This window comes from Lolium perenne, chromosome 6, assembly GCF_019359855.2.
Source record: "Lolium perenne isolate Kyuss_39 chromosome 6, Kyuss_2.0, whole genome shotgun sequence".
NCBI classification, from domain to species: Eukaryota; Viridiplantae; Streptophyta; class Magnoliopsida; order Poales; family Poaceae; genus Lolium; species Lolium perenne.
This window is the reverse complement of record NC_067249.2, coordinates 154,074,388-154,146,476: the sequence shown is the minus strand read 5'-3', so window position 1 is coordinate 154,146,476 and position 72,089 is coordinate 154,074,388. Positions and strand designations below refer to the sequence as shown.

Genomic DNA, 72,089 nt, shown 5'->3' with positions numbered 1-72,089 from the left:
TCTCCAGTGACCTGCAGCATTAGCCAGATCAGCATCAAGAAATTTAATCCAGCATAGACACGGAACACCCTAGTCCTTATAATACTGTTTGAAGTCAAGTCTTTACCTCTAGGGTTAGAGAATTCTCGGAAATATCAACAACTTTCGCTCTGAACACATTAGCTACAAGCATGACCTGTCAACGATGAGGCAAGGGTCCTGTTACAACCCTTTAAAACAGAAGTACCAATACACTAATTCAATGACTAAACAATGTTTTGATATCGTGGAAATACAGATCAACAGCATATCTTACGGCAGCACGTTGATCTGGTTTGGCATTGAGTTTTATAAGCATCAGCTCTCTTTCAACCTGAGGTTCCTTAGATAGATCTTCAACCTGCAATTTATTGGATTGAAATAGAATAAATATTAAAGAAAATTTATACTAGTACTCTTATTACAATCACATAAGAACATACAATAAGAAAAGAAATCTGCAAAGCCAACGACATATCACCTTTCAGGATAAAATGGATAAAGATCACATCACACTATTAAAATTCATCTCCATGGTAGGTCTAGAGATAAACAGGCCAGGCATGATAATGAAAATCAGCTTAGCTTTGTCACAGTAGCTGTGTTCTTTGGATCTCCAGTATACACTCAATGGCAGAAAAATATTTGTCCAGTACAACATTTGTAACAAGGGTAATATGGTAAGAACCTAATAAATCGAAAGCAAAGGTTCATTACACCTACTACGCAGTGGGGCCAGGTTGTAGGATGAACAGGGTAGCTAAAAGTTGTACTAGTTTTGTGGTACTACTAATGCAAGCAAAAGTACAGTTCCATCAAATTAGTCTTAAAAAGTGCAGATCCTTGATAGGTTACAACAAACCGTGCAGAACATTCCCTAAAAAGAGTTCCCTTCTAAGAAAGGACTATCCAAGCTGTGGGTAACACAGAAGAGGGGAATATATTCCAAAAGAAGACAGCTAAGGTGTTAATGCCCAAATTAGGAACTGGCATGCTTTTGCATTTTGTACTGGTAGCTACTAAATACGCCCCATGAACATTCACAATTATATGCGCATGATGATCAAATAACAGAACAAACGGTAACTCAACTCTCAATTGGCACGGACAGATAGATAGTGATGGACAGAGCAAATAACAGCCTAAATCTGACTCGGTGAAGTTTTCCGAACGGATGTTCCTGTTTTCGAACCAAGTACTAGAATGAAATCCATTAGGTCGTGGAAAATGTGGAGGAGGAGGACAGACTCACGTTCAAGACGTTGACGAGCTTGTTGAGCTGCTCGATGACCTGCTTGAGCACCCTGTCGGTCCCGGAGACGACGATGGTGAAGAGCGCCTTGTCCTTGTTGAGCCCCACGGCGAGCGACTCGATGTTGTAGCCCCTCCTGGCGAACACCCCGGCGATCCGGTTGATCATGCCGCTCTCGTCCCCGACGAAGACCGAGATGGTGTGGCGCCGCGCCCTGCAACCAGACCAAATTCCCCGTCAGAAAATCAGCTCGGGGCACGGCAGAGGGCGGCGGCAGGCCAACGCATTGCGGCGGCGCGGAGAGGGTGCTTACGGGTCCCGCTTGGCGCCCGCGGTGGCCCCGGGGCTCACCGCCGAGACCGCGGCGGACGCCTCGCCGCCGGCGCTGGCCGCCGCGGCGAGGGCGACGGCGCGGCGGCGCGGGGGCTGGGCCCAGGGCCGGAGCGAGGCGCGTCCGGGGCGGCGGTCCGCCGCCGCCGCCGGGGGCGACGGGCGGAGGTGATGGGAGGTGGCGACGGGCATGGATTGGGGCGAGGGAAGGAGTTTGGTGGTGGATATCGGGAAGTGCTGCTGGACGGAAGTGTGTTGGTTTAACCGTAGGGTTTATGGCGGCCCGAAATTACGAGCGTGCCCCTGCCTGCCAGTGTGATCTGCGTGACGTGTCACGGGTGCGCAGGACCAGGTAACCACCCACGCTAATTTGTGTTTGACAGTAGAGTTTTAAACAGCCAAAAGTTGTCGTATTCTTTGGCTGATGCTCGCGTGCACTGCACACAGAGGGTTTTTTTTAAGTTGTGATTGCAGCAGGGAAACACATGCATGGCAACGATTCTTCCGGGAGAAGCACCTTGCATCGCATGAGACAGATGTCAATACACGTCATATGATCCACGTTATCCCTCTCAACAGAAAAAAGGGGCACGATCCATGTGGTATGGATTTCAACGATGACACGACTAGATATCTGATCGTGCCGTATGTATGGATTTTACTGCCCCAGCATGGAGTCACACGCGACGCGAGGACATGTCTTTTGGCCCTTGCGTGGCTTGAATGTAGAATCGGGGGATCACACATATGACCTATAAACCGAAGGTCGCGATTTTAAATTAATAAAGTAAGCCAATGAGATTTTTTTTTGAGATAGTAAGCCGACGAGATTTGATACAACACACATCCCCCACACGTCGTCTTAGGGATAAAACAAGCTGAACATAAGGCAAGAATAGATCAAGAACCAACCTAGAGGGTACAACGGCTAGAGTAGCGAACACACTACATCGATCTCCACTCAGCGAGTAGTGTAGCGTCCTGCAGCTTGCAAGTCTCACCGATTTCTTATTCTTCATCATCACTGCTAGACGAAGCCATTAACGCGAAAGAGTGATCATATGAAAGAGAATATCAGCATCATGCTTAGGAGTGACCCACTAACATTTATCTTTTCGCTCTCTAGTTATTTCACACCGTGTGCACTTATTTCGCTGGGTCTGCTTTGGTGGTCTTTCATGTCAGGTCATTATTTGGTTTGCATTCCTAGTAGGCATACGTCTGGCAAGTACGCCGCGCATGTCACTGGATGACACTAACATTTATCTTTTCGCTCTCTAGTTATTTCACACCGTGTGCACTTATTTCGCTGGGTCTGCTTTGGTGGTCTTTCATGTCAGGTCATTATTTGGTTTGCATTCCTAGTAGGCATACGTCTGGCAAGTACGCCGCGCATGTCACTGGATGACAATCTATAGATTATTATAGATTTTAACCTACTTATATACTTTATATACTGACACGTAAGTGAAAGTCGACACATTAACGTAGGCGAAATTGGTAAGGTGGAAGACGTCGACATGACACCTACGCAAAATTGCTAAGGTGGCTAACCAGTCATTTTAAAGGATCGTGAATAAGCGACTATGACTATTTAAATTGGTCGTGATCATCTAAAGATAAAGCCCCAAATCGTATCATTTTCTCTATGACCATTTCGTGTAGTGAAATTATGACCTCTATGATTAAAATGGTCGTAATGAATTAGGGTTTTGACCCTCTCAAAAGCCTTGCGACCATTTATTGCAAAATAGTCATAGAGTTACGACCAATTTACCTGCGGTCACTATAAGAAGGTCATTAGTTAACACATTTCTTGTAGTGGTTGTGTGGTAAAGGCTATCCTGACAATGCGCCTATGCTGACCATACATGACCTAGCGCACAACATCCCTAGACGGCTTCGGGTTCCAATCAACATGGACCAGGTCCCTCGACCAGCTCCACATGTGGCAAGGGAAGAAAATATGTTGAACATCCTCAAAGACGCCACACAAGTCACAAGTCCCCTGACTTGGCCCTCACCTTTTGTGAATTTGATCCCCGCGCCCCCTAGCAAACTTTTAGGGCTTAGGTATGCATTTTCAAACAATTAGGTCCAGCTTATATATCTAGCCAAATTAATTTCAGCAAGCTCCAAGATGTGCTTGGTATTTCACTATTAAATTTGGGATACAACAAGAAGTACAATATAGTAAGACCCAAAATATGATTAAGGTTGGTACCTCACTATTAGTACACATTTAGCACCAAGAAGTATCGACCAACATGTTGCAGCTGGAGGCGTCAAATCAATCTATCAGGAGGACAAGCAATCACAATCACAGCACGACACCGATATTTGAAAACGCGGTTCAGCGATCAACGCCTACATCTGTGGGTATGTTTTATGGATACTCCCCCAGGTACTATCATCGTACCTTCGATGACAAGATTGCTAAGATGTACAGACACATCTAGACCTACAAATATCATGTCAGTTCAACATCCCTGGCACGAGCATCGGACCGTCCCGAGAACGATCTTACGTCGAACTTACAACTTGTGTATGGTCTATTTTAGCTACTCTCGGTGGCTTTATATAATATGACAGGTTAATTATAAGAGTTTGATGACAACACATAACCTTCCACATAATTGCAAGTTTAACTGTAGCACTACTCATACACATATTTCACATGTAACACAACGCAAGGAGGCTAGCAATTTATTAGGCTACTCATATACATATTTCACATATACTAGATTTATTAGATAATATGTCCTCCACGGTGAGACAGATTTGATAACACATACTTTAATTAGAAGCAGTAGCTGAACATTGTGATAGATTCTATAGCAGTGATAATACTCTATCGATACATAGATATGTGAGCTGATTAGTTGAGTGCGAGGGCATGGGCACGGAGACCTCGTCGCCGTCATTGGAGGAGAAGTAGCCTATCGATTGAGAAACAGGATTACCGAAACCGAAACCTAGGGTGTGTCTCGAACCGCGATCAAAATGCAGTCGATGACCGACAGGTTTAGGTCTCGTCGATTGCCCCAGGCCCATACGGCCCTACAATTGGGCAAATCGATGGACAGCATGTTCGTGGCCCGGTTGGCCCACACAGTTCATGTGAGTTTGAATTTGGATCGGATCCGTCGCAGATATTGGGGCATTCACGAACATAGATCGATGATGAGACCATCGTGGCATCTGCGCTCTTCTCTTCCTCCGGTAGACAGAAATCCATTCAGCTGCATCGAATTTTTCCAGTGCAAATGTCGATGGCGAAAGAGCCGGGAGTGCATGCTACTTCGTCGTACACCTGCTCGCAGAAGGCAGCAAAGGATCATCAAACCGAAAAGAATTATCACCTGATTGTAGGGTTTGGGCCGCCTCCCTCTGTCTTCTCCTCTTTGTTAGATGTAATAAGACCTTGACACGTCTACGTGTCCTACATGTACACGCCATCGTGGGGCTTTTCCACCTATATATAACATGCAACACGAGACCCCAACGGGTCATCGTTTCCGCCTAGGTTAATATGGTATCAGAGCCTGCCTCTTCCACCTCCTAGCCGCCGACACACAATTTTTTTTTTCGCCGCCGCCGCTGACTACTCGTCCGCCGCCGCCTATACATCTGCCGTCGCCACCGGTCCTTCTGACCTGCCGCCACCGCCTTACATACAATAGCCAAACCTCCAACCTACAAAACATCGCCGCCGCAGCTAGCCAAAGTGCCCCTGCCACCGCCGACACACAACCCTAGCCTCCGCCGCTGACTTCCTTGTCCGCCGTCGTCGCTACAACAAAACCCTAGCCGCCGCCGCCGATCTTTGATCCGTTGCCGCCGCTACACACCTTGCCGCTCCAATGGCGTCCTCCTCATCGTCGACTATCCTCGGCGTGACCCTCGGATCACCTCCGTCTCAGAAGCTGACACGGGGCAATTTTTTGTTCTGGAAAACACTTGTCACTGTGACGCTGCGTGGTGCCCAAGTTCTGCCTCTTCTTGAGGGCACTGACGTCGCCCCGCCAGAGTTCCTCGAAGTTTAAGATGCTGACAAAAAGAAGATCAAGACCGCAAGCCCGGCATATGCTGCCTGGATCGCTCGAGATCAGGCGGTCATGAGCTATCTCCTGAACTCGCTGTCCCCTGATATCCTTGCACACACTGTTGGCCTCGAATCCTCGGCTCAGGTCTGGTTTAAGATCAACACCATGTTCTCTACTGCCTCTTGTTCCAAGGTCAACCATCTTCGAGATGCTCTCAACAGCACCAAAAAGCTTGAGCTCTCTGCTACGGCCTACTTTGCAAAGATGAAGGGTTTCTGTTCTGAGCTTACTGCGATGGGCAAGCCTGTTGATGATGATGAACTAGTTGGCTACATCTTCCGTGGTCTTGATGGCTCTTATAATGATGTTGTCTCTGCAATCAATGGCAATCCTAGTGCCACCTTGGACGATCTCTTTGATCAAATCAGCGCTCATGACATCCGTCAAGCACATCTTCAAGCCTCGGGTGATTCTTACACCCTTCATGCCAACCTCGCTCGTCGTGGCCGTGATCCTCGTGGAGGTCCCGACCGTGACCGTGATCGTGCTGATGATGATCGTGGCCGCCGTCGTGATGATGGTGGTCGCCGCGATGATACTGGACGCCGCGATAATTGGCGTCGTGAAGACCGGCGACGTGATGATAACCGTCGCGGTGATGACCCCCCTCGTCGTCGTGATGACGCTCCCCGCCGCCGCGATGATGATCCTCCTCGCCGCCGTGATGACAAGCGTGATGGTGGTGCTCCTTCTCGTCGCCGTGATGATGGCGACCGCACTGACCGTCGTCGTCGTGGACGTGCGCCCACTCCCTTTGTGGATACCACGTGCCAAATATGCAAGATCTATGGCCACCGTGCTTCTGATTGCTAGTGGCGCTATGATGGTGATCGTGATGATTCTGACGATGATGATCGTGACACCAAAGCTGCTCATATAGCGTCCTATGGTGTTGATACAAATTGGTACACTGATACCGGCGCTACGGACCATATCACTAGCGAGTTGAGCAAGCTATCTACTCAGGAGAAATACACTGGATGGGATCGCATCCAAACGGCCAATGGTAACGGTATGCAAATTGCTCATATTGGTCATTCAACTTTTCGCACCCCATATCGTCGCATGCATCTTAATGACATCCTTCATATTCCTAGTGCTTCTAAGAATCTGCTTTCCGTTCATCGATTTACCCTTGATAATCATGTCTTTATTGAATTTCACCCCTTTTTCTTTTTGATTAAGGATCAGGCCACGCGGAGAATATTGTTTAAAGGTCCGTGCTATGGCGGCCTTTATCCCCTCATCCCCTACATGACCAACACCTCCAAACAAGCCTTCATCACCATCAAGCCTTCCTCCTCCACGTGGCATCGACGCTTAGGACATCCTTCTTCCTTTATAGTTCAGCAGATTCTTAGGAAACATAAAATTTCGTATACTCCAGAAATAACACCTTATGTGTGTGCTTCATGTCAATTAGCTAAGAGTCGTCAGTTGCCATATCCTGTGTCTACCAGTGTTTCTACTGTTCCTTTGGAACAAGTGTTCTCTGATGTCTGGGGTCCAGCACCTTTGTCTGTTGGCAAGAATTCATACTATGTAAGATTCATCGATGATTATAGTAAATTTACTTGGATCTTTCTTCTTAAGAAACGTTCTGATGTATATCAAGTATTTCTTAACTTCCAGCAATACGTTGAAAGACAATTTGGCACCAAAATTAAAATCATGCAAACTGATTGGGGAGGTGAATATGAAAAACTCCACAGTCTATTTCAGAAAACAGGCATTGTTCATCATGTCTCTTGTCCACATGCTCACCAGCAAAATGGCTCGGCTGAGCGTAAGCATAGACATATAGTTGAAGTTGGTCTTTCTCTCCTTGCTAATGCCTCTATGCCTCTCAAATTTTGGGATGATGCTCTTCTTACAGCAACGTTTTTAATAAACTTGCTTCCTACCAAAATTCTCAATTTTGACACACCGGTAGAACGTCTTCTTGGTATTAAGCCAAACTATGTGTCTCTTAGAATTTTTGGATGTGCTTGCTGGCCTAATCTTCGTCCCTATAACACTCGAAAGCTTGCATATCGATCTACCCAATGTGTCTTTCTTGGATATAGTCCTTTACACAAGGGAGTTAAATGTCTTGATGTCAAAACAGGCAGGTTTTATGTCTCTCGTGACGTTGTTTTCGATGAGAATGTCTTCCCCTTTGCCTTTCTTCATCCCAATGCTGGTCAACGTCTCCGTCAAGAGCTTCTTTTGTTTCCACATGATCCTCCTTCCACATCTTTGACTATTGGGGATGCACCAGTTGATGAACATATGACCATGCATTACATACATGTTGTTACTAACAATTCTCAGAATATTGTTGAGCTTGATGTTACAGATAATTCTACAATAGATTCGGAGCATACTACAACAAATCTGAGTGAAAACGGCGAAGATTCAGCATTTTCACAGCATGAAATATCGATGCCAGAAAACGACAACAACTCTGAACACGTTGCTGATTCAGGAGTTGTCTCCCCTGCGCGCGTGGATCCCGAAGACGATCTGCTGCAGCGCTCTGCCGCGCGTGTGCGTTCGCCCGCCACGTTGCCGCCTCCTGCTGGTCCGTCGGCCGGGCCGAATCCGCCCCAACCGCGTCGCGACACGTCGCCGCCCTGGCCTGGCTTCCCGCCCGAACCGCGCTGGCCCCGCCGCCTCCTCGCAGCCGCATCTGCGCGTGCGGCTCCACGCCCGACAGCCGGGTCGGCTGCTCCCCTGCCGCCGTCAGCGCCAGGCCCAGGATCCTCTGTGCCGCCAACCGCTGCTGCTCCTGGTGTGCAAACACGCTTACAGAAAGGTATTTGAAACCCGAAAAAATATACTGACGGCACTGTCCGCTATGGTTTGCTTACTGCTTCAGGCGAACCTCGGACGCTGTCTGAAGCTCTTCATGATGATCATTGGCGATCTGCTATGGAAGAAGAATATCGTGCTCTTATGCAAAATCAGACGTGGCATCTTGTGCCACCCAGTTCTAGCAAAAAATTGATTGATTGCAAATGGGTCTATCGTATCAAGCGTCGTGCTGATGGTACCATTGATCATTATAAAGCTCGCCTTGTTGCCAAGGGATTTCGGCAACGCTATAGCCTTGATTATGAAGAGACATTCAGTCCAGTTGTTAAAGCTGCCACCATATGTGTTGTCCTAGCTATCTCTGTTTCTCGAGGTTGGAGTCTGCGGCAGCTAGATGTGAAGAACGTGTTTTTACATGGTGTTCTGAAAGAGGAGGTCTACATGAAACAACCCCCTGGCTTTGAAGATTCTACTTATCCTCAACACATATGCAGGCTTGATAAAGCTCTCTATGGTCTTAAACAAGCTCCTCGTGTCTGGTTCTCTCGCTTGAGCTCTAAGCTTCATGAGTTTGGTTTTGTTCCATCTAAAGCTGATACGTCTCTTTTTCTATATCGACGGTCACAGATCACTATCTATGTGCTCATATATGTGGATGATATCATAGTCACGAGCTCCTCTGATGCTGCAATTTCGGCTCTTCTCAAAGATTTGGGTTCAGATTTTTCTATTAAAGATCTTGGAGAGTTGCACTACTTCTTGGGTATGGAAGTTCAGAAAACAGCAAATGGTATTGTTCTCACACAAGAAAAATATGCCTCGGATATCCTGACCAAAGCCAATATGACCGATTGTAAATCTGCACCCACTCCTTTGTCTTCTACCGAGTCCCTGTCCCAGTATGAGGGGGATCCACTTGGTCCTGAAGATAGTACACGATATCGCAGTCTTGTTGGTGCTCTTCAGTATCTCACATTGACACGTCCAGATTTGTCATTTGCTGTTAACAAAGTCTGCCAGTATCTTCAAGCTCCTACGACCTCTCATTGGTCGGCTGTTAAAAGGATACTGAGATATGTTAAAGATACAATCAACATTGGTATAACGTTTCAGCGGTCATCATCTACTCTTCTGAGTGCCTTCTCAGATGCTGATTGAGCTGGCTCTCTTGAAGACAGACGTTCCACTGGTAGGTTTGCTATATTTGTTGGTTCTAATCTTGTTTCTTGGAGTGCTCGAAAACAGGAAACTGTCTCAAGGTCTAGTACTGAAGCAGAATACAAAGCCTTAGCTAATGCTACAACATAATTAATATGGGTTGAAGCTCTTCTGTGTGAACTTGGAGTTCAGTTAAAGAAGAAACCGAGTCTATGGTGTGATAATCTGGGAGCTACATATCTTTCTGCAAATCCGGTGTTTCATGCTCGCACAAAGCACATTGAGATAGATTTCAGTTTGTACGTGAAAGAGTTGCCCGTAAACAGTTGGATATTCGGTTTATCTCCAGCAAAGATCAAGTTGCTGATGGTTTCACAAAGGCACTTCCAGTCAAGAATCTACAAGAGTTTCGTCGTAATCTAAATCTCCTTCGTCGCCCTCCGTAGTTTAGATTAAGGGGGGGTGTTAGATGTAATAAGACCTTGACACGTATGCTGTATGGAGTAGTACTCCAACACGTCTACGTGTCCTACATGTACACGCCATCGTGGGGCTTTTCCACCTATATAACATGCAACACGAGACCCCAACGGGTCATCGTTTCCGCCTAGGTTAATACTCTTTTCTTCTTGTCTCCTGATCGCCGAGGTCGCCAACTCCGCGAGACCGCAAGCCTCCTCCGCCGGCGTTTCGACAGAGATAGGCAAGGGAACCTATCGCCAGTGACACCAGCTCCTCTTCGTCGTCTTCATCCGTGTCATCGGCGTCCGATTCCTGAGCGAGCGCCCTTAATCGCCCCGGCGTCGCCTGAAACGTCTCGCAAGAGTCGTGGGCTTACACGAAAATAACAGTCTGGTAAGATTTGGAGATTTGATGATATACATGCTAAGTTCTACACTTCGTTCTTTTTTCATATAGCTCGGAATATAAAGTATTTAAAATTGATATTTGCATTGTTTGTGCCAAACGCGTTATCTACATCTGCTTTTTTTTTTTTTTGAAACTTGTCAATGTGAATTCTGAATTTCTTAAAATAATAACATGATCACTGAGATTTTTCGAGTCGGCATTCAACGCGTCCTCGTCGTCGCGAGCCTTATCGATGGCGAAGCGAGTATGAAAGGGCTGGCAGTGAGCCGAGCTGAATCCAGTGGCGACGGGCGGGGGCAGCAAGTGGCAGCACTCGCAGTCGCGGTGGGCAGGGACCCCGACGCCGACGAGCGCGTCCGTCCGACATGGCCGCGGGGAGGAATCCGTCAAGACGGCGACGTTCTTCTTCCCATACGTCGTGAAATCCCACGACCACGCTCGACATGGACTGGTCACGCACAGGGAGTTGACGTCGACGGCAAGGAAGCGGTCACCCACCAATCGAGTGTACTATATGCATCTTCTCTACCGACTTTTCGTACACTACGAATATATGTACAGTATATATTTTCCCCACGCAGATTTCTTTGTCTGGCCCCGCTTTGTGGTTCCTCGTGAATGCGACTGAACTCTGAAGTCTGGTAGCAGCATCATCAGGGACGGACAAATCTGAAAATCGAGGCCCCCAAATGGGTCATGAACTGACCAAATTAAGCCCCCACAAACGAAAATGCTCTACTGTGGACACTCGCAGCAATCGCCACTCACGAACATGGCGGCCACTGTTTGTATTGAGGCGCTGATCTCTGCTCGCCAGCTGCAACACGGAGAATCTATGAAAGAGATCAGGACTTGGTAGCAGAGACAGCACAGTCCCAGGAGCATTGCGTGCTGCTCCACCTGGCTTTGAACTTTCCGCGGGGAAAAGCCCAGATTAACTTTTGTTTTCTTTAAGCACTAAGATAACGTGTAGCTTGATCCATGGAGGCAGCGGGGCTTAAAGGTAAAGCGACAAGATTGCAGTACTTTTTTTAACCTAAGTGACTGCATCCATTGCCATAGCCTCTCCGGCCGCGCCCTCATACAACATCCGACGAAAGCGTCCCATATATATGTTGATTGGAGACCGTTGCCGTGTGGTGTCGTGTCTGGGGCACGTCCATTCTCATCCGCGCCTCTTAAACGGGTCTTTAAATTATTCTATCATTCACATGCTCCGTGAGATCATTTTACAGTTAGTCATGAGCGGGCACCTGATAATCAACAGCCGCAAGAGGAGCCTGGCACTCATAATGATCCACATGGAGATTCTTTAGAATCTTGCGCTCACCCTTAATAATCATATTGTGCGTGATCACGCATGCAATCATCACCACCTACATTTGAACTTGAGACCATGTAATAACAGGGTACCAGACACTAGCAAATCGAGCTTGGAGTATACCAAATGCCCGCTCGATATCTTTCCGGAACTCTCTTGGCGCGAAACAAAGTGAGGTTTCATCTGACCTAGAGGCTTGGAGATTGTCTTGACAAAGGCCGCTCGTCTAGGATAGACGTCGACGGCTAAATAGGTACCCTTGGTATATGCATGATAATTAATCTTATAGTTGCATGGTGGAGCATGACCTTCAACTAATTTCACAAACAACGGAGAGCGCTCCATCATGTTAATGTCATTGTACGTGTCATGCTAAAGAAGAATGCCAAATTAACATGTCTTGATTTGCCATAGCTTCAAGTACCACACTACGGTTCTCCATGACCTGTGCATGCAATCCATGCTTTCAACCATCTTATGAAATTCTATTGTTGTGTTTTGTGACATGATCCTAGCAGCTGCTTCATTTGGTCATTTCAAAAAGTCTTTCCCAAAACTTTTTCACAACGGCTCTACATAATATTTACATGCATTTAATGGTTGTGAAATTACTCATGCAAAGGTAGTCGTCTTGTGAGGCTCCATATATCAGCATACACATGGCAGTTGTAAATTTCTGAATCGATGAAAAAACTGCCGTGCCATAGCAGTCGTACTTCAACACGAAGTACTTGTTGTACTCTATCCCGCCATGAAGAATGGACATGAGCAACTCCTTTCTCATCAATTTAGAAATTGATAACTGATATAAGGATGATTGCATATGGAGCCACGTTCGCGACGTATGTTACCCCATCAGCAAAGTATGGTGTAGAACATGTTATGACCCTCCATCCTCGGTTGGGACTTGGATTTCCTTCTCACGAAAATGCTTTACTCTGGACACTCACAACGATCGCCATCCGGAACATGGCGGCCACTGTTTGTATTGAGGCGCTGATCGCTAGCAGCTGCAACACGGAGAATCTCTGAAAGAGATCAGGACTTGGTAGGAGGGGCAGCACAGTCCCAGGAGCATTTCAGCATTTGCGTGCTGCCCCACCTGGCTTTCAACTTTCCGCGGGGGGAAAGCCCAGCTGATCAACTTTTTGTTTTCTAAGCAGTGAGATATTAACGTGTTACTTGATCCATGAAGGCAGCGGAGCTTAAAGGTAAAGCGTCAACCTTTCAATAGTTTCTAACATCTTGTATCCGGATCAATCATTTAATCAAGAAGCAATTTAATGGTTCATGTGTTTTTTATATTTTTCTAAAACTCCATGTGCAATTATATTTTTTTATGTTGCAACTTATGCTAGCGCAAATCACGGTGCAATCCTATTGTTTAGGAGTTAAATGAGAATTAGCTAATTCTTTTTTTGAAGATGCGTTGTGGAAAGACGCATCATTTTCATAGAAAAAAAGGTTGAAAGTTCAGCATGCAACATGTTACCACACAGACGCCATGAGTGCAAAAAACCCACGCCGCCACAAGGCTAGCACACACTCTCTAGCCAACCATTCGCGAATAATCCACATGTTCGTTCATGCAGCGGCATCCGTTAGGAACCCCAAGAGGAAGGTGTGATGCGTACAGCAGCGAGTTTTCCTCAGTAAGAAACCAAGGTTATCGAACCAGTAGGAGTCAAGAAGCACGTTGAAGGTTGATGGTGGCGGAGTGTAGTGCGGCGCAACACCAGGGATTCCGGCGCCAATGTGAAACCTGCACAACACAACCAAAATATTTTGCCCCAACTTAACAGTGAGGTTGTCAATCTCACCGGCTTGCTGTAACAGAGGATTAAATGTATAGTGTGGATGATGATATTTGCAAAGAACAGTAAGAACAAGTATTGCAGTAGATTGTATTCGATGTAAAGAATGGACCGGGGTCCACAGTTCACTAGTGGTGTCTCTCCAATAAGAAATAGCATGTTGGGTGAACAAATTACAGTTGGGCAATTGACAAATAAAGATGGTATGACAATGCACATACATGTTATGATGAGTAGTGTGAAATTCAATTTGGCATTACGACAAAGTACATAGACCGCTATCCAGCATGCATCTATGCCTAAAAAGTCCACCTTCGGGTTAGCGTCCGCACCCCTTCCAGTATTAAATTGCAAACAACGGACAATTGCATTAAGTATGGTGCGTAATGTAATCAACACAAATATCCTTAGACATAGCATTGATGTTTTATCCCTAGTGGCAACAGCACATCCACAACCTTAGAACTTTCTGTCACTGTCCCAGATTTAATGGAGGCATGAACCCACTATCGAGCATAAATACTCCCTCTTGGAGTTACAAGTAACGACTTGGCCAGAGCCTCTACTAGCAACGGAGAGCATGCAAGATCATAAACAACACATAGATAATAGATTGATAATCAACATAACATAGTATTCATATTCATCGGATCGCAACAAACGCAACATGTAGCATTACAAATAGATGATCTTGATCATGTTAGGCAGCTCACAAGATCGAACAATGATAGCACATGAGGAGAAGACAACCATCTAGCTACTGCCATGGACCCATAGTCCAGGGGTGAACTACTCACACATCACTCCGGAGGCGATCATGGCGATGAAGAGTCCTCCGGGAGATGATTCCCCTCTCCGGCAGGGTGCCGGAGGCGATCTCCTGAATCCCCCGAGATGGGATTGGCGGCGGCGGCGTCTCTGGAAGGTTTTCCGTATCGTGGCTCTCGGTACTGGGGTATTCGCGACGAAGGCTTTAAGTAGGCGGAAGGGTAGGTTTAGGGGCGACGCGAGGGCCCCACACGCCAGGGCCGCGCGGCCAAGACCTGGGTCGCGCCGCCCTGTTGTGTCGGCGCCTCGTAGCCCCACTTCGTTTCCCTTTCGGTCTTCTGGAAGCTTCGTGGAAAAATAAGACCCTGGGCGTTGATTTCGTCCAATTTCGAGAATATTTCCTTTGTAGGATTTCTGAAACCAAAAACGGCAGAAAATAGCAACTGGCTCTTCGGCATCTTGTTAATAGGTTAGTGCCGGAAAATGCATAAATATGATATAAAGTATGTATAAAACATGTGAGTATCATCCGTAAAGTAGCATGGAACATAAGAAATTATAGATACGTTTGAGACGTATCACATAGCCGCCTCAAAGTAGCCCTATGGTATGCAAGAGCTCTGCATCATCGGATATCTGCGTCACTACCATTGCCGCCAAGGGTGTGTCATTCTCAAAAACTACATTACTATGGTATCTGCACATACACCAGCAGGTGAGCTTCATGCCTATCTATAGGTCTTGTCTGATCGTGGATCTCCTGCAGCCATCTGGCGAGTCGGTGTTAGCTTAAGACATCCAATGCAGCTTGCTTCACCAGCGCACACGATTTTCCTAGACCTCACGGGACATGAGTACCCCATAAGGGCGCCTTTGATTTATAAGAAAGAAAAAAAATAGGAATTGTGATGTCATGCCCATCTGAATCCAATGGAAAGATGGAGTGTGCAGCAAATGGATTTTTCAATGAGGTATGACCTACTGCTTTTTTCTTATAAGACTTGTACTACAAGATTTCTATAGGATGTGTTCCTATGAATCGAACAATTTGTATAGAAAAATTTCCCATATGATCCAAATCTTACACAATTTTCTTTATAAATCCTATATAAATTAAAGGAGCCCTAAAAAGGTTGTCAAGTTTTCCATCCTATGGATCGCAAAATGAGCAAGGCGCCGGATGCAGCAGTCGACGCCAACTAAGCATGTCAGTATAGCTCAAAATACACTGTGTATAGGGATTTACGGTATAGCTCGAAATACAACATATTTTCACCCGAAATTTACACCGTACCTTTGGATTGTTTATATGTATGTGTACATGTATTTTCATATTTCTTGGAATAGTAAAAATATGTTTTCAAAAGACACTTTTGAAAATTCAACAGACAGCAAGTCGTCCCATACATTGGCCCACCGGGTATTCCAGCTGGACGAATGCGAAATAACTCCTTACTGGAGGATGAGGAAAATAATAAACTAGCAAGTCGTCGGCAAGTGTTCCCACGACGCGACAAAAACACTCCTAACCCCTTCCGCTCTGCCCTGACCCTCACCGACACGCTGACCCCACTCTCGCCCGGCCCCAGCAGCCAGTGACGGAGCTGTAACTGTAATTTAAACCATGCGATGCTCCTCACCGGCGGTTATTCCCCCGGCTCCGTTCTGCTCTGCTCCCCACACTGATAAGACGCTTTGATACCAACAACCGCCGCTCCGGTTCCACTAGTCCCAGTCGTACCACCGCGAGTCTCCGCCCAATTTTTATTCTGGGGGAGCACCGTCGCCGGCCCAATCATCGCCCATCTCCGCTCCCCAGGAGCACCCACCACCTCGCGAGATCCCACTCGCCGGCCCCGATCGACGCTCCCCACGTCGCGATGGCCGCGGCGGCGAAGCTGACGCGGACCTTCTCGCGCCAGTTCTCGTCGGGGGCGGCGCGGGTGTGGCGCCAGCTCTCGCTCGAGCCGCAGCGCACGCCGCGCCGCGCCGGCGCTGCTGCGGCGGCGGGGGCCGTGGCGGGCCCGACGAGGTTCGGACTCGCGAGGCAGTCCTCGCTCGACCCGACGCCGGCGGCGGAGTCGGCGTCGCCGCTGGCCATGCCGGACAACCTGGACGCCACCATGCGGCTGCTCTACGCGGCGTGCCAGGGGGACGCGGCCGGGGTGGAGGAGCTGCTGCGGGAGGAGGGCGTCGACGTCGACAGCATCGACTTCGACGGACGCACCGCGCTGCACATCGCCGCCTGCGAGGGACGCGGGGAGGTGGTGCGACTGCTGCTGGGGTGGAAGGCCAACATCAACGCACGGGACCGATGGGGGAGCACGGTACGGACGCACGCACACACGCACGCCAAACTTTTCCTCTCCACCCGCTATGCTGTGCTGGGCCTCAGTTTCGCTACAACCCCGTACTTGCGTGCTTTCGGCCGAGCACCTCTGTTCATCTCGTTTCCGCAATTACTGTCGCACCACTACTACTATGACTACAGCCTACAGGGTCGGCCACATTGGCCCAATCTAACCCGATCGAATTGTTCTGATCCATGAAAATAGGCATTGATACGTGCAACTACTTATCATCTAGCCGAATTCGATTTCACCCTCTGTTTATTTGTCTCTACACATTTTCAGCCTGCAGCGGATGCCAAACATTACGGCCATTTTGAAGTCTACACCCTTCTCAGATCAAGAGGGGCAAAGCTTCCAGTACTGTATCTGCATTTCTCTACGGTACCTCTTGCTTTTGATACGCGCCGGAGATAGTTCTCATGTGTGTTTTCTTCTCCTCTGTCAGAAAACCAAAAAGACTCCAATGGTTGTGTCCAATCCTAAAGAAGTCCCAGAGTATGAACTCAACCCGCTCGAACTTGAATTCAGAAGAGGAGAGGAGGTCACAAAGGCATGTTCCTGTAAACTCAATCCGTTTCTTTGTCTGCATTCTCTGTTAGGAGCATTTACCCATTTCCACAACAGACTTTATAATTCTGATGAAATAAATAAATAAAAATCCTATATTATGGCTGGACACATTCGTGTCCAGATTTTGCATCATAATTTAGGATCTACTTCTGCAAGGAAGTTAAAGCTAAAGTATACCTTTTATACTCCATGACAAACTTTTTATGTCTTGTCTATTATAGGTTCCTGTAAATTTGCATTTCATCATTTTAATCGCTTGCGCATATTTACTGCCACCTTACCTGTCATATAATTTTCGCAGGGTTACTATGTGGCAAAATGGTACGGCTCCAAAGTGTTTGTGAAGATACTTGACAAAGACAGCTTCTCCGACGGAGATAGCCTGTATGAGCTGCCTCCTTCAACTTTTATACCAAGTTACGCTTTTCATTTCAGAATTATGTTTTGACATCGGCAACCAATGAACTTGATATTTCTTTTCTTCCGGTACATATCCTGCACATTTATCATGCACACTGAAACTGAAGTTTTGTAACGTGTCTAGTGACACATTATCATGGTGAATTGGGCCCGTTATTTCTTTAATGCAAATTGAGTCTGTTATAATCATACAGTGCTCGATAGTAGTATAGTTTGTTGAGATAGTTTGTCAGGGAATCCTAAACTCAGTGCCCTGGTGTCATCTTTCTTCATTAAACCTGACTAATAATTTCACATTTCATAAACAAGCTTTAGGGTTATATTATTATATTTTACCACAGTGATGCTTTGTGTTGATATCACAAATTTGTATTATCATATGATTAGTTTCACAAAATATTTTAATTAACTTTTTTATTCGGATGTTAGGCTTTGCTTACCATATTTATTTCGATGCTTCTAAATTCTGCTGTCATATCAATTCAGAGATGCATTCAAACACGAGCTTACTTTACTGGAGAAAGCACGTCATCCCAATTTGGTCCAATTTGTGGGAGCTGTTACACAAAATGTACCACTGATGATTGTTTCAGAATACCACCACAAAGTGAGTAGCTTCGCTTGATTCAACATGACAAATACATGTATCCACTTTTAACCATTTGCGGAAAATTATCCTCCAAATAGCAGGGTCTCTTCACATAAACTTTGTGGAGTACTTTGCACTATCTGAACAATACTATTTTGTTACTGGAACAATAGGAATTCCACACAAAAATAAACATAGGAACAATACGAGAAATTCCTATTGGATTTATTTGAGCCGTATTACTCTTCTATTGTCATTGACTAGATCTGTCTTCCCTTATTAGGGTGATTTAGCCACTTATCTTGAGACGAAAGGTCGACTGCACTCATATAAAGCTATCAGATTTGCCCTGGACATTGCAAGGTATATCAGGATTCATGACATATATCTCTTGTTTCCCTTTTTCTTGTTAAAGCTGGATCTATCATTCAAACTGTTGACTGGAAGAAACTCTTCTTGGTGCATCATTTCATACTCATCTGAAAACAATATTATTTCTTTCTTTTCCACCGGAATAGCAGCGATTATTTTGGGTCATCTAGATGAAATGGTTTTGAATTTTCATTTATGTATTGTTCTATAGAAAAATGAAATCACAATGATGATTTATCAGATCATGATGATTACTCAGCATCCTGTTCTTATCTAGGGGACTAAATTATCTTCACGAGTGCAAGCCAGAGCCCATCATCCATGCTGATTTGTCACCAAAGTAAGCTGATACAAATATATTTTATCGCTAAACCAGTTCAATCCATTAAATTCAAGTGGGTTACTATATGTAGACTGTACGTTATGATACTTTTGTAAGGTTTCAGAAATATTGTGCGGGATGATGAAGGAAAACTTAAGGTGGCAGGCTTTGGCTCACTTAGTCTGATAAAAGTCTCAGAAGACAGGTTACAAATGGCTCAGCCAGTATCAAAATTTGACAGTATGTTACATTTACTTATTTAACGACAGCATGCTGCATCCTACATTATTGTTCTAACGAAGTGGTTTATATGCCAGCCATTATTTAAACTTACTAGGTATTCATGAACATGTTCTATTGCCACAGTTATGACTTATGATTACTACTACTCCCTCTGATCTTACTTGTCACTGGTTAATCAAACTGCTGCCTAAAATCTGTCTGGGTTCATTGACTCTGCGACATGTAATTTTGATCCCAAAAAAAGTTGCTCAAGTTTGTCTAGATACGGTTGTATCTAAACATGGTTTTAGCGTGTAGATACATCCGTATCTAGAAAAAGTTGAGCAGCTTATTTGGAACAGAGGGAGTATGTTAATTTGACTGTTTCTTTTTCTGCTATTGTTTTAGATGAATTTTAATACTTTACTCGAGCTAGTTTTGGCTACAATGACTATTTTTGATGAAATTATGGCCTAAACCAATTTAACTAGAGTTGTATTATTTTAAGCATTTGATTTGGTGTAGATACTATTCACAATTTTATGCTATTTTAACTGTTGATTGTTAACATTTATTTGCCTAGGTGTGTACATTGCTCCTGAGATATACAGAAACGAAACATTTGATAGAAGTGTGGATACATTTGCATTCGGTCTCATTCTTTACGAGGTATGTAAAAATAGCCAACCTTCACAATTTAGACCACTTAATATTTTGTTGTGTTCAAGAAAGATTTTTTTTTACAGCTGTTGCCAGTATTTTATTAAAATGGGGCACATTCTTAGCTAAGTGCCCGCATGTGAACATTATCTCATTTTCTTATTGGTTGTTCAGATGATTGAAGGATCTCCTGCATTTCACCCAAAGCCTCAAGAGGAAGCAGTCAAGATGATTTCATCTGAGGGATTGAGACCATTATTCAAGAATAAACCAAAATCATATCCAGAGGATGTGAAACAGTAAGTGAAGCTTATGCTTTATTTCATATCCCTCTGCGCTCATATGTTCCCCGCTAGCTTTTTTGTTCTTTTCTATCTGTTTGCTACATACTGCGTTGACGATATCTCAAGGAGCCCTGCTTTCACGTATCCAAGTTTCCCTGCATTATCAAGCCACAACCATCGCTGGTTCTTTGCTTATAGGCAGGTTGCCCTTGCTAAATTGGCTGTCTGCTGCTCACGTTGGTTCCTTGCATGTCGCAGGCTAATACAAGAGTGCTGGGATCCAACACCTTCTGTCAGGCCAACGTTCTCAGACATAATTGTACGCCTGAACAAGATATCTGCAAGTTGTTCTAATAAGCAAACCCGCTGGAGAGACAACTTCAAGCTACCATGGTACAGCTCTCGCTGATCTAACTATACTATATATGAACTCTTCGCTGAAATATTTCAGACTTCACTACAATCTAGAATAGACTTTAATCGGTGCCATAAGATAATTAATTTGGTGCTCTGCTACTTTATTGGTAATGCACCATGGCTTCAACCTAAATTTACTTCAGCTTGGTTCAGTAACTTCATGAATAACTTGTTTTGTGATTGATCTACCAACAAATTTCATCGTGCTGTTGGTCACACTCCCGTGTTTCATCTCCTCAGGAAACAAGCTGCCCATAGATAGCCTGGACTTCGATGAGGCCCTCGCCAAGATTTTCCCCCTTCTGCGCATATGTTAGTAAACACGGTGAAGATTATATCAATACACGGGACAGAAGCTGTTCCATTTACAAGGTTTTTGTACGTCCAGTTATAATTTCTTGTTTGTTTCTATACCCCTATTCAACTGTCCACGAGTATGTTTTATCTGAAAGAGGACAATGTATTATTTTCCGGATGTTGCAAATATGCTCATACCTTATGCCTCTGACCGATATAATACTTTTTTTGTTTTCTCCGAACGCTGAAATGCAGCGAGTACGCAGCGTTTTGGCTCTGGCTGTATATGCTCCATTTATTGAAAATGTATTTTAAACGCATTTTGAAATGTCGAAAAAAATCCGTGTTGACATCGTCACAACATATATGTGCACCATGGTGTTTCACAAAAAAACCGATTTTGCCTGTGTAAAAAGATAAAATCAGTTGTTTGCCGGAGGAGACTTTTTTTGTCTTTTTTTTAACATAGAGCATAAAAATTGACGATTTTTTGTGAAACTTTATGTGCGCACATTGAATTTGGATTTGTATGTGTGAAATATTTTTCAGAATGTTTTTCACATTTTAAAATGTGTTTTTTTCTGTAAAGGAAGCAGGGGCGGATTTACCGTATGGGCACCCTGGGCTCGACGCCAGCGCTTGTAGGCGACCTACCTAGATGGAACAAAATTCTGCTGAAAAATACGTGTTTCACATTAACTGGATCAGCATAGGCCTCTTCGCCCTTGGCAGCTCAACTTGGCCAATTTCATTCCATAGTCTATATTTAGGCTATTTCAAGTTCTCAAAATAACAAAAACTTAGGCCATTTCTCACGTTCATGAAGGTAGACCTCTTCTCTCACGTAGCGACAGTAGTTGAGAGTCCTGTAACATCCCAAGTTTCAACAACAATCAACAAGAGAGAAAATTTCCCAAACTCAAAATTTGCAACTAACAAAAACTTTTTCTATGCATATAGTGCCACATATAGTTTCATGCATTTGAGTGAATTTCTTTTGTGCAATTGCCATGATGAGTGTTGGTATGATTATCAATTGCTATTGAACCCTAAACAAAGATCATCAAACCCTAGTTTGAGGAGAAATGAAGAAAATGGGAAAAACCCATATTTCACTTACATACACATTATGCCAAAATGCAACTCTTCACCCTAGGCCATCATTGCTTGCCCCCTTGCTTGTAAAATACTTAGATATGATAAACTAACACAATTGCATCCTTGGATCAAGAATCAAACACAAGGAAATCAAAATTTCTTCATACATATGATAATGGTCATATGGCCCAAAAGTATTTTCTTCACTACTTTACCCCTCTGGTTCTCTCAACTCTTAAACTAAACTTGGTCAACCAAAGCCATGTCATCCAAGACCATGTCAAGGTGAGTAACTTTGATGTTGACCACCATGGCTAGAGTTGACTAGGTTGACCAGTAGCAAGGTGACAAGTAGTGATGCTGAATTAAAGAGAAGATCATGTCACTTTTGCCATTTTTGCAAAACAACTCCAAATTGAGCAAAACCACCACCAATCCAACACATTAATTATATAAATGAGATCCACCAAAAAGAAAACCAAAATTCAAAAAAAAAGTTCTTGCGGCCATTTCATCAAACACTTGGCAGGCTATGTTTCACTTTAGTATTACATGCTATTATCCAGTGGTTTCTTGCCTAAACCAACTCTACCTTGTGATCATCAGCCCTCTCTATGATCCCTGCCTCTAGCCCAGTACTTGCCATGGCTGGTTAAAGTGGAAAAGTTAGAGGAAATGCTCCATGCCATGCACACCCGGCCACCTTTGGCATCTCCATCTCTGGCCCTCCTCTCACCGTTTCCTCTTGTCCTGGAGCATCTACAACACTCAAGGACGACGATGGTACACGCCCCAGCAACACCAACGCACGACATTGGCCAGAACGCGCTCGCCCAAAACATGCCAGGACGTGCCAGCACGCGCGGTGACCGCGCTCTGGCATCGCCAGGACGCCACGCGCTCGAGCACCTCCGTCCTTCCCTGGCCAAGCTACGCCTGCGTCGAGCATCGCCTCCCCGCCCTCTACACGCCAGACACCATCCCTAGCCTGCCCCTGCTCCGTCGCCGTCGTCCCCTTCACTTTACTGCCGCACGCCGCGCCACAGACATTGGATGCGCCCGAGCCGTCTTGTCATGCTTTGGCCTCGCCAGCTACGGGTTGAGCATCGCCAGGACACCAGCAAGCCGTAGCCGTCCTCGCCTTGCCCTTTCGCTCGCCACAGGAGCCGCGCCATGGCCGTTCCTTCTCAGCACCCCGCGGCCACCTCCCTCCCTCTATAAATAGAGGCGATCGGCTCCTCCTTTCTTCACACAATCCACTCCCCTCTCCTCTCTGAGCATCCTCCTCCCCTCAATTTCACCACCCACCGCTGGAGTTGCCCGAATCGCAAGCTCAAGTCCGCCGGAGCTCGCGGAAGCTCTGCTTCGCCTGGAGCCTCCCCGAGCGCCGCCGCTGCACCAAGCTGTTCCTCGTCGACAACCACTTCCCCGAGCACCCTGCCAGACATCTGCAATGGCCTGGTAGGCTCTCCGACCCCCTAGGCTCGCCGCCAGTGAGCTTGCCTCTCGTCGGAGACGACGATGCTCACACGCCGTCGATCTCCTTTCTAATCCTACGGCCTAAATTGCTCATACCGTTTCGCTGTGTTAAATCACACTGACTGGTGGCCCCCACCTCGTCAGTGCGGCCCAAGCGCACCAGATGCTTGCTGGGCTGCGCAGTGGATTTAAATACCGTTTCGGCCCGTTATGGTTTCCCGCCTAAGCCCACGATTCAAAAATAGATTTAATCTTAATTCAAATGTGCTGCAGATGGTTTAGTAAAATTTGAATAGTTTGAAATCTGCCAAACCAAATTTAGCAAACTTTATACCGTTGGAAAGCCCATGAAATTATCTAACTAATGCCACTGGTCCCACCTCCAAATTCAAAGTAGAATTAATCTGATAAAAATAACAAGACAGGGATTTTTGTACATTCAAACTTTATTTAAAATTCAACCATAATAGATTTTGAATTGATTCCAACTCTAATAAATCACAAATGATGTCCTCTAATGGATTATGCTATAACATAGACAAGTTGCTTGTATGATCATGGACTAGATCAAATTAAATGGCTATGTAGTCAATTCTAGAGCAATTAAACTTGAAATTCAAATTCAACAAATAGTATGAGAGCTACTCTCTCATTTAAATCTTGATCCTAAGTAATACAACCAGAGGGAATGACTTAGGCTAATGAACCTCTGATAATTATTACTTAGAGATTTTAATTCATTTAAATGTTAAGTATTAAATCTATGTGAAGTGTAGCACTTCAATTAAATTATACTCACATATAATAGATATGAAATGTTGACTTTGGGTCAACCTATATTTCATACCAGATTATTATATGAAGAGATTAAATCTTAATATGAGGTAATGAGAAGAAATTAATTTCTCTAAGGATCTACATACCAAATTTAAGAAATAGGAATAATGAGAGGAAATTATTCTTCTCTTAAATAAAGACTAATCAAATAATCCACCATGCCATGTTTGATTGATGATAGGATTAGTGTGTGAACTCTTTTGAGTGTTTCTAGTTTAGTATGTGAGCTTGGTTTAGTATTTATACCTCGTATTCGTATATAGACGCTAGTAACGAGGAATACCAAGAGGAGGAGGCCTACTCTCAGGAAGAAGAAGAGAACTTCGATAACTACTCAGCTCAAGGCAAGCTAACCCTTGCTAAACACAAGTGCTTAGCTCTACAAGAGCAAAGGCACCATCCCACTTTATTTTTATGCATTACCTATCCCATGTTCTTACTTACATTTACTTTTGCTTATTTATTTCAAAGTACTTTTTGATTTATGAATCACTTGGTCTAGAGTAGAACAATACTTGAAGTAGATTTGCACAACTCAAAGCTAGATAGCACCCCTCATATAGTTGCTAGTGCTAATCAATTAAAATTGACTACTCTAGATGGGAACATGGTGAAGTGAAATGACTTTGAAAGAAAGTAAAGTGGAGGTGGATTTTGAACAAGAGAAGATGGTGATTTTTGATAAAATTGATGATAGGGTTTGAATGCGATACCCTTCCAATAATACAAGTACCCCCACAATACCTGATTATGGGTAGGGCTTAACTAGAAACTTGTGTATTTTAGTATGGGTTCCCTCTACACAAGCATCATAGGGGTTACGCCGAGGCTGCCTCCGTTAAGTGTGGAATGATGTTAATATGAGGTGAATGTACGGCCCAAGCCCTGTGCAGTTCCCGGGTTGACTGCGATTCTCACCGGGAGGCCAAGCTCATGGGGAGAGGTGCTCATACTAGCATATATAAGTGAAAGGTTATGGTTGATGATCCGCGTACTGTGTTACGATGATTCGGGGTTATCCTCGACGGATGTAATCAAAAGTTGTGGCACAAGAGTACAACCTCTGCAGAGTGTTAAACCTATTCGAATAGCCATGTCCACGGTTACGGACGATTGGAAAGGCCATACTATCTCCGTTATCATAACTTTGCTCTTAAAAAGGAATGATGAATTGAAAGGTGATATTGTGGTGAACCATAATGAGTTGTGGGAATGACACTAATGTTACCACTTGAGTTAGTCTAGCACATGATAAGGCTTTACTAAATGTTTATCAAACTAAAACTTGGCTTTATGCAAATAAACCTAGAGCTTAGCACCCCTTACTACACTTAATAAGTAATTACTCTAGTGTTCGTTTGCGAGTACTTTAAAGTACTCATGGCTTTGCCCTGGCTATTCAAATGCCAGACTATGAAGGAGAGCACCAGTATCAGGATGACGGACAACAGGACGTCTACGATAACTAGGATCGTCTTCTAACGTCAAGCGTTGCCTGTGGAATAGATAGTCCACTACTACTTCGCTTCCGCTACTATTTGTGATGTTGAACAATATATTCGTGTAATATTGGATCATGTGATCTATGGTTGTAAGACAATATGTGTTGTAATAAATGATGACTCTATGCTACTTACTATTATGTCTCGCGAAAACATTATTCCTGGGATTGCGATGTACGGCATAATAGGCATCTGGACTTAAAAATCCGAGTGTTGACAAGTTGGTATCAGAGCCATTGTTTGACCTTAGGAGACCCTAGTTAGAATGGACGCTCAAAAATTTAGTTTCAAAATTCCATGAATTGACTAGTTATGAAAACTTTATTCCCCCTCTTACCTTGAAGAGTCTTTGGCAAACTTTAAATTCATGCTCGTTCTTATAAGTGAATTAAAAATTGGAACACTTGCACCTCTCTAACTTAATCATCTACTCCCTCTACAGATGGATCACGTCGTGGATGCGCAGCTCTTTCTCCAGACTGAGTTCTATCAGTTGGAGAATGGTGGAGAGATCATCTTCGAGAGGGACCTCTTCTCCCTCTCAGAGTTCCTCGGGCGCCCACCACCGGAAGTCTTTGGTGGAATGATCAATGACCAGCCCGGTGGTCAACTCCAGTGGGTGATCATGGTGGACCTTCGTGGAAGGTTCACGCTCCCAATGAGCGCAAGGATCCAGTTCTCCTTCCGGGAGAACAACTGGGCGGATGGTCTCGCACGGGGACTTCAGGAAGGGCTCGCACGTCTGTGCGGGCAAAACTTCATGGACTTCGAGGATAGCCGCTTTGTGCACTATGCAAGGCACAACTCCCTCGGGGTGCTAATGAACCTGCCGTCGCACCCGCAACTTCGCCACCATGTGGATCATCTCGACTTCATGTTGAATGAGACCCGCATCGACCTCGAAAACTCCCGCGAATACGCCAACCACACTCACATTCAGTTGGCGCAGCAGGCGGAGACCATCAAGGTCATCGCCGGGGAACGCAGGGCACTCCGCCGCGCCAACCAGAAGAAGGACTACGCCATCAACCGCCTCAAGGCCAGGATCGCCACTCTGAAGGCGACCATCGCCACCCAAGCTGAACAGATCCTGGAGCTGGAGGGCGAAGGTGAAGGGGAGAACATCCAGGGGGACGGCTACTCCTACGTCAGCAACGACGACGACTACGAGGAGGAGGTAGACGACGACCTGGAGTTCCACCCTTACGAGGATGGCCACGAGCACCTTGCTGCCGGGGTAGACAACGTCTACCCTATCAACATCGATGGCGAGTAGTCCCGTCCGAGAACTTGCGTCCCGTGTTATTGTAAGATAACGTTGCATAGAAAACAAAAATTTTCCTACCGCGAACACGCAATCCAAGCCAAGATGCAATCTAGAAGATGGTAGCAACGAGGGGGGTATCGAGTCTCACCCTTGAATAGATTCCAAAGCCTACAAGATGAGGCTCTTGTTGCTGCGGTAGACGTTCACTTGCCGCTTGCAAAAGCGCGTAGAAGATCTTGATCACGATCGCTTCTGGCGCCACGAACGGGCAGCACCTCCGTACTCGGTCACACGTTCGGTTGTTGATGAAGACGACGTCCACCTCCCCGTTCCAGCGGGCAGCGGAAGTAGTAGCTCCTCTTGAATCCGACAGCACGACGGCGTGGTGTCGGTGGTGGTGGAGAAATCCGGCGGAGCTTCGCTTAAGCATGCGGGATGTGGTGGAGGAGAGAGACCGCTAGGGATTGGGGAGAGAGAGGGGTTGGGCGCCGGCCCTCTAAGGGGTGCGGCCAAGGCTGAGGCTTGAAGTGGCCAGCCCCCTCTCCTATGCCCCTCATTATATAGGTGGAAACCCCAAGAGTTCTAGTCCAAGTCTTCGAATGAGACCCCAACACTAAAACCTCCCATATGTGGGAAACCTACTCAAGGAGGGAGTCCTACCCAAGGTGGGACTTCCACCTTTCCTTGAGGTGGGTTGGCCGGCCACCCTAGAGGAGTCCACCTTGGACTCCTCCCCTTTAGGGTTGGCTGGCCATGCAAGGTGGAGTCTCTCCGGGACTCTACTTTCCATGGTGATTTCTTCCGGACTTTTCTAGAACCTTCTAGAACCTGCCATAAATGCACCGGATCATTTCCAAACTTGGAATATGACTTCCTATATATGAATCTTATTCTCCGGACCATTCCGGAACTCCTCGTGATGTCCGGGATCTCATCCGGGACTCCGAATAAATATTCGAACTCCATTCCATATTCAAGATCTACCATTTCAACATCCCCGGTTCGTGAACTATGCGGACATGGTTGAGTACTCACTCCGACCAATAACCAATAGCGGGATCTGGAGATCCATAATGGCTCCCACATATTCAACGATGACTTTAGTGATCGAATGAACCATTCACATACGATACCAATTCCCTTTGTCACGCGATATTTTACTTGTCCGAGGTTTGATCTTCGGTATCACTCTATACCTTGTTCAACCTCGTCTCCTGACAAGTACTCTTTACTCGTACCGTGGTATGTGGTCTCTTATGAACTTATTCATATGCTTGCAAGACATTAGACGACATCCCACCGAGAGGGGCCAGAGTATATCTATCCGTCATCGGGATGGACAAATCCCACTGTTGATCCATATGCCTCAACTCATACTTTCCGGATACTTAATCCCACCTTTATAACCACCCATTTACGCAGTGGCGTTTGGTGTAATCAAAGTACCTTTCCGGTATAAGTGATTTACATGATCTCATGGTCATAAGGACTAGGTAACTATGTATCGAAAGCTTATAGCAAATAACTTAATGACGAGATCTTATGCTACGCTTAATTGGGTGTGTCCATTACATCATTCATATAATGATATAACCTTGTTATTAATAACATCCAATGTTCATGATTATGAAACTAATCATCCATTAATCAACAAGCTAGTTTAAGAGGCATACTAGGGACTTCTTTGTTGTCTACATATCACACATGTACTAATGTTTCGGTTAATACAATTATAGCATGATATATAAACATTTATCATAAACACAAAGATATAAATAATAACCACTTTATTATTGCCTCTAGGGCATATCTCCTTCAGTCTCCCACTTGCACTAGAGTCAATAATCTAGTTTACATTTGTAAAGATATAACACCTTGGCCTTCTGGTGCTTTATCATGTATTGCTCACGGGAGTGGTTTTAGTCAACGGATCTGACACGCTCAGAAACGTATGTATTTTGTAATTCATTTGCGTCTCAACGCATCACTCATTTCCAAATGAGTTGGTATTAAATATGTTTGGTCTTCTGGTGGAACCTTAATTCCGCGGTCTGAAATATGTCACTAATATTGTCACACACAATATAGCTTCAAAGTTCTGACTCTGTCGGAACTACACCAAGTTCTCAAAGAACCTCTTGACTTAACATCCTTTGTCATTGTCAAAACAATGACATACTCTGCCTTCTTTTGTAGAATCCGTCACAATATTTAGAACTCTTCTAAATCTAGCATAGACAACTTCTAGCTCATTGTGCTACCTTTTAAACAACACTTAGTCTAATTTGAGATTGAAATTATATTTTATATGTGACAAAACCAATATCGGTGTAACACCTTACAGCGATTTGTTTGTCATTTCCTCATACAAAACTATATATATATATCCTTAGTTCTTCTAAAGTACTCAAGGATATTCTTACTGTCGTCCAATGATCATCATATGAATCATTCTGGTATATGCTCATAACACTTTATAGCACATGACATCTGATTGTGTACATATTATTCGTGATCTATAATCACTCATGTGTTTTTACTCATTGAGTGTCAGATACATTCAAGTCTTGTTAAAACTTAACATGACAAGAAGATTTTCTTAATATTTATATATTGAACTACTTCAATATCTATTCTATGTACTTTGACTTAAACTTATTATGTGTTTCAATCTATCTTCATAGATCTTGACACTAAATATGTTTCAGTCCATATCCTTTCATTGAAATTAATTTCTCAATGAAACCTTTTAATCAAGTATATAATTACATCATTTATAACCAACTATATGTCACCTACATAAAGTATTATAAATATGTCTCAGCGCTCCCACTTAATTTCTTGCAAATGCAAGCCTCTTCATCGTCTCTTGATGAAATCAAAAACTCTTTGACTATTTCATCTGGTGAAGATTCCAACTCCGCGATACTCACTTCATCCAATTGAAGTTTGTATACCTATCTAGTATTCTACAGACAGGCAAAACTCTTGGTTGTATCTTGTATACACCTTTAATACATACTTCTGATAAGTAATGTATTTTGCCATCCTACTAACATATCTCATAAAAGAAATATGTAGTGATTACTAGAATAATCCACATAGACTATAAGCATTGCTACAGAAGATCTAATCTTGTCGTAGTCAACTCTTTGAACTTTGTCGTAAACAACTTTTCGACAAGTCAAGCTTCTTCAAAGATATTTCACCCAAGTCCATCAATTTTATAGATCCATTTACTTTCAAAAAGTATTCATCTATCTTGGATTTCATGGCGTATAGCCATTTTAACGGAGTCAGGGCCCATCATAACTTCTTTGTTTGTAGTTGGTTTATCATTGTTCACAATCAATCCTTTGTTCACAAATCATTTATTTGATCATAAAGTAAAACATACCTACAAGGTTCAATATGTACTTTGATCTCCATGGCTAAAACACTTTGTAGTCATGGGAGCCATGATCGTTGTGGCTGCTTTTGAAACCAATTCCGATGCTGCGCTACTCTGATCATTATGCTCAGGTTCATAAACCTTATCAAATTATATTGTCCTCCCACTCAAATACTTCACTAGAAACAATTTCTCGGAAATAAGAAACATTGACAAACACTTTTGTCTTTGTCTCGTGGGAAGAATTCCCAATTAAATCTCTGGGATAACCAACAAAGACATTCATCCGATTTTGGTTGTAAACTCTTAGACCAAAATTTAAAGAAAGACTATTAGGGTTTATACCCATACCATAACTTGTATGGTGTCATTTCAACGGATCATGATGATGCTCTATTCAGTGTAAAAGCAGTAGTCACTAAAGCATAATCCACAAAAATATAATGGCGTCATAATATTTTATCTCATCATTAATCCAACAAGGTTTGGATACATATCTCGGATACTATATCATCATTATGATACTCCAAGAAATGTGAGTTGTAGAACAATTTCATAACTCTCTTAGATGTTCGCTAAAACTCATAATTCAAATATTTCTACCATGATCCAATCATAGATATTTGACTTTTCTATTACAATGATTTCCACTTCATGCTGAAATTTATTTGAATCCATTCAAATGTTTCAAACTTCTTTATTGAATATATCCACATATATATACTCAATTCATTGTTGAAAGTTTTCATGAAGTAGAAGAATCTCCCGCACACAACTATGCCCAGTGAACCACATACATCATCATGTATTTTTCCACTAAGTTAGTTGCCCGTTCAACTTTTGGCCTATGAACGGTATTTTAATCATTCTCTTTAGAAAAGATTTGCAAGCGTCAAATGATTCAAAAATCAAGTGACTCCAAAAATCCATTTGCATGGAGTTCCTTCATGCGTTCCTTTCTAACATGACCTAAATGGCGGTTCCACAAATAAGTGGAATTCAAATCATTTGCCTTATGGCATTTTAGCGTCAGTTTTATGTATGTGTGTTTCACCATTAAGATTTATAATAACTTATCCATCGTACATGGAGTAATGTCATAATTTGAACAACTCATTGTTTTCATTTGACCAGAGCAAAATAACAATTATTAAGTTCTTTATTATAAATTCTAAGGGCTAGATAGAATGCCAACGACGAACACAATAACACTTTATTTTGTTCCAGACGTGCATTCCTATCATATTCCTTGTCAGTCACTTATGCCATTGTATTCTTGTATTGCGTTGTTTTGTATGACACTTCATACCAACCAATATGGTACTAATACCCAAGAATTTCATTGTGTGACTTAACTAGGAATACAACCATAACATGTATATCATTTATATACACCTGAGCTAGACTTTCTAGTCTTTTCTTTTCTTTTTACCAAAATATCTTTTGCAGTTTCTCTTTTAGCTTTCCTCATTATTCAGAAAAACACTTCAACATCATTAACTTCTAGGTTTGTTGGTCAAATACCAATAACCTTGAGGTTCTTACTTTGAAGTTGATCATCATATGACAAGTGTTCCAGATTTCACTATTAGTAACTTTGTAATATGATGAACAATTTCACTCATAATTTTATCCATCATATCATGACGACTTTCCGAGACCATGTCTGTACATGCTAAGCTCGTAAAGTTTTAACCTTGGTATTTGCATGTGCAAATCTAGCTTGCACCCGTTGTATGCACACGTAGAATCTATCACACCCGATCATCACTTGATGCTTCGAAACGATGAGTCTTAGCAACGGTGCATATTAAGGATGGTCACTTCATGGATATGCGAATATTTTTAGTGCCCCAATAGTTGGAGGATTGTGACGCCTGGCGTCTTCAACCTTCATACATTCCCATAAAATTTATGAGTTTATGTAGTCTCACCAAATTATATTCTATCATCTTGCAATAAGGTCTTAGATATCACTTATATCTCATACCTTGATTATTTCTGAAAACTAAATTTTCAGCTCCTTACTTTTCAAACAAATTTGAACTTCAAGTTTCACGGAGACAAGATAACTTTAGGTACTAATTGAAACCTTAGTTCTTTGAATCAATAATGTGAGGTTTACTAAAAGTTTGCAATAGGACTTAATCAATTCTTGATTCTTTAACAATACGGTACCAATCCGTAAAGTTTCTTGTCAGATTTTAACAGTATTTCTATCTCAATAACAAGACTAGCGCATAGTAGAAAACGGATGCCAATACTACAAAATTAATTCAAAATACTACTCAGACTATGTTTATGATAATTAGTTCATGTTTTAATCTAATTACTAATGAACTCCCACTTAATACAACATCCCTCATAGTTGTTAAGTGGTACACGATCCAAATTCACTACACCAAAAACCGATCATCACGTGAGATGATGTAGCTTCAATGGTGAACATCAACATGTTGATCATATCATCCATATGACTCGTGTTCAACCTTTCGGTTTCCGTTGTCCCGAGGCCATGTCTGTACATGCTATGCTCGTCAAGCAAACCCAAGTATTCCGCGTGTGCAACATGGCTTACACCCGTTGTATGTGAACGTTGAATCTATCACATCCGATCATCACGAGATGCTTCGAAACGACGAACTGTACAACGGTGCATACGAGGGGAGAACACTTTATTATCTTGATATTAATGTGAGGGATCATCTTATAATGCTACCGTCGCGATCTAAGCAAAATAAGATGCATAAAGGATTAACATCACATGCAGTTCATATGTGATATGATATGGCCCTTTTGTCTTTGCGCCTTTGATCTTCATCTCCAAAGCACGGACATGATCTCCATCATCTTCGGGCATGATCTCCATCATCGTCGGTGTAGCGTCAAGGTCAATGGCGCCGTCTCCATGATTGTCCTCCATGTAGCAACTATTACAACTACTTTGAAATACTACTCAACATGAAATTTAAAGACAACCATAAGGCTCCTACCGGTTGCCACAATACAATAATGATCATCTCATACATATTCATCATCACATTATGGCCATATCACATCACCAAACCCTGCAAAAACAAGTTAGACGTCTCTAATTTGGTTTGCATATTTTACGTGGTTTAGGGTTTTCGAGAGAGATCTAATCTACCTACGAACATGAACCACAACGTTGATACTAATGTTTTCAATAGAAGAGTAAATTGAATCGTCACTATAGTAGGAGAGACAGACACCCGCAAAGCCTCTTATGCAATACTAGTTGCATGTCGAACGAGGAACAAGTCTCATGAACGCGGTCATGTAAAGTTAGTCCGAGCCGCTTCATCCCACTATGCCACAAAGATGCAAAGTACTCAAACTAAAGATAACAAGAGCATCAACGCCCACAAAACCATTGTGTTCTACTCGTGCAACCATCTATGCATAGACACGGCTCTGATACCACTGTAAGATAACGTTGCATAGAAAACAAAAATTTTCCTACCGCGAACACGCAATCCAAGCCAAGATGCAATCTAGAAGATGGTAGCAACGAGGGGGGTATCGAGTCTCACCCTTGAAGAGATTCCAAAGCCTACAAGATGAGGCTCTTGTTGCTGCGGTAGACGTTCACTTGCCGCTTGCAAAAGCGCGTAGAAGATCTTGATCACGATCGCTTCTGGCGCCACGAACGGGCAGCACCTCCGTACTCGGTCACACGTTCGGTTGTTGATGAAGACGACGTCCACCTCCCCGTTCCAGCGGGCAGCGGAAGTAGTAGCTCCTCTTGAATCCGACAGCACGACGGCGTGGTGTCGGTGGTGGTGGAGAAATCCGGCGGAGCTTCGCTTAAGCATGCGGGATGTGGTGGAGGAGAGAGACCGCTAGGGTTTGGGGAGAGAGAGGGGTTGGGCGCCGGCCCTCTAAGGGGTGCGACCAAGGCTGAGGCTTGAAGTGGCCAGCCCCCTCTCCTATGCCCCTCATTATATAGTTGGAAACCCCAAGAGTTCTAGTCCAAGTCTTCGAATGAGACCCCAACACTAAAACCTCCCATATGTGGGAAACCTACTCAAGGAGGGAGTCCTACCCAAGGTGGGACTCCCACCTTTCCTTGAGGTGGGTTGGCCGGCCACCCTAGAGGAGTCCACCTTGGACTCCTCCCCTTTAGGGTTGGCTGGCCATGCAAGGTGGAGTCTCTCCGGGACTCTACTTTCCATGGTGATTTCTTCCGGACTTTTCTAGAACCTTCTAGAACCTGCCATAAATGCACCGGATCATTTCCAAACTTGGAATATGACTTCCTATATATGAATCTTATTCTCCGGACCATTCCGGAACTCCTCGTGATGTTCGGGATCTCATCCGGGACTCCGAATAAATATTCGAACTCCATTCCATATTCAAGATCTACCATTTCAACATCCAACTTTAAGTGTGTCACCCTACGGTTCGTGAACTATGCGGACATGGTTGAGTACTCACTCCGACCAATAACCAATAGCGGGATCTGGAGATCCATAATGGCTCCCACATATTCAACGATGACTTTAGTGATCGAATGAACCATTCACATACGATACCAATTCCCTTTGTCACGCGATATTTTACTTGTCCGAGGTTTGATCTTCGGTATCACTCTATACCTTGTTCAACCTCGTCTCCTGACAAGGACTCTTTACTCGTACCGTGGTATGTGGTCTCTTATGAACTTATTCATATGCTTGCAAGACATTAGACGACATCCCACCGAGAGGGCCCAGAGTATATCTATCCGTCATCGGGATGGACAAATCCCACTGTTGATCCATATGCCTCAACTCATACTTTCCGGATACTTAATCCCACCTTTATAACCACCCATTTACGCAGTGGCGTTTGGTGTAATCAAAGTACCTTTCCGGTATAAGTGATTTACATGATCTCATGGTCATAAGGACTAGGTAACTATGTATCGAAAGCTTATAGCAAATAACTTAATGACGAGATCTTATGCTACGCTTAATTGGGTGTGTCCATTACATCATTCATATAATGATATAACCTTGTTATTAATAACATCCAATGTTCATGATTATGAAACTAATCATCCATTAATCAACAAGCTAGTTTAAGAGGCATACTAGGGACTTCTTTGTTGTCTACATATCACACATGTACTAATGTTTCGGTTAATACAATTATAGCATGATATATAAACATTTATCATAAACACAAAGATATAAATAATAACCACTTTATTATTGCCTCTAGGGCATATCTCCTTCAGTTATGTATCGGTCCTTTGTACCCGCCCCATGTATCGTAGTTTGTTGAAAGGGTTCTTCAAACCCTCCGGAACATTTGGCTTGTAATATTTGCTACCTCCATGACTATGTTTGTGTGTGTGTAATATTATTATTATCTTTATCAAGTTTTAAGTTGTGTGAAATTTTATCCCCAAAAATGAGCCATAGAAATTTCCCTCTCATCTCATGATCCCTATCACTGTTCAGATGGCACCCCCAACCCGCAGCGAAACCACAATGCTGCAAATGCTGCAACAGATGATGACAGAGAGAGAAGCTAAGAGAGCTGACCGCCAAGCCAACTTAGCTGCTCTCCAACAGATAGCTCAGGGAAATCAAGGCCACGGAAACCACGACCACCCAGGGTCGAAGCTGAAGAACTTCCAAAACACCAATCCACCGGTGTTCAGCAAGACGGAGGAACCCCTCGATGCTGATGATTGGCTCCAAACCATGGAGAACAATCTCGAGGTTGCCGAAGTGGAGGACAACGAGAAGGTGTTGTTCGCCACCCACTATCCGGCTGGACCTGCACGTGCCTGGTGGACAAGTACTCGTGCATTGAATGCGGGGCAAATGATGACTTGGGAGGACTTCAAACTCAAGTTTAGCAAATATCATGTGCCCCCGGGCCTGATCAAGAAGATGAGGGATGAGTTCAGGGAACTGAAACAAGGCAGAATGACCGTGGTGGAATATCGCGACAAGTTCCTCACTCTGTCAAGGTACGCCCCGGATGAGACAGATACCGTCGAGAAGAGGAAGGAGAGGTTTCTAAATGGACTGCACGATAAGATGCAGACTGTACTGATCAACATCCCCTTTGCTGACTTAGAAGCCCTCGTTGACTCCGCCATTCAGATGGAGGGGAAGATACACCAAGCCAATGAGAACCGAAAGCATCGCATGATGAGCCAGAGTGGGCCCAGCAATAACCACAAGTATCGCCCCAACCCAAGTGGAGGGTTCACCCCAAGAAACAACAAGCCCCCGATGCAGAATCCACGTCCGAGTTATCAGAACCGGAGTGGAGGAAACCCCAAGTCAGGAGGACACAACAACCACAACAACTACAACAACAACAACAACTTCAACCGCGCACCACCCCGCGCCCCCAACAACAACTCCAACACCGCTCCAAGGACTGGGAGCAATGCTGTTCCCATCACCCCCAAGGACAAGTCCACCTACAACTGCTACGAGTGCGGAGTGGCGGGGCACTTCTCCTATGAGTGTCCCAAGAAGCTCGCCAAGACTGCCGCCAACACCTCAGGCCCTGCTCAGCAGCAGCGTCGTGTCACCACCAACAAGAAGTTCGCCCCCAACAACCCGAACAACCGCAATGGTCGCCTCTACCACATGAATGCAGAAGAAGCTCAGGAAGCCCCAGACGTTGTGCTGGGTATGTTCTCTGTTAACTCAATACCTGCAAGAGTGCTGTTTGATTCTGGAGCATCGCATTCGTTTATTACCGAAGATTTTGCATGCACTAGTAAGATTCAACCCATCAGTTTGAAGCATGTCATGATAGTTCAAATACCTGGATCAACAACTAAAGCTAGAAAAATTTGCAAAGATGTGCCTATCAGAATTCATGAAATAGAATTTTATGCAAATTTGATTGTTCTGGGAGCCAAAGGTTTGGAAGTAGTCCTGGGAATGGACTGGATGGCGAAACATCATGGACTGATTGATTGTGCCAAGAAGGCCATCACCATGACTAGTAGCACCGGAATAATAGTCGAACACATATCTGAAAAGATGCCCAGAAAGTTTACCTGCAACCAAAGCCTAGCCAAACCCACCTTGGATCAGATCAGGGTCGTTTGTCGATATCCTGATGTGTTTCCGGATGACCTACCCGGTATGCCCCCAGATCGGGATATCGAGTTTATCATCGAGTTAATCCCGGGAACCGGACCGATAGCCCAGAGAGCCTATAGCATGAACCCGGCAGAGTTAGTGGAACTGAAGAAGCAACTGGATGATATGCTATTCAAAGGTCTGATTCAACCAAGTGCGTCACCCTGGAGATCCCCAGTTTTGTTTGTGGATAAGAAGGACGGTGCCACTCGTTTGGTTACGGACTATCGTAAGCTTAACGATGTCACCATTAAGAACAAGTATCCTTTGCCCAAGATAGAAGATCTGTTTGACCAACTGACCGGAGCCCAAGTGTTCTCGAAGATTGATCTGCGGACAGGATACCATCAACTGAAGATTCGTGCCACCGATATTCCAAAAACTGCCTTTACCACCAGATATGGGTTGTACGAGTACAATGTCATGTCATTTGGATTGACCAATGCCCCCGCTTACTTCATGAATCTCATGAATAAGATCTTTATGAAATTCCTGGACAAGTTTGTCGTTGTCTTCATCGACGACATCCTCATATACTCCAAGTCCGAAGAAGAACATGAGCAACATTTGGAAGTGGTCCTAGATACCCTCCGGGGACATCAGTTGTATGCCAAGTTCAGCAAGTGTGAGTTTTGGTTGAAAGAAGTAGGATTCTTGGGTCACATCTTGTCAGCCGGAGGAATTGCCGTTGACCCCGCAAAAATCAAGACTGTTGAAGAATGGAAAGCCCCAACCACTCAGACCGAAGTTCGTGCATTTCTTGGATTGGCGGGATATTACCGCCGATTCGTTGAAGGGTTCTCGAGCATAGCAAGACCGATGACTCAATTGTTGAAGAAGGACCGGAAGTTTGAATGGACCGACAAGTGTGAAGAGAGCTTTCAACAGCTCAAGCTAAGATTGACCTCAGCCCCAATACTGGTTATGCCGGACATTACCAAGCCCTTTGACGTGTACTGTGACGCCTCCAAGATTGGTCTTGGATGTGTGCTGATGCAAGAAGGCAAAGTGATATCTTACCTGTCAAGACAGCTGAAGCAGCATGAACAGAACTATCCAACCCATGACTTAGAGCTAGCAGCCGTGGTTTTAGCACTGAAAGTATGGCGTCACTACCTCATGGGTCATCGATGCGAGATTTACTCGGACTACAAGAGCCTGAAGTATATCTTCACGCAGAAGGAGCTGAATATGAGGCAGCGCAGATGGATAGAGTTAATCAAGGATTACGACATGGAAATCCACTATCACCCCGGCAAGGCCAATGTGGTAGCGGATGCTCTGAGTAGACTGCCGTGCCAGTTAAACTCCATGTTAGCAATTGAGCAACCCAGCCTGTTTGAAGAGTTTGAACAGTTTAGACTGGAACTGGTTAGCGAAGGATATCTCGCCAGCATTGAACTCCAACCCACCCTGATCAGCCAGATCAAGGAAGCTCAGAAAGGAAATGCTAGTATTGAAGGGATCAAGAACCAAATAGCTGCCGGAAAAGCACCGGGATTTACCGTAGATGAAGAAGGAGTGCTATGGTATAACAAGCGCCTCTGCGTACCGTCAGACTCAGAGTTGAAGCAAGTTATTTTGAAAGAAGCTCACGACACCCTATACTCCATTCACCCTGGAGGAACCAAAATGTACCAGGATTTGAAGGAACAATTCTGGTGGCATGGAATGAAGAGAGAAATTGGAAGCTACATCGCCAAGTGTGACATCTGTCAAAGGGTCAAAGCAGAACATCAACGCCCCGCAGGACTGTTGCAACCCCTACAGATTCCCGAATGGAAGTGGGATTCCGTAGGAATGGACTTCATCACCGGATTGCCCAAATCAAGTAAAGGAAATGATTCCATCTGGGTAGTGGTCGACAGACTGACCAAAGTCGCCCACTTCATCCCCGTCAAGACCACCTATCAAGGACCAAGACTCGCTGAGTTATATATCTCAAGGATAGTCAGTCTGCACGGAACCCCGAAGTCGATAGTATCCGACAGAGGATCCCAATTCACCTCAGTTACGCGAAAGTACATGAAGGACTCAGAACCCGTCTGAATTTCAGCACAGCCTATCACCCGCAGACAGATGGCCAGACTGAACGAGTCAACCAGATACTAGAAGATATGTTGAGAGCATGTGTGTTAGAGTATGGATCCAAGTGGGAAGACTGCTTGCCGTACGCAGAATTCTCGTACAACAACAGCTATCAAGCCAACTTGCAGATGGCCCCCTTCGAAGCACTGTACGGAAGGAAGTGCCGTACCCCTCTGAATTGGTCGGAAGTAGGAGAGAGTCAAGTCTTTGGACCAGATATTCTCCGAGAAGCTGAAGAGAAGGTTCACAAGATCCGCGAGTACCTCAAGACAGCCCAGTCAAGACAGAAGAGCTACGCCGACAAGAGACGCCGAGAGATGACCTTCGAGATCGGAGATTTCGTATATCTCAAAGTGTCCCCTCTTAAAGGAATGCAGAGATTCCAGCTTAGAGGAAAGCTCGCACCCCGATATGTCGGACCTTTCAAAGTCCTGAGTCGCAGAGGAGAAGTATCCTATCAACTAGAGTTACCGGAAGAAATGTCAGCGGTACACAATGTGTTTCACATCTCGCTACTCCGGAAGTGCTTAGAAGTGCCCGAGAAGACAGAGGTTTTCAAGAACATCGATCACCGAGCTGTGGATATCAACTCAGATTTGACATATCGCGAAGTACCTATTCGCATCTTGGAAGAAGCCTTCAGAACCACTCGTACCCGGAGTATCAAGTTTCTGAAGATCCAATGGAGTAATCACACCGAGGAAGAAGCCACTTGGGAGAGAGAAGACTTCATGAGGACTGAGTACCCAGATCTCTTTAGTACCTAGTTTTCTCTCAGATCTCGGGACAAGATCTTTTGTAAGGGGGAAGGGTTTGTAACATCCCAAGTTTCAACAACAATCAACAAGAGAGAAAATTTCCCAAACTCAAAATTTGCAACTAACAAAAACTTTTTCTATGCATATAGTGCCACATATAGTTTCATGCATTTGAGTGAATTTCTTTTGTGCAATTGCCATGATGAGTGTTGGTATGATTATCAATTGCTATTGAACCCTAAACAAAGATCATCAAACCCTAGTTTGAGGAGAAATGAAGAAAATGGGAAAAACCCATATTTCACTTACATACACATTATGCCAAAATGCAACTCTTCACCCTAGGCCATCATTGCTTGCCCCCTTGCTTGTAAAATACTTAGATATGATAAACTAACACAATTGCATCCTTGGATCAAGAATCAAACACAAGGAAATCAAAATTTCTTCATACATATGATAATGGTCATATGGCCCAAAAATATTTTCTTCACTACTTTACCCCTCTGGTTCTCTCAACTCTTAAACTAAACTTGGTCAACCAAAGCCATGTCATCCAAGACCATGTCAAGGTGAGTAACTTTGATGTTGACCACCATGGCTAGAGTTGACTAGGTTGACCAGTAGCAAGGTGACAAGTAGTGATGCTGAATTAAAGAGAAGATCATGTCACTTTTGCCATTTTGCAAAACAACTCCAAATTGAGCAAAACCACCACCAATCCAACACATTAATTATATAAATGAGATCCACCAAAAAGAAAACCAAAATTCAAACAAAAAGTTCTTGCGGCCATTTCATCAAACACTTGGCAGGCTATGTTTCACTTTAGTGTTACATGCTATTATCCAGTGGTTTCTTGCCTAAACCAACTCTACCTTGTGATCATCAGCCCTCTCTATGATCCCTGCCTCTAGCCCAGTACTTGCCATGGCTGGTTAAAGTGGAAAAGTTAGAGGAAATGCTCCATGCCATGCACACCCGGCCACCTTTGGCATCTCCATCTCTGGCCCTCCTCTCACCGTTTCCTCTTGTCCTGGAGCATCTACAACACTCAAGGACGATGATGGTACACGCCCCAGCAATGCCAATGCACGGCATTGGCCAGAACGCGCTCGCCCAAAACATGCCAGGACGTGCCAGCACGCGCGGTGACCGCGCTCTGGCATCGCCAGGACGCCACGCGCTCGAGCACCTCCGTCCTTCCCTGGCCAAGCTACGCCTGCGTCGAGCATCGCCTCCCCGCCCTCTACACGCCAGACACCATCCCTAGCCTGCCCCTGCTCCGTCGCCGTCGTCCCCTTCACTTTACTGCCGCACGCCGCGCCACAGACATTGGATGCGCCCGAGCCGTCTCGTCATGCTTTGGCCTCGCCAGCTACGGGTTGAGCATCGCCAGGACACCAGCTAGCCGTAGCCGTCCTCGCCTTGCCCTTTCGCTCGCCACAGGAGCCGCGCCATGGCCGTTCCTTCTCAGCACCCCGCGGCCACCTCCCTCCCTCTATAAATAGAGGCGATCGGCTCCTCCTTTCTTCACACAATCCACTCCCCTCTCCTCTCTGAGCATCCTCCTCCCCTCAATTTCACCACCCACCGCTGGAGTTGCCCGAATCGCAAGCTCAAGTCCGCCGGAGCTCGCGGAAGCTCTGCTTCGCCTGGAGCCTCCCCGAGCGCCGCCGCTGCACCAAGCTGTTCCTCGTCGACAACCACTTCCCCGAGCACCCTGCCAGACACCTGCAATGGCCTGGTAGGCTCTCCGACCCCCTAGGCTCGCCGCCAGTGAGCTTGCCTCTCGTCGGAGACGATGACGCTCACACGCCGTCGATCTCCTTTCTAATCCTACGGCCTAAATTGCTCATACCGTTTCGCTGTGTTAAATCACACTGACTGGTGGCCCCCACCTCGTCAGTGCGGCCCAAGCGCACCAGATGCTTGCTGGGCTGCGCAGTGGATTTAAATACCGTTTCGGCCCGTTATGGTTTCCCGCCTAAGCCCACGATTCAAAAATAGATTTAATCTTAATTCAAATGTGCTGCAGATGGTTTAGTAAAATTTGAATAGTTTGAAATCTGCCAAACCAAATTTAGCAAACTTTATACCGTTGGAAAGCCCATGAAATTATCTAACTAATGCCACTGGTCCCACCTCCAAATTCAAAGTAGAATTAATCTGATAAAAATAACAAGACAGGGATTTTTGTACATTCAAACTTTATTTAAAATTCAACCATAATAGATTTTGAATTGATTCCAACTCTAATAAATCACAAATGATGTCCTCTAATGGATTATGCTATAACATAGACAAGTTGCTTGTATGATCATGGACTAGATCAAATTAAATGGCTATGTAGTCAATTCTAGAGCAATTAAACTTGAAATTCAAATTCAACAAATAGTATGAGAGCTACTCTCTCATTTAAATCTTGATCCTAAGTAATACAACCAGAGGGAATGACTTAGGCTAATGAACCTCTGATAATTATTACTTAGAGATTTTAATTCATTTAAATGTTAAGTATTAAATCTATGTGAAGTGTAGCACTTCAATTAAATTATACTCACATATAATAGATATGAAATGTTGACTTTGGGTCAACCTATATTTCATACCAGATTATTATATGAAGAGATTAAATCTTAATATGAGGTAATGAGAAGAAATTAATTTCTCTAAGGATCTACATACCAAATTTAAGAAATAGGAATAATGAGAGGAAATTATTCTTCTCTTAAATAAAGACTAATCAAATAATCCACCATGCCATGTTTGATTGATGATAGGATTAGTGTGTGAACTCTTTTGAGTGTTTCTAGTTTAGTATGTGAGCTTGGTTTAGTATTTATACCTCGTATTCGTATATAGACGCTAGTAACGAGGAATACCAAGAGGAGGAGGCCTACTCTCAGGAAGAAGAAGAGAACTTCGATAACTACTCAGCTCAAGGCAAGCTAACCCTTGCTAAACACAAGTGCTTAGCTCTACAAGAGCAAAGGCACCATCCCACTTTATTTTTATGCATTACCTATCCCATGTTCTTACTTACATTTACTTTTGCTTATTTATTTCAAAGTACTTTTTGATTTATGAATCACTTGGTCTAGAGTAGAACAATACTTGAAGTAGATTTGCACAACTCAAAGCTAGATAGCACCCCTCATATAGTTGCTAGTGCTAATCAATTAAAATTGACTACTCTAGATGGGAACATGGTGAAGTGAAATGACTTTGAAAGAAAGTAAAGTGGAGGTGGATTTTGAACAAGAGAAGATGGTGATTTTTGATAAAATTGATGATAGGGTTTGAATGCGATACCCTTCCAATAATACAAGTACCCCCACAATACCTGATTATGGGTAGGGCTTAACTAGAAACTTGTGTATTTTAGTATGGGTTCCCTCTACACAAGCATCATAGGGGTTACGCCGAGGCTGCCTCCGTTAAGTGTGGAATGATGTTAATATGAGGTGAATGTACGGCCCAAGCCCTGTGCAGTTCCCGGGTTGACTGCGGTTCTCACCGGGAGGCCAAGCTCATGGGGAGAGGTGCTCATACTAGCATATATAAGTGAAAGGTTATGGTTGATGATCCGCGTACTGTGTTACGATGATTCGGGGTTATCCTCGACGGATGTAATCAAAAGTTGTGGCACAAGAGTACAACCTCTGCAGAGTGTTAAACCTATTCGAATAGCCGTGTCCACGGTTACGGACGATTGGAAAGGCCATACTATCTCCGTTATCATAACTTTGCTCTTAAAAAGGAATGATGAATTGAAAGGTGATATTGTGGTGAACCATAATGAGTTGTGGGAATGACACTAATGTTCCCACTTGAGTTAGTCTAGCACATGATAAGGCTTTACTAAATGTTTATCAAACTAAAACTTGGCTTTATGCAAATAAACCTAGAGCTTAGCACCCCTTACTACACTTAATAAGTAATTACTCTAGTGTTCGTTTGCGAGTACTTTAAAGTACTCATGGCTTTGCCCTGGCTATTCAAATGCCAGACTATGAAGGAGAGCACCAGTATCAGGATGACGGACAACAGGACGTCTACGATAACTAGGATCGTCTTCTAACGTCAAGCGTTGCCTGTGGAATAGATAGTCCACTACTACTTCGCTTCCGCTACTATTTGTGATGTTGAACAATATATTCGTGTAATATTGGATCATGTGATCTATGGTTGTAAGACAATATGTGTTGTAATAAATGATGACTCTATGCTACTTACTATTATGTCTCGCAAAAACATTATTCCTAGGATTGCGATGTACGGCATAATAGGCATCTGGACTTAAAAATCCGGGTGTTGACAAGTCCTCTCCACCGCACCGGACCGAACTGAGGGCTTCCCTGGCAGCGGGTCTCTATTGTTGGTTGGTGATGATGATGCTAGTTGTCGTGCTCCAGAGGATGGAGCTGTATGCGAATGCCGGTGTTGGCCCTTCTTCTCCACTAAATAAGCTCGTGTGCTCACCGCCAGATCTAGTGGTGGGTGGCTGCACAAGTGAGATGGTTGATGCTGCTCTCTCTTCCTCCGCTGGCTATCGAGGTGACTGGATAATAGGCCGCTGGAGTGGTGCTCTGTCTCTCGCTGTGTGGCGGGATTGTTGCTGCTTTTCTCAGGAGCTCACCAGTAGAGGACTTGCGCCGGCGAGATTCGGCTTGCCTCTGCTTCCTCTGGTCAAAAGGCGACCCTCCTCAGCTAATTCGATTAGTTGTGCTTCCTCCTGGCCTCAGGCCGTTGTGGAGGATCTTCGGCACCAACGAGAGGCTGTACAGAGTTGTTCTCCCAAGTGGTTCATCCCTGGTGTGAACGTTGCAGCTCTCGCTATGGAGCTTGTGCTCGTGCTGCGGTGGAGAAGAGTCCTAGGGACTTGATTGCTTTTCCATATTTCTCTGCACGGTTCTTGCTGTAAAATGTCAAGTTTGACTTGTAATTCCTTTTCTTTACTTGGCTTTATTGTAACTTGTATGTCCACCGCTTTAATATAAGCAGCTTCCGGGTCCTTCGCGACCCTCCCTTGTTAAAAAAAAAATCAATTGGCCGGTTCCTCAACTCGCGAGAGGAGTCCAACAACAATGGACGGTGGCTAGCCAGCGATAGGGCGTGTGCGTAGCTTGACCAAAGTGAAGTCTTTTATTTGTAGTGGCCCAGGGTTTGAAAAATTGCTACGTGCGCCACTGAAAGGAAGCATATGCACCCTAAATCAAAAGTGATACACAATTTTTGTGTGTGTGTATGAGATGTTGGAGAAACAAATTCGAGGTATTTCTTAAGATTTTGGAAGAACCACCTGTAGCTGTAGTGAGAATATAGATTTTCCATGGATTTGTGGTGTTTCGGTCGAGTAATATTTTTTAAAAAGTTCCAGTCACTAAAAAATAGAACCATAGTTTGAAAAGAACTGCAACTGATTTGAGCTAGAACTAGTCACACATTTTTGTTTAAAGACAGCTGCACTTTGACTTGAAAGAAACGTACGCTCGTGGAAATAACTATATGGTCCATGTCACCATGCCGAAGGATATAAACAATACTCTAGTGCAGACGTGGCCGATAACGAAGAGAGACAACGACCTGGTTGGGAATATGCCATTCGCCCATTCGCGCCATCCAATCAGAAGAGGCCACAAGTCCGAAGGACAGTGGGCGTAGCTCAGAATCATCGACCCCGACTCGTGTCATTGTCCTAGCTGGTGCACGTGCAGACGTGCTCTGCCGACCGCCCCCGAAGATTGGAACTGCCATTTCGAAACGTGGAATTCAAACTCCGGCTATAAATTCGAAACTTTTCCCCTTCGTCATACGTAAAACAAGTTCAAATTTCGAAATGGACCGAGAAAACACAGGGGAAAAAGGTGCAATAAAAGGCTCTTTTGACCCAACTGCTCCGATCCGACGGCCAGCAGCGACCCGAACGGGCAGTAAAAAGTTGGTTCCTCTCCCAAGGCTCACGAGCTCCGCCCTGCCTGCCTGCAAAGGCTGCAACAACCCATTTGCATTTCTTTCTTCCTTCGCACGTCTGCCTCCCTGCTGCAAGTACCACGCCGAGGCGCCTCCTTCTCCATTCCTTTCCCCTCCCTCCCGCCCCAAAACCCTAAACCCTACCCTCGACGCCGGGACCGGGCGATCGCCGCCGCTTCCCTCGCCGGGTGAGCTCCTCCTCCCCCTCATCCTCCGCCCCTCCTTCTCCTCTGTTTTTTCCTTCTCGATTTTCCGTTCGAGGCAAGTAAGTAGGGCTTGCTGTCCGTCAATCCCCCATGGATTCCGCGTCGCGCGCGTCGGCGATTCGGTGGACCGGGCAGATTCGCCGCGGAGCTCGCGCGTCGCTGTGGTTTTTTCCGGGCTATTTTGTTCGTCCGTAGAAGCTGGTCGGCAGCAGTGGATATGTTGCAGAGTAGGCGGTAACGGACAGGGGTCGATTTCGCTGTTCTGATCGAGCCGACAGAATAAACAAATATTATTTTATTTTTGCGTTTTCTGTTGCGTTCGATAGGTATGATCTCTCCGCTCGCTGTTCGCGAATCTGCCCGCGCCTGCTTATCTTCGTCTCCTCTGCTTAGGATCGACGGATTAGTGCGGAACTGCGGATCAAATGTGACGTGGATGCGTTCGGTTCGTGTGGGGTCCTGTCGAATTATCATCCCCGACTCCTGACCCTTTTTCTCCAAATAAAAACCCGCCTGCTGCCATTGGAGCGTACTAGTACTTGTGTTATTATCTCCGATGCTTCAAGTGAAAGTAGCAAACCTGTCGATTTGAAGTATTACTGTCTTATGTTTGTGTGAGGTTTTTGTTGTTGCTCATGTCTGAATGCCCTTCAGACTCCTTGTCGCGATGTTTAGACCTTGGTAGGTAGGAAAATTGGTTCAGCCGGGGAAATGATCTGCTATTGATCATGGTATAGCTGTTCCTTTTCTTCTATATCTATTGTTGCTGTGGTAGAAATGGTAAGAGTCCTCTTTCTTAACACGTCAGAGTCCGAATCAGGTTTACTTTTGGATGATTGGTGATTTTTCTTATAAGTTTTCCTTCCAACTGTTAGCAGTGGTTGTCATAGTTTAGGCTCATAGTGGACAAAATTGAGATCTGAGGTGAACAATGCAGGTGATTCTCATGGAATCTTCTTACCAGCAGCACTGAAATACTTGTAGCACATTTTTTGGGATTGCCAGTTCTGCATCAGGTGGTCAAATGCTGAAATACACGGCTGTAAACTTATGTGCTGCACATGTTATCGATTGTATTGTTCCTGGACAGTTGGATCAGTCGATCAGAGTTGATCCTCTTACAGTTTTGCCATACTTGGAATCTCCATATTAATTTGTACTCATTTAGCATCCTATGTTACGACTCACTGTGTTGGAATGTTCGAGGAAATCCTATGGATTTACTGTTCTTTGATTATACCAGGAAATTACCTAGGATATTTGGAATTGAATTGACTAGTTCCCATGGTGTATATTTGTACTGCGATTGTTGAGTAATTTGTTCTTTGTAATGTGCTGCTAATATCCCTGTTTCACCTTTTTAAAGGATTTTTCCCCAATACTTGTTAATCTTCAGTTTTACTTATGTTTCGTGAATTGGATCACTTCAGGTTCTACTTGAACGGCATGACCTTTGCCTTCCCACAGGGAGGGTGAGAAGCAACCAAGTATGGCTTCAAGGGCGATCGTCAGGAGAAGGAAGCATCTTTTGGATCATGTTGACAGACCTATCCTGTCATCCTCTTTCCCTACCTTCCAGCATGGGACTTTTGGTTTCGAGGTTCAGCCAAGAATAGCACAGCGTTTTCTTCAGCAAAGCCCAGGGGACTCCAAATGTGACAAGGAGAAGGAGCAGTATAGTGTGAATTTGACAAAGGGGATTCTGCCAGGCCTTGGTAATGGGTTTCCTCATCGTCCAGCTCACGTGATTTCTCATTATGGTTACAGAATTGGAAGGAATGAGTTTGCGTTGCCTTTCGGAGCTAGAGGTTTGTTGCAGTCAGTCCGCAGAGCATCAACTGCAACTGCTGGACAACCTAAGTTGGATGTTGAAGAAGAACAGAGTGAGGATCAGAAGCTGAGTAAAAGGAAAAAGGAGGCATCCCCAGAAGAATGTGATCAGGCTGTGGAAGGCCTAAGCACTGCAAAAGCTAAAGCCAAAGCCAAACAGTTGCAAGAATCTCTAAAGTCTAGCCAATCAATCATGCAAAAATTGTGGGCAAGGCTTCTGGGTATTGGCCCTGCTCTCCAAGCTGTTGCTTCGATGAGTAGGTATATATATTTTTTCCCTAGCACTCAAATCTATAATTTTGATATAAGGCATCTTCTTTCTCCCCCATATCCTCTCCTTTTAAACCTATGAAACTTGCCTTGTTTTTGTTTGTTTGTGTAGAGCTGACTGGGCTGTAAAGCTGAAGCATTGGAAGGATGAATTTATTTCTACACTGCAGCATTACTGGTTAGGAACAAAGCTACTCTGGGCAGATGTTAGGATTTCTTCAAGATTGCTGGTGAAACTTGCTGGTGGAAAAAGCCTCTCAAGGAGAGAGAGGCAACAACTTACCCGCACAACAGCAGATATCTTCAGGCTGGTACCTGTTGCCGTGTTCATCGTTGTTCCATTCATGGAATTCTTACTACCGGTGTTTCTCAAGTTGTTCCCAAATATGCTGCCATCCACTTTCCAAGACAAGATGAAAGAAGAGGTTTGTGATGTAACCACTTGAATTACTAAGTGCGCTAGTGTGCTTATACTGTTTAGGTATTAAATCTGTCAGCATGCTGTTATGCTATTGGTTGTGTATGTATCCAACCAATGATACATGGGTTCTCTGTACCGTGCTCGCAGCGGCACATTTATAATGCAGTATCGTTCTGGTTCCATGGTTTGATTATCCTGTTGTCTTTCATCTCTTGCTGATGCGGCATATTTTTGTGTATCATGTTTGAATCAGCCCCATAGTTCCACTTTCGTAGGAACCACAAACATTATTACTTTAGGAAACTCAAGAATGCAATCCACGTTCTTATGCAGGAAGCATTGAAAAGGAAACTGAAAGCAAGGATAGAGTATGCGAAGTTTTTGCAAGATACTGCAAAAGAAATGGCAAAGGAAGTTCAAACATCACGTAGTGGAGAAACAAAACAGACAGCTGAAGATCTGGATGAATTTTTAAACAAGGTATCAATCATATATAAGATCCAATTGTCAATATGTTTACAATATATATTATGAATTTCTTATACTATTCTTTCTTGATAATCTACTTTAAATTGCTATCAGGTTAGGAAAGGAGAACGTGTATCCAATGACGAAATCTTGAACTTCGCGAAGCTCTTTAATGATGAACTGACTTTGGATAACATGAGCAGGTTAAACGTAATTTGAAATTTGAATGTCCTTGTAAATTCAGTATCGCAATTGTGCCAGAGCTGATCAATATTTTTCTGCAGACCGCGCTTGGTAAATATGTGCAAGTATATGGGTGTTCGACCTTTTGGTACTGACCATTACTTGAGGTTCATGCTTCGCAAGAAACTGCACGAGTAAGTATTTAATTGAAAATGTGAAAGATACACTCTGCAATTGGTGAAGTAGAAGTGACGTTACTCTGCAACACTTAGTAGCTAAATCATTCACAGAGAGCAGTAGTCTGCTGGATGTGGAAGCTTCGTAGACGTCACAAGTTATGTTGATTTTATTTATGTTGAGACTCTATTTGAATAGAATTTACATGTGTTAGACTCAATCCGTACTCAATATTCAGCATCTGTGTTTTATTAACTGGTTGGATTTGCTAGTGGTTTTGACATTTTTCTTACAGTTTTTTACATTTACTTTAATGCAATTTGGCATTTATCTTTCAGTTTTGCGGTGCAAAATATCTACTCGTTTTTTTTGGTAACGCTACTCTTATTTGTGCAGCATTAAGAATGACGATAAGATGATTCAAGCTGAGGGGGTAGAGTCTCTTTCTGAACAGGAACTCCGACTAGCCTGCCGTGAACGTGGTCACCTAGGCCTGCTGTCAACTGAAGAAATGCGTCAACAGGTTTGCTAGCCTTATTCTGGTGATATACACATAATTTAGTGTTTTATGGTCTTGAATAATTTATGCTTGGTTACTTGGCGTTGGATTTATTAGTTAGTTGTATCGACATTGGTTGGTTACAGGCATAGTGGTCACCTACATTTATTGCGACAATATATCTAAAATTAATTGTTTTTTATGTGCCTAGACATCTTATATAGGGCTGAGTTTGGTCATCTTAACACATGCCTAAACTAGAATGACTTGGGATATGAGAGGAGTTGTCATTTTGTATTCCTATCATAGATGAGGGCAGTACATCATCAATTTCCATGTTCCAACCGTTACATTTGTTCTTCAAAAGATGCCTTCTTTGTTTTTGCTATCTGTAGTCCTTTATCAGCTGTCATTTTTGTATGATCTCATTGTATTATTTTTTGTTCCCGAAGTCATATGTACTTCTGTTGTGAATGCAATGTGAAGTTTGTTGAAAGAAAGCTGCATCCACCCCTCAGCTTCCACTTAGAAACGCGTCTAAAGTTGGACTGTGTTGCTTTTAGTCATAAATTCTTGTGTTAAAAACAATGTAACCGCTACATTGTAATGGATATTAAATAATGCTAGTAATTCCTTACAACTTCATTTTCTGTCCAGCTACGAGACTGGTTGGATCTATCACTCAATCATGCTATGCCATCTTCTCTTCTTATACTTTCAAGGTAAATTTAGTTGTTATATTTCTCAGTGGCTACAGAAGTACTTTCTGGCCTTGTGTCCTCACCAATCTTTGCTGATGTTGTCAGAGCTTTTACTGTATCTGGGAAAATGAAACCTGAGGAGGCTGTTGTAGCAACATTGTCTTCTCTACCAGATGAAGTTGTGGATACAGTTGGGACAGTATTGCCATCTGAAGATTCAGTTTCTGAGAGGAAGAGAAAACTAGAGTTCCTTGAGATGCAGGAAGAACTTATCAAGGTGTGTATACAGAAACGTCCTCGTCTTCTCCATAAAGAAGTATTATAAATATTAAAACTATGCACTATGTGATATATATGAAAATGCAACCAATGATACTTGTGATATATATGAAACCCACGCGGTACTTCTGGTAATCTAACAGAGCTACCCTCTATCGAATAAGTTTGTGGTGCCCAATTTTCCTTGTTTTTTTATTTGTGTTTTGTAGAGTGTGGCATGTAGTACCTCTTAATTTTATTAAATTGTACTTGTCTTAGTTAAAAAATTCATTAGTACTATGGACTTTTTTCTCGACATGTCATGTACTACTATTACATATCATGTCATGTGTTTATTCTATAATGATTGAACTTCAATAGCATCCTATCTATGTTCCCTCCTGCAGTACATCTATTGGAAGCTTTACATGGTTTACGCTATTCCATGTTAAGCCAGAAGATGGTCCGTACAAAGCACATACAAACTAAAATGTTCCCATGAATTAGTGTTTGTTTTGAACTCTTGATATCCATTTATTTGTTAATTAGGGCCATGTTCTGTAGTCTCAGCTGTCAACCTGTTATCTCATTCTCATCTGAACCATGTGAAGGTTAACACCAAATGAGGAAAGGTGTATCATATTTATTTCTTCTATGTCTTGGTAGCATTCATAATAAAATTTGGTTCGCGATATTTGCTACCCCAGTTCTATTTATAACTACACAGTATGAAGTGGGATAGGGATCTTATGATAATATAAACTGAATCTATTTTGTTCAACAGAATGCTGCTAACGTTTAGCTGTTACCCATTTGTTTTATTTTAACATAATGCTGTTGATAACTGTTACCCAGTTATTCATTTGCAACCCAATGATGCATTGCTGCTAACACTAAACTATACCCATTTATTAAACTTCAGCATAATGCTTCTAGGATTGTACTATAGCCCAGATATTTTATTTTCTGCTTAATGCTGCTTATACCATACTGTTAACGCTTTTGCACACAAAAAAATTCAGGAGGAAGAGAAGAAGCAAGAGAAAGAAGAAAAAGCAAAGCAACAGAGGGAAGAAAAGGCAAAGCTCAAAGAACAGGAGGCTGCTGAAGAAGATTTGGCTTTAAAGGAAATGACTGAGCCTACTGCCAGGGAAGAAGAAGAGCTGAGAGAAGGAAAACAACATGACAAGGAACAGCTCTGTAATATCAGTCGAGCGTTAGCTGTGCTAGCATCTGCATCGGTATGATCCTAGTCAATCTGTATTTTGTATTGGTACATTACATACTGACACTAATAGTCCATAATAATTACTTATTTGCAGTCTGTTAGCAAGGAGCGTCAAGAGTTCTTGAGCCTTGTCAACAAGGAGGTACAGTTTTAACTTGTGAAGTAGAATAGAGGAATAATTGTCCACAAGTAAATTTTCTACTTTGTTACGTAAGTACGTACTGTGGAGGCGTAATCGATCATTATTTCTGTGGAGGTGTAATAGATCTTTATTTCTATGGAATGCAGATAGGACTGTATAACTCCATGCTTGAAAAAGAAGGCACAGAGGGTGAAGAAGAAGCTAAGAAGGCATATATGGCTGCTAGAGAGGAGTCAGGCCACGCTGATGAGGATGCAGCTGAAGAAAAGGTCTCGTCAGCGCTGATTGAGAAGGTAAGGAATCCTTTTACACATGTAATACCATATCTCATCAGTCTCTGGTTGAAACTGGTGCGGTATGTATTTAATCTTAGTTTGCTTTTGAAGTTTTTTTTTTGCTTGACTTATATTGATTGATAGTAATAGCTTGAGAGGCAGAAACATCACATGACTCAAAGACAGGATTTCCAACAAGTCATTGGCCTGTGGTATTAAAATTGACTGTAGGGTTGCATTTTAAATAACATTCTCAAAATCTCCAGAAAGAACTACTCCCACAGCTCCACAATATAAGCAAAACGTCTTATATTGTGGGATGGATGGTATTATTTGAGTTGATAGCTGGTTGGAGATAGCTAACTGAACAAATTGAGCTGTTCTTTGTAGCACTAGGCAATGGTAGCAAACTGACTACTTTGATAGGCAAGTTTCTCATGTCATTTTGAAAGCTAAAATGAAGCATACATCACTAAATTCTCCTGATGTATCATTTATTTTGTGATTTTAAGTTTTAAGATTGTCTACTGGAAAGTTAATCTGTGTATAAGCGCTGAGTCATTTATCACAACATCTACCCTCTTCTGAACCAAATGGTGGTAAATAGTAATTAGTGTAATTCTAAGTCGGCAATGCTTTAGAAAAAACTGTTTAGATCTTGACTCTACTTCATCGTAAACTTATCCAAAATTAGTCATCTTTGCCAGAAAATGTATCCTAAGTTAGTCAACTATGATAGGATTTGTAGCCTACATATGTTGTTGGCATCTACTTGTTTTGCTTTCCCACCCTTACATGTGAACAAAATACCTAACTAGCATAAATTGAAGTATATGGTCTCTGTACTGATGTCCTTAAATTTCAGTTTCGATCGTAGTTCTGTTTTTTATCAACTGTTGTCTCAGTTAAATATTATTTTCACTAGTGATTTCTGTATATAGTTTCAGCATCTCCCAATAAGTCTGATATTTGTTGGAGAGGTTTCTTTGGAGGAGCTACCATTGATATTAGTGATGTGTACATCATGTTGGATATCTATAATCTTTGTATTAGGCACTGACTTTCTTTTTGTTCTGTTTAGGTTGACGCTATGCTTCAGGAATTAGAAAAGGAGATTGATGATGTGGATGCACAAATTGGAAACCGCTGGCAACTGCTTGATAGGTATGTCACTCGTTTATCACAGTTGTTTCATATTGCTTGCTAGTCAGCTAATGCTGAATTAAGTGTTTAGTTGGATAGTAAGGGTTTGTAGTCGTAGTACAAACTCCCTATCCATATGAGGAGATTGAGTCGGATCACACCATGTCATTAGGTTGTAGTTTTGTTGTCCAACACCGCTCATTGCTCTCTGTTTCTGTGATTTATATGCCACACTGATATGGCTGTCTGCCTGATTCCTATCTCAGGATATTTGTTCTCAGTTAAGTTACTGCTGTTTGAGTGCCTCTCTTGTATGCTTGTATGGCATTTAAATGTAACTCGAAATTTATTTTGGACCAAATGCTGGGTTGCACTTGGAGCATGCTTCGTCAATGTACTTATTCCTTTTTCACCTCATTTTACAGGGATCATGATGGCAAGGTGACTCCTGAGGAGGTAGCGGCGGCGGCGGCTTATCTCAAGGATACAATAGGGAAGGAAGGCGTCCAAGAGCTTATCAGCAACCTATCCAAAGACAAAGGTGCTTACACTCATGGCTTGCCCCTTCTGCTCATGACATTTCATGCCCGATTCTTTTCACTGACAAATTCTTATGCCTGCAGATGGAAAGATCCGTGTGGAAGACATAGTGAAGCTGGCTTCTCAGTCAGAGGAAAACAATGAAGACCAAGAAGAAGAATCACGGCAGCAGCAGTAGTAGTAGTAGTAGGAAATGCATTCGGAAAACATATTCCTGGTTGAGATGGACGACCTATTATTTCAGTTCAGGGAGAACCGTTCCTAGTATCTCACACCCACTTCATGGCAGTGCCTTGTGTAGATCAAAAGGCAGGACAGCCATTTTTTGCGCCACTGTGGTCTGACTTCCATATAACGATCCGTTATTCCCAAAGAGAACTTGCTGTAAGGATGATGGCATTCGTGTAGTTAGGTTTTAGTGCTGTGGATTGGCTGGTAAATGGCAACCATGATTTCAACAGGTTGCTAAGAAGTGGAAGTACAGTTCGGTTGGATTTTGCACGCTACTATCCAGTCTCGGATCATAAACATACTACTGTAGTATATTAGATTCTGTGTTGGCATGGGGTTTGTGCATCTGGTACATATCGTAGAGGTTGAGGGTAATGTTTGGTTAATGCCACAGTAAGCCCTTCCAACAATTTATTGGCTCAGGATTCGGCAGCCTTGGGCTCGTTCATGCGTTGGCAGCAAAAAAAAATGCAGTGCATACACGTACTACGCGGGGATAGGCAAAAATTGGTGCCCAACCAAACAGCAACTAGAGTTCCAACTGTTTGCCGGGGCCAGCTTTGGCTCAGGATGGGACCGGTTGATTCAAAGGATTTTAAAAACATAGGAATAGTATGTCATGATACATAAGTTGTTTGGTTGGGCCATGGGGAAAACACGTGAAATTTCTAGAGATCAAGTGCATGTCATAGTTGTCCTATACACATAGATTAAAAAGAGATTTAACCTCTTGTTCGAAATCCTATAAGATTATGTAATATAGGAAAGCAATCTATAAATTTTTTGGAGGGTTCAATCTTTGAATCATAAAAACATTCTTATTGGTTAGAATCTTATATTTTTTAAAAAAATTCTGTCAATCAAAGAGGCCCTGACGGAGAGTATGTGGCCATAGGCAGCTGATTGACGAGGCCACCCGCGCAGATTCATAAGACCGAAAAAAGTTACTGCCCCAATCATGTGCAGTTCCTAAAATTAATCGAGTTCACTTAGATACGATATTTCAGAGACGCATTTGATAGTCTCTTGAAATCTACCAGCGTGTTAAGAGCCACTGCATTGGGGGCCTTACAGTCTCAAACGAGCAGTTTTGACATCTCGTAGTTCAGGTGCCATGAAGTGCCTACTTAGATGTTTTAACCCAGCCGCTGCTACAGAGTTTCTTACATGACCTAACATTCTTTTTCAGTCTTGTTCAGCTGACACAATTCAAGGCAACCTGATGCGCGCCATGCTCATGGCAGGAGGAGACGGCTACTCCAGCAAAACCATCATTTACACAAGGATCCATACCACCGAGCCACTGGTATATTCTGGGAATCAACATAAATCAAAAGATAAGAAGTATCCTACACCATGACAGGGCCCCAGGATGACCTGAATGAAGACCAGCACTTAGCTCAACATCATTTCTTGGCGCAAATGCTTGGGGGTTCACCCCAGGATGGCCTAAATATTGCTGGCGTCCACCACGTAAGATTCCTCTTGGTAGCAAGTCTCCACATTTTCCGCATATTTACAATGTCCTGGGATTGAGAATATAATTACCATGGCAAATCCCAGTGCAACAACATCAGGCTATTGCCATTACCAACTCAACAGATAGTGGTGCAAAAGAAAATAGAAGGGGTTAACAGGATTCGCAATGAATAAAAACCTGTTCTGAATTCTGATTTAAATGTTAAGAGTCTCCATTAGCCAGATGCAGGTCCTGGGGTTCCATTTGACTGATGAGATGTCTCCGTCGGCTTCTGGACACGAGGTCGCTTCTTTTTACCATTTGCCAACGCGTCTTGCACGGTTCCGTTTGGCTGATGAGGTATCTAGATGTGTTCATCACATTGTATATTCATAAGTACATGTGAAAATGGTAAAGGATGAATGCATTAATTTGTTAACAAGCATAAACACAACAAACCTGGAACATCTGCTGGTACATCACTGGCATCAAAACACCATTTCCAAATGCCTGAGGGTCAACACCACTCTGAATATTTACATAGGCAAGAGTTAACTTTAGAGCACGAATCCTCAGAAATGATGTACTTTCGGGCCTATGCATTATGCAGCCAAATATGGGAAGGTCTAGTGGTACTGACTATTGAGGTTTAAATGTTTGAGTAAGGAAAGCCTCCGGTTATCCTAAAAATATGCTTATCTGGTGCTATTTGTAATTGCACAAAATGGAACTTTAGCAGGTAGCTGTATTTTGACGTACCGGAACCATGTACACGATGCTTGGTTGGATTGCTCCTTGATTGCCCATGAATTGCTGAACATTCGCCGGCACTCCAATGTAACCAGCAGGAAGTACACCTGTTTCTGCTACTCCCTGCGGTAAAAACAATATGTAGTCAATATACTCATTGCTACATATGTCAACTGATGAAGGGTATTGAGCATAAATTCCTGATGATTATTCTAACCTACCTTCTGAATTTGTGATGCCTGCACCGATGCAGAAGCCTGCATTTTTCAAAATAAGAATGATCTTAGCCAGCGGCTGTTGACTTGAAGTAGACTATTTCCCTAATAGTGCAAAGCAAGATGTCTAATGCTACCAGACTAAGTTACAGATTGAACTAGTACCTCCGGTCTTTTGGGCCCACCATTTCCATTGTCAGTAGCTACGTTTCCAAGATTTTGACCTGTCACCATATTTGGTTTATTTACTTGAGGAACACGAGACTTGATTCTTGGCTGCGTATCATCGTGTGTATCGCTATTTAATAGGAACTTCTCTACCTCTCTCGCCAACCTCAAAGCAAGGCGATACTTATCTGATAGGACTACAGAGTCAACAAGCTGCAGGCATCTCATCGACAAATAGTCATATCGATCCACACGATTGCTGGGAACAACATCACTTGAAGGTCGTCCAATCACATGCAATTGTCTGAAATCCCTTTTCCACCTATCAAGAACATACTGTGAAGGAATTTCACGAACCTGCTGAAACTTGAGCACTGAGAGACTATGCCTACATAGTATACCGCTAAATTGAAAACCTCCACATATACAAGTTATATCCTTTTCCTCTGTGCTATAAGTCACTGCAAAAATCTTGCTCGTAGTCCTCTTACCATCTTCAAGGAAAATACACTCCTTGACATTGAATGTGGAGATAGGGCCATCACCATTCATCAAAGATACATGGCAGTACATTATGGCTTCAATCTCATCTTGAAACTTCTTGAACATGTTATGGGTATATACCTTCGAGAGCTGTTCTTCCATATAGAATTTTGAAACAGGTGGACGTTGCTTATGAAATGTCTCAAAATCTGCTTGGGCTTCTTTCTCATATTTGCTCTGCAAAGTCATCTCATACTTACCAAGAAATTGCTTCAAGGTGGTTTTCGAATCAACACATCCTTCAAAGAAAGGAGTGATAGTTTCACTTCTTTGTGTAGCAGACATTCCTGCCCAAAAAGTATCTTTAAGAAAGATAGGCACCCATGAAAATCTACAATCATAAAGTGTCCCTAGCCAGACATGATCCTGAAGCCCATTGTATGTGATCAGAGTACTCCATTCTCCTTCAAACTCATCTGCTGTTAAAGAATCATATGCAGCTTTTTGTAATGCCTTGCTAATAGATTTGTACTCTGACCGCCCACTTAACTGCTCTGATGCCCTCTTCATTATCTGATGCAAGCATATTCTATGGCGAACTCCAGGAACAACCTCAGCGATTGCGCTCTGGATGCCCCTGCATTGGTCAGTGATGATAGCCTTTGGAAGATTACCAGACATGCATGCTACCCACGCCTTAAAGAGCCATGTATAGGTTTCTGCTGTCTCATCAGCGAGCAGGCCACAACCCAGCAAGACAGATTGGCCATGATGGTTCACACCAAGAAAGGTCACAAGAGGCATATCATGTTTACTAGCCACATAGGAAGTGTCAAGCGTAATAGCATCATTATAATACTCATACATGGCTCTTGACCGTGCATCTGCCCAGAAAACATTCCTGACAGAGCCTTCATCATCCAAGTCAATAACATTGAAAAAGTTTGCATTTTTGGCTTGCATCCGGGTAAAGAAAAGTCTAAGTGCTTCTGAATCTCCAGGTTGGAACTTCAAACGGCCCCTCTCAACGAAGCTATGGTTCTTGCTCTCTCCAAACAGAAGTTCCTCCAGTGGACCTAGCTTATCAACAAGCATCTTGCTTGGCTCTTCAACTGGCATAGCTCCAGGAGCACCCATACGCAATCGCCTCTTCGCAGGGCCGGAAAGCTGCTTGTAAGAGTTCAAGAACCTTGCCATTGCTGGGCTCACAGGGTGATTATGATCAAGGGTTGTCAACTCTACATGCAACAATTTGTCACCCCATAACTTCACTCGGATCTTGGCTGGGCAGTTGGTGGTTGATGAGGCTCGTTTCCTGAACTTAGGCTCATAACGAGGACGCCCTCCTTTACAGCACATCAGCTCAAGATATAAGCAGGTGCCTTCTTGTGAGAACGAGGACCTCCTAACTGAGACACCAAAACCAACACGGCGGGCATACCTACGGTAGAATCGATTGACCTCTATATGGTTATTGAACACCATGCCAACTTCTGGAATGCCAATGTCCTCTCCATCAGACTCCTCTAAATTAGGATCCTGGAAAAAAAAACTTCCATCAGAGAGCCGTTTCAATGGCAAAATTAACCTTCCATGGCATCAAAATGGCATCAGTAACTGTGAATACATTCTGAATTTAGGATTAAATATGGACTGACACCGCCTACAGCAACTGTGATAGGTATGGAGCCATCGGTTTCGGCATTGCTGAAGGTGGCCTCTATGCACCTAGTCCAGCAGTGGTTCTGAACTTACCCCAATTGGTTGCCTTACTTAACCATTCCTGGATCGAGAATACAAAGCAGTGTGGCACAACCATCTTTTTGGCCCAAAGGAGCTAATGGAGAGTGGGAGTGGCTGAGGATCAGAATGAGGAGGTAAATTAATACTTCATTTTAAGATAGACCTCCACAATAGGATTATCCAAAACTAGAAGGTGCAACATATTTCAAATAACAAGAAATGGCGAAGAGTGGAAGAGAGAAACGTGAAGATTACTAAAAAAATTATAAGATTTTGCATGCCAGAACTTGAATCTAAATGGTAGTATCATTCTCTTGTTGCCAACTTGCCACATGTCAATATCCTTAATAGCTGAAAATAAAGATATCTTCCCAAATCAAACCATTTTTTCTCAAGACATACATTTTAGTTACAATCTATTTAACATTTTGAAATGGCATAACAAAAATAATGTAGCGGCGATTAACGCGAGCAAGCACCTAGCAGAGACAACATTGGGAAATGCAACAATACGTGGTAGATTCATTAGCACGTGCAACCCAGCTAGCTGTATTACTCCAGCAATCCTTAAATGGCTTCTAAAACTGGAACTCCTGGCTCTCAAGGATGAACAGGGAACTCAACTGTCCCCTAAAGAAAACAAACATACTGCTCCCAGCTCACGACAGTAGTCTACATACGAGTCATTATCAACAAAAACTAAATGATGCTACCAGCTCCAAACTCGATATCCAACTTCTCTCGGTGAGTCTGAACTACCGCAAACACACAGCCGCACTGGTGTAAAAACCCTAAAACCTCATGAAATTCGAAGCGTCCTTCTCCAGGTGACACCTAACGCCTCAGAAACAGAAAAAGCTGGCGTAGAATCTTGCATCCTTTAAATCCACAGATCAAATGCTCGGGATCACAAGACCGCTGTAGAAGAGCAGGAACAGATGAGATAAATCGGGAAGTACCAGCGCGTTGAGGTCACGGCGGCGGGGGCGGCGGGGAGTCTTGGGAGGGTGGGACGCCTCCTCCGTGTCCATCGCCGGAGAGGCCACCGCCGGCGAGGCGGGCTAGGGTTTGGGAGCGGGTAAGGAAGATGGTGGGTGCGAAGTTTGGTGACAAATGAATTAGACAGGCTCCTGAAGAAGGGCCCGGGGACGGGTGGGCGCTCGGTTAAACCACCGCTCGGCTCGGTAACCTCGGTTCCTCGGTCTATTGCAATTTCAAGAAAAAAAGCCAGACACCCAGATACAAGTCACAAGTGTGCGAGAACTCAAATGCTGGCAGGGATGAAACTAGAAAAAAATAGTTGATGAGGTAATCATCTTTTATGAATGCATAGTAATTAGCACTAAGATATTGAAGGAAATATAAATTCATTGGGGTCACCTAACCCTAGTAGCTACAAGGCAGCTCCATCCCTGAACGCTGGCCGACAGCTTGCGCTCTCGCAAAGCTAACCAACATACCGACGGGCCATTCTTAGTCTTTTGAAATTTCGATTCTTGAACCTCGACTCACGGTTCCCGAACAAGACTGAAAATAGTGACCAAGAACATCTCTAGCGGATAAAAGAAAAAAAAAACGGATACGTGAAGGAAATGATAGAACTTTAAAATAACCCGGTTTTTGCAGTTTCACGCGAAAGGTGTCCCGATCAGATCCGCATGTTCGTATACTTGTTTGCGGTACCGATTTTATAATCTCCTCTGGTGCGACACTTTTTATATTGTAAATTGGTTTGCGTTTTACCGCATACGTGTTTTGCAATATCGCGTTTTGCGTTATCTACTAGGGATGCTCTGAACAAATCTGAAAACAATTGACAATGGAGGTCGTCGTCCTTTCTATATAACGTCGGGAGTGGCATGCCACCGAATGTTGTTGTAGAGGAAGTGTGGCGGGTTGGTTAGGGGCGCCGGTGGGCAGAGATGGGATGCGGGGAGATTAGGGGAAGGAGGTGTGGCGGGTAGATTTACCGACGCACATTGATTCAATTGTGGACGGCCAAGGAGAAACCCGCATCGGCGCACACGACCTAGCCGTGTAGAGCGCCATCACACTCGACCTTGTTGGCTTGCCATGCGGGAGCTCGGACTGGGGACCTCGCCTGACAATAGTGGACAAGGATGGAAGGGGTTGTTCGTGCAGAAAGAAGAAGAAGAAGCTAGCCGAGGAGGGCGCCGCCACACTCGCCTTTCTTCTTGTTGGTGTTTTATCACCTCTATTCTCAAGGAGGAGCATATGTTAAGCTTGGGATGTTGATAAATCATTTGCAAAGGAGAGACTCTGCCTTTAATTGTTTAAGTGACTTGTTTTAAGTCTAAAAAGGATTCTCTTCGAATCATTTGGCCATTTCAAGTGTTATACAATTAAATAAATCTCCATACATGTGGAATAAAATTAATTTGGATGTCTTACGAGCAACACACTATTTATCTTGATGCTACTAATCCCGCAGAAAAAAGTGGGAGAAGGTTTTTAGTGAAGTTTTTTCATAGACAATGAAGCCAAACCAAATCAAAATGCATCCAACTATGGTTCAAACGATAAGCTTGGGGATTTCCCGCATCCCTCACCTGACAACACAAAATTCGGTTTGAGAATCTTCGTACTTTTGTTTTTTGAGTACTATGAGAAAGTCACATAAGATTTGAGTGTCTCTGTGTTTAGTTTTTGTTTAGGATTGCATCTCCAAATTTAAAGATAAGGACTACCAGTATGCATGTCACATCTTAAACTTGTAACTACTACAATAAAATTTGGAAAAAATAAATAAGATGCTAGGAAATAAATTAGGAAGGAAAAAAATAACCACAAAAAGTGATTCCTTCTACGCATGTGTGTATTTATTTTAATCGTGAATAGAGAGTGCTTGCAAGTGTATTGTTTAATGATATGTTTCATTTACTCAATATCGTATGCATTTTAACTTATCTTTCACTATATGAAATAGCCTTACTAATGGGTAACGATGCATTCTACTTAGCATACAACTTTCTCTCATTGCTAGCCTTTATCCTACTATGCATGCACGTGGGATTGCTAGTGCATGAAAATACCTTAAAACCAAAGTGTTCACCATATCTACCTATATGTGGAAAAACATGTCATCTAAGTAAATTGTGCATATTTCTATGGACTCTAGATTCCTGGTACTATTGCATGTGTCTATGTTTATTCTTTGGAAGTCATTTTAGGATTGTGGTCGTCCATACTAAACGTGCTTGCACCCAAGTATGAGCATCAAATATGTGATTTTTAAAAAGTGCAAGAGTGGTGGGGCGTTTCTCAAGTTAGAGTCAATAATGGAAAGCCCAATCCCAAAATAATAAACTAATGAAGAAGGTAATTTCTCCCCCGAGACTCGAAAGACAAAGTGGGGAGGAAGGCTGATGTCTGCAAGATCATCGTGTGTAGCTAGTTTTTAAAAGTAAGAGAGTACCGGATTCACGGTGGAGCTGATTGGTAATGGTTTTATTGCTTTTTGGTATCTTCACTCAAATATACTTAAGAGATATTCTTAACTTTAGACAAGTAAACGAGAGTGATTGAAAGGTAATAAGGTAATAGTAAATGAAGTTGTCAAGAGAAAAGAGACTGTGCAAATGCTATAAAGTACTTGAAACTCAATGGGGTGAAGCATTCTTGGGGAGTTGCAGATTTACCACTAGCATGGTTACTAAGTTGATTATGATTTCATATTCTTTTGATACATGTGTGAACTGAGGAGAGGCCCAATAAATATGCTCCCAGAAGCATTGTTTCACCCCCCCTCATAACCACTACCTTTGTCCTCGCATGCCGTGAAAGTCCAGTAATTGAGGGTCTCCCCATGACTATATTCAGGCTCTTGTACCTCGTACCCCTCGTTGAGGCATGGTTGAAAGAGGCAGATTCTATCACTTTATGTCCATGTACCTCCACCCATGCTCAATGATGATTACCTTCAATGTCTCTAATGGAAAATATTGCATGGTGCACAACATACAATATCATGGAAGAAAACCACCACTTTCACATTAAACAAAATAAAATATTTATTTCATTTCAAATCATAGGAGTGCTAGGGTTCCTCCATCTCCCCAAGAAAAAACTGGAACTACTCACTCATGGGGTAAAATAACATCATCATAAATATAAACGAAGTACGATGGAAATGAATACAAGTGTAAACCAATCTAAAATTATGAATTACAACAAGATGGATGATGATGAAGCCGATGATGGTTGTGATGGTGCTGCCGTTGGTGAATAAGATGATGCACAAGCCTCCAAGATCCGAGCACCTGCGTGGTGGATCCCCAGGTGAGTTCCCCCCTCCATATCCCTTTCGGAGGTGAGGTTATGTGGTTTTCGGGTGTTTCCGCTTCTCTGATTCGAGATCCATCTGCACAGGGTTGAAATAGATGACCAGGGGAAGCCACTGCCATGTGGTATGGTTGAAATAGATGACCAGGGGAAGCCACCGCCATGTGGTATGGTTGAACTGTATCGGCAGGTGTGACTATAGCACTGGTCATTAAGTTTTCTGCTTCCTTTGCTTTGCAAATTTCTTCCCTGGTTTGACTTCTGGTTGTGTCCAAAATGCAAGGAAGTGTTTTAATGCCTTCAATCATCATTATTATGCCCATATATGATCCCTTTTATTGATTTATCAATCCCCCTCCTTCAGTGTGGGATCCTTGTGAAATAACCAAAGTAGGTGCGCACTAGCGCGGTAAAATGATAAAAACTTCCTACTACTTAGGCATTTATGCGTTGTAAAACACGTTGTTTTTTCACTCATTAGGGGCTAAAAGGGGAATTACTCTAAATTAAACTGGTGATAGCATGGAAGATCATAATTTTATCATAACTAACCATGCACATGTATGTGCTCACATTCTTGATGGAACCTCTTATCTCTAGACTTGTGCATTATGTATCAATCATTGATTCAAACTTTCAAAGGACCATTCAACCACTACAAGAGTCGAAATACATAAGTCTTCAAAACAATTTATTCTAGACCAATACCCAGGTAAAGCATAAATTTACCACATATATAAAAAAGGTTTGCTTCATTGTTCACTAGGATCTTGAAATAGTATTATTGTGCAAGACATTTTCTAGTTTCTTATAATCTTGTTGGTCTATGTGAACTATCTACTTTATCATGTGATTGTTAAATTTATGTTTACTCTCAATGCTTTTTTACACTGTGAGTAAGAGTAATCATGTTGAAACTTTGTATCGAGGACGAACATAGGCTAAGCTTGGGGATTTTGATACATATAAAATGAATGCATTAATTTTTTAGTTTACTAGGTCACATTCCTTCATATTTGCATCATAAATAAGGTTCCATCATAGTTTTGATTTCCAATAAAATCCCATCATTTTGTTATTTAACTATGTAGGACAGAAATAACTTTTGTTAGTGTTTTAGCTTTCAGTAAGCTACGAGACTCCAAATGGGATAGGTAAAAATAGAAAATTTCTATATGAATACAACGACCCAAGGTAGGAACCGAGGGGCACAATGAGCTGAAAATGGGAGTCCAAACAAGCAAGGTTGCGCCGTCGTACCTATCTGGAGCCTCAGATGTCGTTGATTCCACCCCCATCATCTTTATTTCATCCTAAAACCATCTATATATAACTTCGGGGATATTTTCGTGAGGAGGCGACCGTAAACAGTGAAACCCTAAACCAAAGACCCTGTAATTCGCCACCTGGAGAAGATTGGAGAAGGAACCGCTACGACTTCTGAGCGCCTCTCCTCCTTCACCCCGCTGAATTGGAGTTTATGATTGTAACTTGATCAAATCTCTCTGTGTATTACTATTGAGTTGATCCATATGATCCGCATTACATGATTACAAAACTATATATGATGTATTTTTTATGGTGGATCTTTGGTTATGAGATGATGAACTCGATGTTATGTTGAGATGTTTCTTAGATACTTGTTTAGATCTTATTCTCATTGCATATTGATAGGATTGCACAATGTCTTGTTCAGACAGAAGCGGATTAGTTGGAGGTGATATCGTAATCCAAATCTTTGGATACATGTTGTATATGATTTATGGGGACCTCAAAACTTTATGCAGTGGTTGGACATTATTCTTAATTATCCCTTGTTTGTGTGGCAATGGCCTTGGTAACAATCACTAGGGGTGCGTTGGCACGTGAACATGGCCGCACCTATTTTTCTCTCCATCATATATGTAATTCATCTATGTTAAGTGCAATGGAATGGAGATCACGACATGTATTAGCTTGTCGTGGCATTGAGATATGTAGCCTAGTGATAAAACAAACACTGAGAAGTGATAGTAGCACGTCATCTCTTGGTACACGCTCATCTAAGGACAATAGAGAACAAGTACCTTGGGGGAAAAGTGACAAAATTTGTACATTAAGTGACACATGACCCATGTGGTACTTCCTTTCTCAACTTCATGTTTTAGGACATCTTGTCTATATGAATATTTTGCATAACACTTGTATATAATTCAGTTCTCATAACATGCCACCACTAAGAGAGAGAGAGAGAGAGAGAGAGAGAGAGAGAGATAAGGAGATGGAGATCAAGTGAACCCATGGATCAAGGACCATTATTTACATAAGAATAAAACGTTCATCCTATTGTCTTACATTGTAGAGGATTGTGACATCATAAGTTCATCATGTTCATAACTTTATTGCATTAACTTGTTAACAACCAATCACCTTTTGTCTCTTTAAATTGTTTACTGCATAGAGAACTATTCTTACGACACTCTGGTTTGAAAAGATAAACAACTTTACCTTCTTGCTTCTACGGTTTGATACCATATACTTCCACATCGATAGGTGCTACAACTACCCTCCACACTTGGTGGGTTATCAAGTACTTTCTTGGAGACATTTCCGGGGGCGTAGCGCTAAAGCTGTTATCCTTGTTTGCACTAGACTACTAATTTTTTCAGCTTGTTGCATACCTTGCAACCATCTAAGCTTGGGGAGGTCTATGCTGAGTTAGCCTTGTTGTAAGTTCTATTTTACCTTCTATTTTACATTTGCTTGTATCTTATATAAAAAAACATGAAAATTAAAATACATAAAATCTATAAAAACTCTTACCTTGGAGGATCTTGATAGAACCTCTATGATCGAACCATGTACTCCTAAGGAAAGACTTCGGGTGCTTGTAGAACATCGTGAATCCAAGAAGGAAATTGTTTGGGAAGATTGTTGAAACTCTTGCACAATATGGCTAAAAGGTTGCATGAAATTCATGGAATAAAATGCTGCCCTAAAGGTTTTGGTAACCACTTTAGGTTTCAATGAGGATTAAACATAGAATCTACAATTAATGCCCTCAAAAAAAACATAGAGCCTAAAATTGTATACTATCATAGGGGAAATTTTGCTTATCTAGGAATGAGCCAAGTAGAGCATTTTGTTGCATTTATGGTGGCCATTGAGCTGGAAACTTTTATTCACGAAAAATACAATACTTGTGTTCTTGCTAGGGAAGTAAAAAAATTGATTTTCTAGTGTCCTCCATTACTGCATAAAAACTTAAGATATAATATTTATATTATTGATTATCACTACAACAGCACAAGAAGGCCCTATAGGTTTTAAACACCGAGGCACATGCCTAATCTCCACGCTCACGCTGATGTGGAACCGAAAAGCCACTAGGGATAACATTTCCATGGATACACGTGACATTTTTTCTCGTGGCGCATACTGATCCTGCACGCGGTCTCACATGCGACACCAACACTGAAACACTTCGGTACTGTGCGATGCATTAGTTTTGTGGTGTTTCATTAACCTATCAGCGACATAAAAGTTAATCACAATTAATAGTAAAAAATCTTTTTGTATTACACACATATAGTGATTTCAATTCATTAAGATCAAATGTTTCCATTTAGTTACATCAAATTACACTGCAACCACTTCTAATTATATTAACTCTTTCATATATATCTAATATATGCTCATGCTTGATCTATTATGGGTTGATGTAAATTCTGCTAATAGAAATAAAAAAAAGAGAGTCTCTTGGGCCCCTCTAAGAAAACTAACTAGAAGGAAAATAACTAACTAGACCTAGATCTTTTGAGCCCCTCTCTATTTTACAGGAGTTACGTATGACACTGACACCGTAACGGATATAGATGCTATCACCCACAGGCTAGAGGAAGACATTCTCATCATCCCCACCTTGCTCTCCATCTTGCACACACCTAGGTTGATGACCTCACAGCGGATCTGCAAGAGAAACACCAAATATCATTAAGGAAACACAAGAACAAGCATGTGGATCTGGATGAACAAGATGTAACTGGATATGCAGATAGTATGTAGAAGAAATCTTCAAATTGGGATCGCTAGTGGAGCAGTCATGTGCGACTTCAAGAGCAGTACAATATTCGGTGCGTTTTCTAGAGCGACACAAGATCCAATGTGGCTTCAAGAGACTGGAAAGATGGTCAACTTGCATGAACCTTTTCTAGTTCTTGGTAATTAGATTGGTCAAATTCCCTTCATCTATCTTGGCTTGCCTCCCAGAACTACAAGACCAACAATTGTAGAGTTAATGTCGTTGGTAGATAGAGTGGAAAGGAGGTAGCAGTGCCACGAGGATCGGGAATGGGAACATGAATAGGAGTACAAAGAGGATACAACTCACGAAGACAATAACAGGTATGAAAGTGGCACCATTGGGGAGGGTGAGTCTGAATGTCTGTAAGGTATTTTTCATGCCGGAATTGTCTACCGAGGAGAACATTGCAAATGGCCGTATAAGGGAATAATCTCCACTAGTGACTGGGCAACACTTTATGACTAATGAAGTTTGGAGTCCACCAAAGAGAAAGCTCGAAAGAATGCTTTGAACCAGGCCAATAAAAAAATGACTTCCATACTTCTGGATCAAGGAGTTTTGCCATGGCTAGGTACATATATATGGGTGACACTACAAGAAAAGTTCTGATAGACAACGTCTCAAAATCGTCCGCTAAGGGGTATTTTTCGTCGCCTATGGGCCTAACCCGACGATATGGGTTCTGTTGTGGAAACTGCGTCAGGCAAAGTCCTACGACGATTTTTTCGGTCCGTCGCGCTTGGGCGCCCTTCCGCCACGGAAAATCGGACCGTTGCCCAAGTGTTTCCGGGAGCCCGTTGGCTGCTGACGTCATGCAACCGACACGTGTGACGCAGAATCGCGATTAACGGCGTTAACCTAGCTGAAACCGTGGTAGATGGTAGGCCCACACGAGGCTGCCACGTTTAAGCGGGCGGCCCATTAAGTTTGCGGGCCGGGCCAGTGACTTAGTTTGACCAGGTCAACTATATAGTGGGCTGGTCAATTAGTTACGTGGGCCGGGCCTAACCTCTAAGGTTGACTGGTCAAAACTTTAATGGGCCGGCCCACTAAGTATGTGGGCCGGGCCGAATGCACTCGTTTGACCGGTCAACAGGCAAAAGGGCCGGCCCACAAGACATGTGGGACCCACTTTCCTGGTATCGGGCCGGCCCATTTACAAAGTGGGGTCCACATTAAAGCAACTGGGCCGGCCCAAGAAGTTATTGGGCCAGCCCAATAAGCATGTGGGTCCCACTTTCCTGCTATCGGGCCGGCCCATTTAGTACGTGGGGTCCACATTTGATCAAATGGGCTGGCCCAACAAGCCAGTGGGCCGGGCCAAAAGCACCGGTGGGTCCCACTTTCCTGTTAAAGGGCCAGCCCATTTAGTATGTGGGGTCCGCCATATAGCAAGTGGGCCGACCCAACAAGATAGTGGGCCGGGCCAAAAACACAGGTGGGTCCCACTTTCCAGTTAAAGGGCTGGCCCATTTAGTATGTGGGGTCCACCATATAGCAAGTGGGCCGGCCCAACAAGATAGTGGGCCGGGCCAAAACATTGGTGGGTCCTACTTTCCTGTTAAAGGGCCGGCCCAACACGCTAGTGGGCCGGGCCAAAGAACACAGGTGGGTCCCACTTTCCACTTAAAGGACCGGCCCATTTAGTATGTGGGGTCCACCATATAGCAAGTGGGCCGGCCCAACAAGATAGTGGGCCGGGCCAAAAACACAGGTGGGTCCCACTTTCGTCTTAAAGGGCCGGCCCATTTAGTATGTGGGGCCACCAGAAAAGCAATTGGGCTGGCCCAGCTAGTTAGTGGGCCGGCCCAGTAGTGGGTGGGGTCCACCTTAAAGCAAGTGGGCCGGCCCAATAAAAGTGTGGGGTCCGCAGTAAATCAAGTGGGCTGGCCCAATAAGTAAGTGGGCCAGCCCGTTTAGTTGCTGTTTATATGCCGGCGTAATAGGCGCTTTAGGATTTTGCGAGCCGGCACATATGTGATTTCGCTTAATTGGGCCGTTTAAGGGATGGGAATTCGTGATTTAGATATTGAGAATATTTACGCAGCATTGATTTCTGTCGGATAGCCTCACTTACCACAAGCACCAAAGAAAAAATGCACGAAAGAACTATAAAAACTAACTAAATATTACATCAATTTGCAAGGCATTGAAAAAATATTACAGAACCCAGAGAAATTGAATGGTAATTAAACCTAGCAATACAATGAAGGGATCCGGCAATCTTTTAAGTTGTCCATGCAGCACCTATATCCGAAACAAAGACATTACAAGTTAAGACAGCAACAATGGAAAGGCAAAGACACTACAATATTGTTTGCCAAAGAATTTGGAACTCATCATTTCGTCGTTATAACAAGATCATTGTAATGCGCACAATAAGCAAACAAAGAGTGCATGCCGCATACCAACAGCCAATATAACAGAGCATGTTAGAATGAAACAAATGAGACTTACTACTGTCGAGTCCCATGCAAACCAACATGTTCGGGGAGTACAAAATTGGCATGAACAACATAGTAGCAGGCTATAAATTTTGTAACAACGGTGAGCAAGATGAAGTTATGATGGCTACATCTACAGAGCGAGGAATGTAAACCAAAAATAGAAATTACGATGGCAAAAGCTAAAGAGGAGGGAATGTGAACCAACATGTGCCAAGTGCAATTACTTTATTTTGGCCGTGAACTAAATAATACTCCTGAACTTATAGTGAAGGGGATGCAAATCAAGATGTTTCGGGATATAAACTTGTAATGAGCAACACATAGAGGATAGTTAATGCTGGAGCTTAGGATGGACCAGATACAGAATATAGTGGGATCAACTGTGAACTTGTATAAGAGGGAATGCAAACCAATATGTTCAGCTTTCCATATGTGAGCGTCATGCCAAGTCAGAGAAACAAGTCAATAATGCAGCTTTTGAAGAACAAGATGGCACGCAAAATTATTATCTAGTAGTATGACAAGTTTATTTGTACTACAGGCTAGATAGCAGAGTGATAGCATGCCAAACTAAGTCCTTACTTTGTTAGCTTACAATGAACTAGATACAAAAATGGCATCACCTGTAGTACAGGGAATGCAAGCCAACATGTTCATGGAGTAAAAAATTGGCACAAACAACCTAGTAGCAGGCCATAATTTTTGTAACAACGGCGAGCAAGATAAAGTTATGATGGCTAGATCTACGAGCAGGGAATGTAAACCAAATATAGAAGTTACGATGCCAAAAGCTATAGAGCAGGGAATGCGAACCAACATGTGCAATTACTTAAAATTGGCCATGAACTAAATAATAGCAGGATGTTACTATAATACCTATAATTTTTGTAACAACGACTGAGCAAGATAGAAGTTATGATGGCTACATCTACGAGAAGCGGGGAATGCAAACCAAAATGTTCAATCGCTTAAAGTTAGCAATGAAGTAGAAAATAGCAACGTGTTACGGTCATAGCTAGGAATGAACTAAAAGAGCTTCGAGATAAACAAGCATACGAACCCAGAACATGGCGCTAAAACAAGGGACTTACATTAGGAGAAGCACTACGTGGGAGTCACAGCAGATCTTCCTGGGGTTGATAGATCCGGTGATGAAGTACGCTACATGTGCTACTTGGGGTTGGAGAGACGGCCATTACACTTCATGGTTACTCATCTCATCTGCAAAAACGTAACGGCGCATCGTTAGCACAAACAGGTTCCCCCAAGATTAAGAGTTTAGATCATGCACGGCGCCGGTGAAGCAGATCCGGTTCATGCACACCGGTGTCGGTGAGCAAGATACGATGCGGTGGACGACGGATCCGGCGAAGCGGCTCCGGTGGGGTGGACGATACCGCAGCTGAAGCGACTGCGGTAGACTGCTG

General features: G+C 43.3%; 4 protein-coding genes across 4 annotated transcripts in view; 2 read left to right on the top strand and 2 right to left on the bottom strand.

Moving 5' to 3' along the window:
• Positions 1-1,834, bottom strand: part of LOC127307164 (acetolactate synthase small subunit 1, chloroplastic) — a 5,407-nt gene extending 3,573 nt beyond the window's left edge. Inside the window, exons 1-5 of the mRNA XM_051337870.2 lie at positions 1,584-1,834; positions 1,271-1,484; positions 296-379; positions 107-175; positions 1-11 (exon numbers count right to left, since the gene is read on the bottom strand). The exon at positions 1-11 is cut by the window's left edge and continues 73 nt beyond it. Of these exons, the coding sequence (XP_051193830.1) occupies positions 1-11; positions 107-175; positions 296-379; positions 1,271-1,484; positions 1,584-1,792 (587 nt within the window). The 5' untranslated portion in view covers positions 1,793-1,834. The remainder of the gene's footprint in view (positions 12-106; positions 176-295; positions 380-1,270; positions 1,485-1,583) is intronic.
• Positions 1,835-16,136: 14,302 nt separating this feature from the next.
• LOC127307165 (integrin-linked protein kinase 1) lies at positions 16,137-21,173 on the top strand. Its single transcript, XM_051337872.2, has 12 exons — positions 16,137-16,760; positions 17,067-17,141; positions 17,230-17,334; positions 17,656-17,738; positions 18,261-18,381; positions 18,647-18,726; positions 19,013-19,075; positions 19,182-19,297; positions 19,863-19,948; positions 20,114-20,238; positions 20,482-20,616; positions 20,881-21,173. Exons 1-12 carry the CDS (start codon positions 16,314-16,316, stop codon positions 20,900-20,902), a joined length of 1,458 nt encoding a protein of 485 aa, XP_051193832.1. The 5' UTR covers positions 16,137-16,313; the 3' UTR covers positions 20,903-21,173.
• A 25,336-nt stretch (positions 21,174-46,509) lies between these two features.
• Positions 46,510-55,307, top strand: LOC127307166 (uncharacterized). Its single transcript, XM_051337873.2, has 15 exons — positions 46,510-46,648; positions 48,097-48,757; positions 48,879-49,191; positions 49,521-49,667; positions 49,770-49,858; positions 49,940-50,032; positions 50,412-50,538; positions 51,172-51,236; positions 51,321-51,492; positions 52,496-52,714; positions 52,796-52,843; positions 52,990-53,136; positions 54,200-54,282; positions 54,687-54,802; positions 54,885-55,307. The coding sequence occupies exons 2-15, from the start codon at positions 48,156-48,158 to the stop codon at positions 54,977-54,979; spliced, it is 2,316 nt and encodes a 771-aa protein (XP_051193833.1). The 5' UTR covers positions 46,510-46,648; positions 48,097-48,155; the 3' UTR covers positions 54,980-55,307.
• Positions 55,308-56,026: 719 nt separating this feature from the next.
• Positions 56,027-60,997, bottom strand: LOC127307167 (protein FAR1-RELATED SEQUENCE 6). Its single transcript, XM_051337874.2, has 7 exons — positions 60,810-60,997; positions 57,622-59,646; positions 57,463-57,498; positions 57,251-57,364; positions 56,951-57,019; positions 56,690-56,855; positions 56,027-56,558 (listed from the first exon to the last, which is right to left on the bottom strand). The coding sequence occupies exons 1-6, from the start codon at positions 60,879-60,881 to the stop codon at positions 56,727-56,729; spliced, it is 2,445 nt and encodes an 814-aa protein (XP_051193834.1). The 5' UTR covers positions 60,882-60,997; the 3' UTR covers positions 56,027-56,558; positions 56,690-56,726.
• Positions 60,998-72,089: the final 11,092 nt, after the last annotated feature.

Coding starts and splice junctions, on each gene's coding strand:
- LOC127307166 (XM_051337873.2), top strand. CDS start 48,156: ATGGCTTCAAGGGCGATCGTCAGGAGAAGGAAGCATCTTTTGGATCAT. Junction 50,033..50,411: donor CTTCGCAAGAAACTGCACGA/GTAAGTATTTAA, acceptor TTATTTGTGCAG/CATTAAGAATGACGATAAGA. Junction 51,493..52,495: donor TGCAGGAAGAACTTATCAAG/GTGTGTATACAG, acceptor AAAAAAATTCAG/GAGGAAGAGAAGAAGCAAGA.
- LOC127307167 (XM_051337874.2), bottom strand. CDS start 60,881: ATGGACACGGAGGAGGCGTCCCACCCTCCCAAGACTCCCCGCCGCCCC. Junction 59,647..60,809: donor GCCGTGACCTCAACGCGCTG/GTACTTCCCGAT, acceptor TTTTTTTTCCAG/GATCCTAATTTAGAGGAGTC. Junction 57,365..57,462: donor AGGCATCACAAATTCAGAAG/GTAGGTTAGAAT, acceptor TTTTTACCGCAG/GGAGTAGCAGAAACAGGTGT.
- LOC127307165 (XM_051337872.2), top strand. CDS start 16,314: ATGGCCGCGGCGGCGAAGCTGACGCGGACCTTCTCGCGCCAGTTCTCG. Junction 17,335..17,655: donor GAGGAGAGGAGGTCACAAAG/GCATGTTCCTGT, acceptor TAATTTTCGCAG/GGTTACTATGTGGCAAAATG. Junction 18,727..19,012: donor TTTGCCCTGGACATTGCAAG/GTATATCAGGAT, acceptor GTTCTTATCTAG/GGGACTAAATTATCTTCACG.